The sequence below is a fragment of the Myotis lucifugus genome, unplaced genomic scaffold (assembly GCF_000147115.1).
Source record: "Myotis lucifugus unplaced genomic scaffold, Myoluc2.0 scaffold_5, whole genome shotgun sequence".
Taxonomy (NCBI): domain Eukaryota; kingdom Metazoa; phylum Chordata; class Mammalia; order Chiroptera; family Vespertilionidae; genus Myotis; species Myotis lucifugus.
Genome location: NW_005871053.1, coordinates 1,867,477 through 1,939,565, shown reverse-complemented (window position 1 = coordinate 1,939,565; position 72,089 = coordinate 1,867,477). Strand labels below are relative to the sequence as shown.

Below are 72,089 nucleotides of genomic sequence, written 5' to 3'. Positions count from 1 at the left end.
ACGCCCCCCACTGTGGATGTGCCCGCAACCCAGGCACATGCCCCTGACCGGAATGGAACCCGGGACCCTTCAGTCCGCAGGCCGACGCTCTATCCGCTGAGACAAACCAGCTAGGGAAATTGACCAACTTTTTAAAAAAAAACTACAAAAGAGAAAATGAGGCTCTGAAACCTGGTCTGAATAATTTGATGGAGCTTTTTGAAGCAGAAAAAGAACACAATAACAAATTATTAATATAATTTGAAGAGGATAAAGAAAACAATCCTAAAGAAATCTTAGACATTCTTGAGTCTGTGTGCCAAGAAAAAGCGAAAGAGATGGCCAAGTGTGAGCTGCCGATGGCAAAAGTACAGAAACTGGAAGAGAGTTTGTGTGCTACCGAAAAAGTCATCGGTCCTCTGGAGAAGTCTAGAGATGCTGACAAGGAAGTTGTAGCTGACCTCATGAGCCAGAGCCAGGAGCTGAGGGCATCAGTCCCTGAGAAACCATAGAGCTGAAGCAAGAGCTGAAGGACATCAACTGTAAATACAACTCTGCTTTGGTTGACAAAGAAGAGAGCAAAGTGTTAAGAAACAGGAAGTGGGTATTCTGGATCTGAAAGAAGCCCTTAGGCTAAGAATACTCACTGAAGACAGAGCGAGATATTCTGTGAGGACCTGGATCGTGCTCCTGAGCAGCTGAACATGCTCACGGAGGCCTTGAAGAAGCACTCGGGGCTCCTGCAGTCTGCCCAAGAGGAGCGGACCAGGAAGGAGGCCCTGATCCAGGAGCTTCAGCACAAGTTAAACCAAAAGAAAGAGGAGATATAACAGAAGAAGAATGAATATAACTTCAAAATGAGGCAGCTAGAACATGTGATGGGTTCTGCTGTGAGTATCCCCAGAACCCTAAAACACCGCCTCATTTCCAAACTCGATTGGCAAAACTCCTGGAAACACAAGAACAAGAGATAGAAGATGGCTGAGCCTCTAAGATTTCTTTGCAACACCTTGTAACAAAGCTAAATAAAGACAAAGAAATAAAAAAACGCTGAAATCCTCAGAATGACGAAGCAGTTGAGTGAGATGGAAAACCTATACCTGGAAGGTGAGCAGTTGAGAGAGAAAAACTGGCTTCTGCAAGGTCAGCTGGATGATATTAAAAGGCAAAAGGACAACAGTGAACAGAATCAGCCAGCAGCTGAAGAATAAAGAACTTATCAAAGAAAGACTGGCCGAAAATAACTTAGTTGAAGAAATGCTGAGAATGAAAGCAGACCTAGAAGAAGTCCAGAGCGCCCTGAAGAACAAAGAGACAGACCACCTTAGAATGACTGAGGAAGTTGAACGAACCAGAATGTTAGAGTCTAAAGCAGTGGTTCTCAACCTTCCTAATGCCGCGACCCTTTAATACAGTTCCTCATGTTGTGGTGACCCCCAATTTCATTGTTACAAATTGAACATAATTAAAGCATAGTGATTAATCACAAAAACAATATGTAATCATATATGTGTTTTCCAATGGTCTTAAGCAACCCCTGTGAAAGGGCCGTTCGACCCCCAAAGGGGTCGCGACCCACAGGTTGAGAACCGCTGGTCTAAAGCATTCCAAGAAAACGAACAGCTGAGATCAAAACTGGAAGAATTCTATAAAGAAAGGGAGAGAACACTCCAGGAGGTGGAAATGTAAAGGAAGCAGGTGGAGTGTCTCGCTGAGGAAAATGGCAAGTTGCGAGGGTCACCAGAACCCAAACCAGAAGATTCACTACGTGGTGTGGCTGGAGAACGTCCAGCTCGCCAAGGAGACAGAAAAGTTGCACCCTGAAAATATATTTTTAAAGAAAAGAAAAAGTGTTTCTGATGAGCATTCTGCACCTGTACATGTCAGTGACAGTCGGCAATCTGCTGTGTAGAGGGCACCGCCCTCTGCAGGGCTGTAGATCAGCTCTGAATGCTGGGAAACCCTTTGTCTCTTAAAAGAAAAAAAAAAAAAAGCCTGTCGCTGATGTTTATAATGGAGGCTGGCCGGGTCACGTTTTCCTGAGATACTACCCTGATCTCCCTGAGTTCTAGGTCAGACGCTCCCACAATAGTCAGTGCTCCCAAAACGTGCAGTGGGGGTCATGGCTGATTGTGCAGTGTCTGTAAAAGCAAACTTGTTCACATAGATCATCTTTGTATTCCTACTTGAAGTATTCTCATGCACATTATTATGACTGCAAACATGGCCATTTTTCAAAATGTAACAAATACTTTTCAAATAAACAGTACAATAAATTTTTAAAAAGAAGGGATAAAGGATATTATTGGAATAATCAATGAAACTGGAGTAAGAATCAGAGATTAGATAAAATATTGAATAATGTTAAGATTCCTGAATTTGATAGTTGCACTATGGTTAAGTAAAAAAATATTCAACTCGCACTTAGGAAATACATTTTCGAGTATTTAAGGGTAAAGATCCATGATATAAGTAAACTATTCTTTAATGGTTCAAAAATAATTATGTCTGTTTGTATCTGTAACTATATCTATATCTAGATAGATAGGTGATAGATAGATAGATAGATAGATAGATAGAGGATGATAAAGCAAATGTGGCAGAATATTACAAATGTGGCAGAATATTACGAATTGGTTCATCTGAGTAAAATATAAAAACAAAATTAAATTTCATGTTGTTGGAAAGGAGAAGTTTTTTTTTGTTAAGGTTCTTTATACTATTTTATTTTAAAGTTGTGTTTATATAGCTCTTTCCCATCTTGCAAAATGGCAGGTGAAAAGAAAACTGAGAAGCCAGATACTACAGAGAAGAAGCCTGAAGCCAGAAGGCTGATCCTGGTGGCAAGGGTAAGAAGGGTAAGAAGGGTAACTCAAGGCCAAGATGCCGAAGAAGGCAAGCTCTGCTGCAGCCGGAACCCCACCCTACTCCGAGGAGTTGGCAGATATTCCTGGTTGGCTATGTATTCCCAAAAGGCCATGCACATGAGGAAGGATTCAGCAGCTAAAACCAGGATTGAAAATAAAAGGAAAGAGAAAGTTCTTGCTACTGTCACAAAATCAGTTGGTGGCGACAAGAATGGTAGTATTGGAGTGATTAAACTTCAAAAAATCCCTAGATATTATTTTACTGAAGATGGGCCTCAAAAGCTGAAACCCTCCAGTCAGCATGTGAGGAAATCCAGGCCAGCATCACTCCCAGGACCATCCTGAGCATCCTCTCTTGGCGCCACAGAGGCAAGAGGGTGGTTTCCCCAAAGCTGCTGAGCAGTGGTTTGTTACTAGTGACTGGGTCTCTGTCCCTTAATCGAGTTCTTCCACGTAGAACACACCAGAAATTTGTCATCACCACCTCCACCAAAATTGATATCATTGTGTGACAATCCCCAAACATCTCACTGATGCTTAATTCAGGAAGAAGAGCTATGCAAGCCCAGACACCAGGACGGTGAGCTCTTCGACCGGAGAAAGAGGAACACAAGATTACAGAGCAGTGCATGGTTGACCAGAAAGCCGCGGACTCACACATTCTGCCCCAAATCAAAGCTGTACCTTAGCTCCAAGGCTACCTCTGCTCTGTTTGCTCTCACAAATGGGCTTTATCCTCACAGACTGGTACTCTACATTTCTTACAAAGAACCTAATTAAATAACTGATCTATTAAAAAAGTCATGTCTCTATATTTACTACTTTGGTTTTATTTTTAAGTTTGAAAATTGTAGGAGTCCTTTATTGAGATATTTTCAATCACCAAGGTAGGTATTTGGTTGCACCTGCTTTAAGAATTCCAGATTGCAATTCTCTGTGGGGAATTTTTTGCAATTCTCTATGGGAAATACTTTGATCTCCACAAAGTCATTTTGGTTCCAAATATTTTGAGGCTGGTCAACACCCCAAATTCTATTCTGTTGAATATGGTTCAGTACCAAGTGCGTGGCCCTCTGGTCACACAGTATCCTTGCATTTCCTCAACTTTCACAAGAAAATCCATCCTTCACCCAGCTCAGTTGGCTGATGAAGCTATAACTCCATCCTTACCAACAGCATAGAAGAGTGGCACTCAGGCCCTGGTCAGGAAATAACCTCAAACTCACTACCACTCAAAGTTTTACAAAAGCTCAATTGAGAGGAATAATAATTACAGACAGTGGCCTGTGGGATCTACAGTCCATTCTTCCCTCTAAATAGCCTAAAATGTTTTCCTAAATTAAGCCAGGCCAGCAGAGATCCACAGACCTGACCACATCTTCTGAAATCCCCACCCCTGCCCAATTGCCTTTTACTGAATTTGGCTTGGGTGTCGGTTATACATTATGACACAGTGAAGGATGTTGTAAGAAACAGCCTTATGAAAACCTGTCAGCCTGACTGGAGAATAGTGTCCACTTCATTACATAGTGGCTTCTTTGTGAGAATTTACAAGAGAATTTTCTTCCTGGTCTCCCAACCAGAAATAATTATGCTACTCTTGAGCAACTAGCTTGTTTTTTTATCTCCTAAACACTGTGAATCATGTAACTGATTGCTTTTTCCTTCTCGATTTTGTCTGCCAAAAATCTTAGAGGTAAATCTGTGGTCGGTCGCTAGCAGGACTGCAGGACCTTACAATTTCTACTTTGTGTGTTAACCTTATTTCCAGCTTCATTGTTGAATCAGGAAAGCATCATGGAGCCAGCGTGCCCAGTGTGAGCCCCAGAGCTGTACCACTTACTGCTTATATGGCCTCAGTCACTCCTCCAGGCCTCACTTACCTCCCTGTAGAATGGAGAGGATAGTAGTACTGATCCTGTGGGTTGTTGTCAGGACTAAATGAATTCACATATGCAAAGTGTTCAGAATAGTGCCTACCACCTAGCAAATGGTCTATGTTCAGGCATTTTTATTTTTATCTCACCTTTTCTACTCTCACTTTTCCTTTACATTGATTTCCTCTTCCACCATTTTTAATGTATTTTTTTCTTATTGCATGTATATAAATGTAAGCCATCTTAAATGTTTTCTGGAACAAAACTAGGTATAAACAAAAGCAAATCAGCACAAAAATTGCCAAAATATATGCAGCAATTGAGAATAAATTAGAAGTAACCAATATGATAATATTGATTTTTAGAAGAAATAAACTTACCTAACACCACAATATGGATTATCACCTAAATAAGCTTTAATCTAGCATTTTTCAGAATCTACTAGAAGTCTAATCATGCCCTGATTTTATCCTAATTACAATTTGTTTTGATGATGGGTTTCTGTGAGAAAAGGCTCCCCCTTTATGCCACATAATTGTTCCAAGACGGAAGACTACATGAAACTCTTAGTCAATAGACAAGCTCATAGGAAAGGGATTTCTCTGCTTTACCCTTGCTTATATGAAGGTCTGCACCTCCAAAGAACTATCCCTCTGGTTGCTCAGCTGAAAAGGCAAGGCCTCCCTTCCCTTCCCTGTGAGTGTGGAAACCATTCACTCAGGTAAAAGTCAGATGCCTGACAAAGAAAGATGGAGGACAGAAAAGGATGTTGTTTAAACATACTGCAAGGTTTTATTCCTGATATTAAATATATTTCAGGCGAAATGAAATCCTGTGGTTCATTTCTCTAAATTTAAACAGCACTACGCTTCTCTTCTCACCCACTTTTCTTCTCTCACTCTGTCTCTGATGATGGTTGTTCCCAGGTCTGGCCTTGGACTTAGGTCAGAAGTCATCAAAAGGATCCCTTGCTGTGCAAAAATACTTTCTTCAAATTATTAGTTGCTATAAGTTAGAGCTTTGTTCCTTTGGCCAGTGCACTTCACAATGTGGTTACAGTATGGTTTTTTCTATTATAATGAAAGTAACCCCCAGAACATGTCTTCTATTAAGCCTTTTCAACCATCTTGAGATGACTCTATTTTAACTGAAAGCAGGTTTTAATAAAGGAAAGAAGTTAGTCAACAAATATTTACTCAGCGCTGCTTTGGGCTCAATGGCATCACAAAGCTGACGGGGATCAGTGAACGGGTACTTGGAGAGGGTGGTTGGGGAAGGCCTCACAATAGGAGAACAGAGATGTAAAGGGACCCATGGTGAAGGGATGAATTATAACTAAGGTGAGGCCTGAAAGACACCCAGACAATGGAGAGAGGAGGGGTCCTAGAGTTACCTTTGTGGATTGCTGAACAGCAATCAAATCCTGAGTCCTAATCTTGGCTCTGTCCGCTCACTGCCCTGCTCCCTTCATCTTTCAGATGAAGGTAATAATGTTTGCCCTGTCTGAACCGTGGAGCTACTGATGTTTGAATTAATGGTTAGGGAATAAATTGAGCCCTACAGGCATGAAATATTAGGAAAGCACAAGGTTCAATTATGTTGTTTTCCCTGTATTTTTCTCCTGTTTCTTTTAGTTCTGGCTTGTTTTTGTTTATTTGTTTTTTAATAAGACAAACGGAGTTTATTCCTCCCTCTCTGTGAGCCAACCTCACAGGTCAGTTTATTCATTCTTTTGTAAATATATTTTTATTGATTTAAGAGTGGAAAAGAGAGTGAGAGATAGAAACATCAATGATGAGAGAGAATCATTGATTGGCTGCCTCCTGCACGCCCTCTACTGGGGATCGAGCCCGCAACCCTGGCACTTGCCCTGACCGGGAATCGAACCATGACCTCCTGGTTCAGAGATTGATGCTCAACCACTGAGCCACACTGGTGGGGCCAGTTTATATATTCTTTACCTAGCAAGGGCAGTCTAAGATTTTCCTCTATGCTCTAGGGCAGCGGTTCTCAACCTGTGGGTCGCAACCCCTTTGGGGGTCGAACGACCCTTTCACAGGGGTTGCCTAAGACCATCGGAAAACACATATATAATTACATATTGTTTTGTGATTAATCACTATGCTTTAATTATGTTCAATTTGTAACAATGAAATTGGGGGTCACCACAACATGAGGAACTGTATTAAAGGGTTGTGGCATTAGGAAGGTTGAGAACCACTGCTCTAGGGTCAAGGTCAATACAAAACTAAAAAAAAAAAAAATGTTTTGCTATTTGAGACAAACTCAGTCAACCATTTCTGGACTCAGTGTGTAAGCATTAACCCTTGCCAGGATGTCTTCCTTAGAGAATTTACTCTCATCAAAGCAAAGAGCACAGGATTTCACTGAGTCCTTGAGGTAGGAAGCAGAACTGTCTAAATAAAAGCCCAATAGCAGCTTACATGCTTAATGTGTCAACTGTTCTAGAGAGGTGGATAGAACCCTAAAAGACATAATTTACTTTTTCTGCATCTGTACAGTTCAATTAAACTCTTTTTTAAACGCTTAGATTGTATTCAAACTTCCATTTTCTTTTATGTACAACAATAGAATAGGGTAAACCTAGAGGAAATAAAAGGCTAAAGAAGGGGATAAAAATTTAGGAAAACTTTGAGTCAAGTACTAAAATTGATTGGGAGCAGTAAAAGTCCATGAAAATATTTATAATTCAAGTCTTTAAATACTTAGAACTGGGTGTTAGTTAGTTTGTTTTTTAAAAACACATTATTATGGGAAATTTCAAATGTACACAAAAATAGTTTACAAACCCCCAGATACCCATCAGGTAGCTTCATCAATTTTTAACTCATTGCCAATGTGTTTCATCCAATTCCCTGTGCCTCCCTGAATTTTTTTTTAATTGATTTCAGAGAGGGAGAGGGAGAGAGATATAGAAACATCAATGATGAGAGAGGATCATTGATCAGCTGCCTCCTGCACACCTCCTACTGGGGATTGAGCCCGCAACCCGGGCATGTGCCCCCGACCAGAATCGAACCCGGGACCCTTCAGTGTGCAGGCCAACGCTCTATCCACTGAGCCAAGCCAGCTAGGGCTCCCTGAATTATTTTTAAGAAAATCCCAGATATCTCATCACTTCATCAGTAAATACATTTTGTTTTTCATTTGTTTTTCATACAATCATCAGTTTGTTCTCATTTTTCTGGGCACTTACGTTCCATACAGTCATCACAAACTCTGAATTAGCAAATACTGAACCCATTGCTCCTAGAGGAAATACAAGCCTCTGGTCACATTTTTGTCAATTGGTCAATATATAATCTTGTTTTATGTGTATTCCTGAAAACCTGAACTGTTATTGATTAATTGCTGGAGGCTAAATGTGGACAAGTCTGAGAGAAAAAAAAACTCCCAGGGGAGCCAGTCATTGAGGGAGTCCGCACACTTTTGTGAGTTTTATCTCCTGAAGCTCTACCAAGTTCTCACAGTTATTATCAGAGGAAAAAAGAATCTCCCTTTGCTTCCAGCAGGGGAAAGGAAAAGGAACCATTTTGAAATACGCCAGAGCACTCTGTTCTTCTTAACAAGCCTGCCCTCAGGAGAAACTATTTACCAGAGCCTAGCCTGCTGGGCTTTCTTAGAGCCTGACTGACTGGGGGGGAGGGAAATAACCACCTCCAGTCCCCTCTAGCCATCCTGTTCCACCTAATGCGGGGGTAGGGCAGAGGAGGAGTTCAGACAGAGAAAAACTTGTAAAGTGCACAGTCCTGAGGCACAGATCTATTGTGATCTAATCATAGATGTAGAATACTTACCCTCCCCATCTACACCTGACAACACGTTAGTGAAGGCTTACTCACATCATGTCCAGCTATCAAGTAAGATCCTAACTGGCTATCAAGAGAAGAGAAAACTATAAGACATACTAAAAGGCAAAAAACACAGTTTGAAGAGACAGCAAGCTTCAGAATAAAACTCAGATATGGCAGGAATGTTGGAATTATCAGACCAGGAATTTAAAACATATGTAATTAAAATGCTAAAGGCTGTGATGGATAAAAGATAGACAACATGCAAGAACAGATGGGAAATGTAAGCAGAGGGATGGAAATTCTAAGAAAAAAGCAAACAAAACAAAATGCTGGGTATAAAACACACTGCAAGAGAAATAAAGAATGCCTTTGGTGGGTTTATGAGTAGACTGAACATGACTAAGGAGAGACTCTCTGAGCTTAAGGATATGGCAATAGAAACTTCAAAACTAGAAGGCTATCAGAAAAAACAACAACACAAAAAACAGCTGGGGAAAACAACAACAGAATACCCAAGAACTGTATGACAACTACAAAAGAGGTGACATACATGTAATGGAATACCAGAAGGAGAAGAAAGAGAGAAAAGAACAAAGGCAATATTTTAAACAATAATGACTGAATTTCCCCCAAATTAATGTCAGATATCAAACTACAGATCCAGAAAGTTCAGAGAACTCATACTTCCGCTGAAGTAGTATAGTGTTATTAGAAAGTGGACTTGGATTAGTTGTAAATGTATATTACAAATTTTAGGAAAACCACTAAAAAAAGTAATAAAACAACTATATCTGATATGCTAGGAAAGGAGAAGAAATGAAGTCATACAAAATGCTCTATTAAAACCACAAAAGGCAGAGAAAGAGTGGAAGACACCCAGAAGTGAGAGTGCTGGGTCATGTGGTAATTCTCTTTTTAATTTTGGAGGGCTTTCCATGCTGTTTTTCTATGGTGGCTATCCCAATTCACATTCTGATCAAGAGTATACAAGTGTGCCCTTTTCTCCATACTCTTGTCAATACTTATGTTTTGAATTTTATTTTCTTTCAGTTTTAGTGAAATATAATTGCAAATACTGTATTTTATAAGTTTAAGAGGTACAGCATAATGACTTAACTTATAAGAAACCCACTTTAAATGTAAAGCCCTATATAGATTAAAACTAAAAGGATGAAGAAAAATATACCACGCTAACACCAAACCAAAAAAAGCAGGAGTAGCTTTATTAATTTCAGACAGAGCAGACTTCAAAGCAAGGATAATTATCTGGGATAACAAGGGGCATTACATAATGATAAAGGGGTTAATTCTCTAAGAAAACATAACAATTTTCACATGTATATGCCTAACAACAGAGCATCAAAATACATGGGGCAAAAATTGATAGAACTTCAAGGTAAAATAGATGAATCAATTATTATAGTTGGAGACTTCAACATCTTCCTATCAGAAAAGGACAGACCCAGCAAAGACACAATTAACTCATCAACACCTTTGACCAACTGGATATAATGGACATCTATTGACTATTTTACTCAATAACAGCAGAATAGACATTCTTCTCAAATTCACATGGAACATTCACCAAGATAAAATGGCATCCCACTTTACTTAGAATAAAATTAAAACTTTTCCGTGACTTACAACGGTCTTGGTGAGGTTACCCTTGCTAACTTCTCAAGCTCATCTGGCACTGCTCTCCCTCTCTTCCACTACCTCCAGACATACAGGTTTTATTTCTATTCTGTGGATTCCTCAAAATCACTCTCCACCTTCAGGCCATTTCACTTTCTGTTTCCTTTGCCTAGAATATTCTTTCCCCCAGATATTTATATGATTAGTTCTTTCTTGTCTTTTAAATCTCAATTTGAATCTTCCCTAAAAAGCCAGTTCTTCTTGGTCTAATAGATGCTAAGTGAAATAAGCCAGTCAAGAGAATGACAAGTAGCATATTATTTCACTTACATGTGGAATCTAATGAACAAAATAAACTAACAGAGTGGAGACAGACTCATGGATACAGAGAACAGACTGACAGCTGTCAGAGGGGAGGGGGTTGAGGGCTGGATGAAAAGGGTAAAGGGATTAAGCAAAGAAAAAAAAAGAAATACTCATGAACACAGACAACAGTACGGTGATAACCCGAGGGAAGGGGGTATAAGGAAAGGTAAAAGAAGGGAAAGTGGGGATCAATGGTGATGGAAGGAGACTTGACTTGGGGCGGCAAACACACAATAACAATATACAGATGACATATTGAAGAACTGTATACCTGAAATCTGTATAATTTTATTAACCAATGTCACCCCAATAAATTAAAAAAGTATTTTATTTAAAAAGAAAACGAGTTCTTTAAAATCTTGCTGCTCTTATTTATAACAGCTTAGTTTACATAATTGTGTATGGTGGTTATCTAAAATAAAATAGGAAATACATGAGAAGGATCCAGTTTGAAGAGATTAAGTTCAATTTAGAACCTGTTGAGTTTGAGATAGAATGTCACCAGCATAGATGGAACTGGTCCCCAGGAAAGTTACATAGTTCAATATATAGTTACCAGTGCATAGGTTGCAGCTGAATGCATGAGAATTCATAGATTTGTCTCAAGTAATCAGAAAAGAAAGACTATACAAGGATTGATGGTAGAAGACTGTGAAACGCCACCCATTTCATTGATGAGTTTAGGAAAAGATACCAAAATGGCCTGGGGATAAAAGTAGCAAGAAAATAAGTGAAGAAGGGGGACACAGCAAAGGAGAAAGACATTTTCAGAAGAATGAAGTGACAAAACCAATAAGAAATTAAAAGTATTGAAAAAAAAAAGACAAACTAAAAAGCACTCATTGCTTTGGAACTGAGCGATCATTGATGGTCTGGGCTAGATCATCAAGTCCAATTGCAATGGATTGACGATAAAGAGTTGGAGGAGATGACAGTCAACTATTTATTGAATGGTTGTCTTCTTCACCAGATTTTAATCCCTACAAGGGCAGAACCCAATCAGTCCAATATATTCATGTTTTTCAGAACTCACCAAAGTGTTAAACATATAGTAGGAACTCCTACCCTCAAAATAAACAGGAGGGGTCAGGGAAGGTAAAGAGCAAATGAAGACTGGGGAGGGAGGGAAGGAGAAAAGAGGAAAAAGTAATGGAGAAAGGAAGCGGGGGGGGGAGGAAGAGAAAAAAAAGAAATGATACAGCAGTGGGTAGAGAGGACTTAATTATTTTCAAGGCAGGAACATATTGAGCATATTTTTATGTGCATGCAAGAATAACCAAATGGGAAAATTTAAGACACAGAAAAAAGACAAATAGAAAGAACTCTGTGAAAGGGTATGAGATGGGATCAGGAAGTAGAGGAAGAATTATATATTCATAATGGAATGAAAATTAAGTAAGACTGGCAGAATGTTAAAAGACATAAATGACCTATCAAGGGTAATTTTTTAATTATTTCATTGTACTATTATTTTATCTGTTTAATAATGCAATTATGTGAAATAAATATATATATTCAAATTCATATTCTTGACTGAATACATAATAAGCCAGTTATAATTTGTACTTGTATCAGAATTTTTCTTTTTTAGAAAAATTTTCTACTTTAGCTATAAAACACATTACCTCTGAAGGTGAGGTAGAAATAGAACCACGGATAAGGAAAAATTATGCTTAATTTTCATATAACATAAATGAAAGAATTTCACTTAGAACTCATTTAGAAATGACTTTTAGAACTAATAAGTGAATTTAATAAAGTTGCAGGAAATAAAAATCAATATTCAAAAATCTGTTGCATTTCTATACACTAATAAAAAAAAACATCAGATAGAAAAAATAAAGAAAACAATCTCAATTACATCAAAAAGAATAAAATGCCTAGGAATAAATTTAAGCAAGGATGTGAAAGACCTGCATATTGAAAACTACAAGACATTAATGAAAGAGATTAAAGACACAAATAAATGGACATATTTATCAGAACAATCAATATTATTAAAATGTTCATACTATTCAAAGCAATCTATAGATTCAATGCAATCCCTATCAAAATTCCCTGGGCATTTTTCAAAGAAGTTTGTATAGAATCACAATAAAATCTCAAATAACCAAATCAATCTTGAGAAAGGACAAAGCTGGAGGCATTACACTCCCAAGGTTCAAAGTATATTACAAAGCTAGAGCAATCAAAACAGTACGGTATTGGGATAAAACAGACACATAGATCAATGGAACAGAACAGAGATCCCAGAAATAAACCCACACACATATGGTCAATTAATTTATGACAAAATTGCCAAGAATATACAATGGAGAAAGGAGAATTTCTCCAACAAATGGTGTTGGGAAAACTGACAGACACATGCAAAAGAATGAAACTCAACCACTACTTTACACTGTACCCAAAAATTAAATCAAAATGGGTTAATGACTTGAACATAAAACCTGAAACCATCTAACCTAATAAAAGGGTAATATGCTAATTAGACCAGGAGACCTTCCAGACATCCTTCCGGACAAAGCCACGGTGGCGGGGACGAGGCAGAGGTGGTTAGGGGCAGTCAGGCCAGCAGGGGGGGACAGTTGGGGGTGAGCAGGCCAGCAGGCAGGTGAGCGGTTAGGAGCCAGGAGTCCCAGATTGCAAGAGGGATGTCCAGCTGCCAGTTTAGGCCCGATCCCACAGGGCAGTCAGACATCCCCCGAGGGGTCCCAGATCGGAGAGGGTGCAGTTGGGCTGAGGGACACCCCACCCCCCGCCGTGCATGAATTTTGTGCACAGGGCCACTAGTAAAACTTATAAAAGAAAACCTAGGGAGCAAGCTTCTTAATGTAAATCTTGGTCACCGTTTTTTGTAAATGACACCAACAGCAAAACTGAATAAGTGGGACTACATCACACCAAAAAGCTTCTGAACAGCGAAGGAAACCAACATAATGATAAGGAGTTAATATCCAAAATATATATATAAGAAACTCATACAACTCAGTAACGAAACAAAAATATCTGATTAAAAATGGGCAAAAGACTTGAATAGACATTTTGCCAAAGAAGACATGCAAACGGCCAGTAGGTACATGAAACAGTGCTCAACATCACTAGTCATCAGGGCAATGCACATCAAAACCATAATGAGATATTTCATACCTGTTAGGATGGCTGTCACCAAAAAGAAAAAACTTAAGTGCTGTCAAGAATATGGAGAAAAAGGAACCCTGGCTCACTGTGGGTGGGAATGTAAATTGGTGCAGCCAGTATGGAAAACAGTACGTAGTAGGTTCCTTAAAAAACTTAAACCTAGAACTACCATATGAATAGCAATTCCACTTTGGGGTATTTATCCAAAGAAAACAAAAACACTAACTTGAAAATATATCTGTACCACATTATTTACAATAACCAAGATATGAAAATAACCTAGGCCCATCAATGGATGAATGGATAAAGAAATTGTGGCATATATATATATATATATATATATATATATATATATATATCAGAATATTATTCAGCCATAAAAAATTAAATCTTGCCATATGAGACAACACTGATGAACCTCACAAGTGAAATACGTCACACAGAGAAAGACAAATAACATATGATCTCTCTTATATGTGGAATCTTAAACAAACAAACAAACACAAAAAACAAGGTTATAGATAAAGAGAACAAATTGGTAGTTGTCAGAGGTGGGGAGTGGGGCAGGAGAGAAAAGGTGAAGTGGTCAACATGTAAAAAGGAAAAGAAAAAAATTTTTTAAAATTAATCTCATATTTTTAAAATTGCTCTGCTTTGCCAGTATCAGAACCAATAGAGGTCAAGAGAAGAAATAGAAATAAGGTTTGTTATTTGTTATTTAAAAAAAAAAACAGAGCCTAGTCTAAGTCTCATCTATTTTAGTCCATGTCCTTTGAGGTATATAAACTTCTCCCCACCTCTAGAGGAAAAAAAAAGTGAATAGTTACTAAACTCTACTGCAGAGTTGTGTTAATGTAGCCAAATTTCTTGTTTACCAAAATTGAACTGTCATAACATTTGTCCTATCCGTTCCTACCTAGAGGACAAGGCTCTACTGATTTCTTTGTGCTTTTCTAAAACCTTATTTTGGCCTCACCCCTGAACCCAAGGACACAAACCTGAGCCTTACCTAATTTGTATCTTAGTTGAAAACAGGCAACAAGTACAAATTCATTTAATGCCTCAAAAACCAAGTGTCTAATAGGACCCAACATCCAATTTCTCAACTCTGTCTCATAGTTTATCTGTCAGGGCTGACCTTAGAGGTCATTTTGGAAGAAAACAGTGAGACTCAGGAATTTGGAGTATCTTGATGATATGCCATTAGTGATCAACAAAATTAGGACTAGAAATTGAGTTTTCTGGTTCCCAAACCAGTTCATTTCTCACCACCCATGGCGTGCGCTTTTAAAGTACTTGCAAATATTTACACGTGACTCGTGAATCCCTTCTGATCCTTCTAAAACAGTGGTTCTCAGCCTTGGCTGCACATTAGAATCACCTGGGAATCTTTTTAAAATCCTGATTTCTGGGCCTCATCCTTCTTTGTTATGGGGTGGGGCCACAACATTAGTAACAAAGAAACAGAATTTCCGGAGGATGAGGCCCAGAAATCAGGATTTTAAAAAGATTCCCAGGTGATTCTAATGTGCATCCAAGGTTGAGAACCACTGTTCTAAAACCTTTTTTTTTTTTCTCATTCCACTTTTCTAAATCGTTCCCACTTTCACAAATTCAGAAGACAGTTATCCTGTTTATTAGTAAGCAGAACCTATGTGCCCATTTTGCTTTGGGATCTTTTTATTGCTCGTCCATGTCTCCTGCAGGGGGGATGGCATTATGAACAAGGGGAGGCTGGCCTTGGTCTATTGAATTTGCAGAGCTAGTTTATCTAGAGAAAACTTTGAAACAAATGGCTTGTTCGAATTTTGTGGCTGGTTTTGTTTTATGTGCAGATTCCTGTCACAGGAGCAATTGAAAGTTCTGTGGGAGGAACTGTGGGTCCCATGCCTCCTCTGCACCCCCAGAGCCTCTCAGCCCTGATGCTTCCTGTTCCGGCGCTGTGTGGACTCTGACACTCCCAGGTGCACCCGCCTGTGCCTCGGGCACTCACCTCCACCTGAGGCACCCCGCCTGTGCCTGTGTGAGGCCCTCCTGGGCACCCCTTCACTCCCACCCCACCCCCAAATGCACACTCAACTGAAATGCAGGCGGCTTTTACACTCCAGGATTTCTTTTGACCAATGGATGAAAGGAGCCATTTGGATAAATTTTTCCACCTTTCACTCCAGGCCCATCATGCCCTGCACACAGCCTCTTCCAGACTCAAGCAAACCCCTTTCCCCTCAAACTCCAAGAATTCAGTTATTTGAGCCTGTGAAAGCCCACTCCTTCTCATTCTTTGGAAAGAATTGAAATTAGGTTGTTGAGAGGAGAATAAAGGAAGAAAAATAGTGGGGAATTGCAATGCTTTAAGAGCATGATACACCTCATTCATTCCAGAGCGGGGTAGCACTGGTGACAGGCGACACGACCAAAAACCATCCTTCACTTACACATCTTGGCACATTGAGGGAGAAATGGAGACTTCAACAATATGTCTTTAAATCCTCTTACATCCATTATCGCTTCCTCTTGTCCTCACTACTCAAGCTTCTCCGGTAAAACATCTCTGCCCAGCCTGTACTTTTAGCATTCACACCTTCCCCTCTCCATTTTTTATAATATTCGCACCATACCTTTTCTTTTAAAGGTCCCTTCCCTCTACTTTCCTGCCTTTTGGACACTGACTGTGCTCCTCCAAATCTCCACCATAAACAACAGTAGCACCTGGAGAAGCTTTTAAGCAGTGAACATACCTGAAGGTTGCAGGACGGGTTGGGATCAGTGTTGTTGCAGTGGTTCTCAGAGCGGAGTCCCTGGAGCAGCATCCACGAGGGCTGGACCTTGATGGAAATGGAAATTCTCAAGACCCGTCCAGACCTACTGAATTAGGAACTCTGGGAGTAGGGCCCAGGGATCTGTTTTCACAAGCCCTCTAGGTGTTCCTGATGTGAGCTAATGTTTAAGAGCATATATATACTGGTAACCACTGCCACGTGATTCTCATTCAGCCTACCCTCGCCGTATATCAGAATCACCTGGCAGCAATTAAAACCTATAGATTCCTGGGACTTACCCTCTGAGATCAGTTTCAACGGGACTGTGATGGGCCCCAGTGTTTAGATTATTTCACTGTTCGTCCAGGGTACTAAAACATTGCAGTATCCTCAAATAAAAATTAAATAGGAAAACAATTTTTTCTATTGCGGGGGGGGGGGGGGGAGGGTTGGGGTGTGGAGGAGGGAGAGGATAGTGCTGATATAAGGGGAGGTTTCTGATTAAAGTTTGAAGTGTTTAGATATGTTTATAACGTTTAAGGTCATCATTAATATAGAGCAAGGCTGCATGTTCAATTTTTTAAAACATGCTTCAATAAAGTCCACAAATGGTCTTTAATATTTCTGAGCACATGTGGTAGAACTGCTTAAAGTAAGCAGAACTATTCCAAGCATCATGGACACCTAGACTGGCCACAGGGCACTTGTGGTTCACTGATGGCTGGCTGGGTGCCTTCCCCCTTAACAAATTTAGCAACCTTTTCAGTTGGTGCCCTGGGCAACTGGCCTCCTCACACTCCCTCTCGGCCCCCAATCCTTTGGAACACAGCTACAATTCTGCTAATGTCTTCAGACAAAGGCATCATTTTATTCAGCTTTTATTAATAGCAGCAAGTGTTAGAAACTTTGTAGACTGAACCCTGTGGGGAGAAAAGCTATAGACCTGGTGTGGATTTAAGCATTATGCCACCTCGTCAGGCCATTTTTCCACTTCCTTTTCATAAGGACCAAAATAGACAATGGGAAAAACACCAACTGCAATTTTCCAAGTGGAAATAAGACACTGCTTTGGGGTTCACCAGTAAAGTTTATGTTTAGATAAAATAACAAGCAGTCATACAAATCTCTACCTTTTCTGGCCTAACCGGCTTCCATTACCACCAGCTGATTTGATTGGGGAATTTTCTTTCAACCTAAGTAATCATATGGCATGTAGTTAGAAGTAGTATACCCTTCTTGATTTTAGAAAATTAAGGGTTGACCAATGGATTCAACTTTCAGTATTTTCATCTTGGTTGCATGAATTACCTTGATTTTCTCCTAGCAATGCAATTAGCCAAAAATCCCGAGTATTATCTGATTACTCCAGGAGCAATGACCAAGCTAATAGTTCAGGAAAAATCACCAAAAGGCATGTGGTATTTACGAGGAACTTGAGTGCCAGCTTGTCTCGATGCCCAACAACAATAAAACATTTTTAATATCTATTTTATGCTTCTAGTAGGCTAAGTGAGCATAAAGGAAATACATGAGAGGAAGACTGGTTATCCTCCCAATGAAAGCACATCTGTTCTTTTGCTCATGATATTCTCAACAGTGCTGGGAACAGAAACTCACTGCAGAAACTACCTACTGAGAATCCCATAAAATCTGGAATCTTGTCTTTGAAGTTATCTGCAGAACTCAAGGAAAACAAAAGTTGAAGGAAACAGTATGGAGGCAATTTGAACACTGGTCCATGTCAGACACTATTGTGTCTTTAAACACGTGACTAACTTGTCAGTGGTTTTAGACATGCAGTAGCGGGCTCAGTGAGGGGGGAACTTGACTTTCCCCCCCACAAGCTGTTGAAATACAGAGCCTGGAAGTAGCTGGGGAAGAAGTGGACAAATTTGCATGAGGCCATTTCAACCCTTTCTGAGTTTCCAAGTGACTGACACCTGTCAGAAGACCAAGCAGGACCTGGCCAAAGGCCCAGTGGCAAGACATAAAAATATGCACTGTGGTAGAGACCAGACAAAGAAGGTAGATGACCCTGTCACCCCCAGAAAATGAAACATGAACTCGGCCCCAGCCCTTAGCCGTTTTCTGTGTAGTCTGCTGATTAGTCAGATACATTGAGCCAAAGGTACAACTGGACTTTTTCTGCTTCAAAATTGCATGATTGTGGAAGAGAATTACCTCCTCCAAAGATACCAGTGTATTAAGGCCCCCAAGAATGTTTATCACCAAAGCATATGTAGTATGGGAATTTATTTCTTGGCACAAGTTATAAAAGTGAATGCCTGGGCTCTCAGATCCCTCAGATCACTGGGTTACTTGGGGGGGGGGGGTGTCTTTACAATTTTTAATGCATTATATTTTCCTCTGCATTTTCCCCAAATCATATGCAGACTGCCAACCATACTTTTTGAATCAATCCACGCGGCTTCATAGAAATGGGAACCAGAAAAAAAGATGTTTTGATGTTCTCGCATTTTTTAACCTCAGATTTTTATGCAATTGCAAGTATTATATGTACAACTTTGAATCCTGCTTTATTCATTTAACTATATCATATGAATACTTTGCATTATTAAACACTTTTACAAAAACATTTGAATGGCTGATACTATTCTCTCCAGGGGATAAATCATAGGTCACTTAAACAATCCTCCAATCATTGACATCAAGCTAAATTTGAAGTATAAAAGTGAACCTACTCTTACTTCAGCTCTAAAGAACTAGGAACTAATCAGTGGGTACTGCTCTCAGAGTTGGTACCTAAAATGCTATTGCAATCAGTAAATTATATATCATGTCACACTTGATCAATTTTTACCATATTAACAGTGATTACACGTTTCTCGAGTTTCACAGGGAAATCAAATAATTGACCACAGCTGGCAATATTTTATTTTACGTGGAACACCGCAGCTGGAGGAATGCCAGCCTAACCTTGAACAGGGCTGGAAATGGACTGCAAACATTTAGGGGCAAGGTCTTGTGCTGGCTGACTTTCCCTCCTTTGCTAACCTTTCACTGGGTGTCTGAATATTTTCAAAAGTGCTCATTGGCGTTACATAGCCTTCACCGGGGCCCAAGGAGAACCTAGGAGCCCAGCAAGCTTTATCCCCAAAATGCAAAACAACCCCTGATCATGTAGGATATGTCAGAGGCACTTCTAAACGTCTGTGGAAACTGGAAGCGTTTGATCCCCTCAGTTTTTACAGCCTCTTGCAATCATTAAGCAAGGACAGTAACTTCAGAGAATATGTTTTGAATACCAGTAATTCTTGCCACAGAATTTTTATAAGCAAGAATAAAAATGAGAAGAGCAAGAGGAAAAGAAAAAAATGTTCCTACCCCTCAGATTTACAACCTCTTCCTGATACTCACCATGTGTTACCTAAATCAAATGATTAAACACAGAAGCCTTCTGAGTGTATGTGTGATGCAGCCGTATTAATATTAGGTTTATCCGTTTGGCAGGAATGTTATTTTGTAGTCACAATAGTTTTATTAGAAAGAAATGTCATTCTACCCACATAATCCACAGAATTTTAATCAACATGTTGTATGATTTAGTCTTTCATTTCCCTGAAGATGATTAGTTTTCACTGGGCACTGTAAGAAAAAGGGGGGAAAAATAGTCATAGGGAACATTTTCTAGGACATATTCTTGATTTACTAAAAATAGAGACAGACGCAAAGAACCCAGTCTTATTACAGAGGCTTTTTACTTGACAGGACAAAGAATGCTGCTGTCTACATAGTAAAGCACTTACCATCCACACTTGAGATAACAAAAATAATCCTTAAAAAATTAAATTACTACAATATGCCATACCCTAATCTTAAACACATAACTAAGGATCAATTGGAGTCAGCTGATGAAAAAATATTTTCACTTCTAATAAATAGCATATCCATATATTTATATATACAGAATATAGATATAGATATATAGATATAGATATAGATATAGATATAGATATAGATATAATCTATCTCACAAATTCTGGCCTTCTATAATATAATGTTAATTTTAAAACTTTGATAAATCAGCAATTTAAAACCTGTGTATATTTTTAGTAAGTGCACATCAACATAAGAATGTAAGTTATTTACTTTGAATTTTAAAATGTAGGTTTGCAATGTCTGTTTTCATGACAAACAATTTTCTAAGTTAAACTATTCTATTTTAGCAGGCTTCGAGCTTTTATTTTCAGTATTTTCAAAATCTTACTTTTAGAAAATGTTGAGTGACAGCTTTAAATATGCCTCCAGGTTCTCTGGGCCATTTCTCGTGGCCTCCGCTGGGTTCATGTGGATGTAGCTGCTACACACACTATACCAGCAGGGAACAGCTTTAGGGGGGCAAGAAATCTCATAGGCATTTTAGCCCAGGAATTATTTCAATAACACCTCAAACCGAGGTGTGGTTTGGAGCTTAGAGGAGTTTATAAATAATTTTAAGTGGTAAAATATATGTCAAAATCGAAACCTATTAGTAACAAGAGAATAACTTCACACAATTTTAAAAGCTGGTAACTTCAGTTTATGTTACCATGCCAGCAAATGCCACCTTTATTTTTTAAATTCAGCCTACACGTCTGTAGCCCCTTCCTTCCATGGGTGTCAAGTGGAACTGTTGTGTTGGTAGAGTGTCTTTTGTGGGAATTTAGTAACCTTTCTGCCACCACAATTAGAAATCACAAAGAGGTATGTATTCGTTCAATATAAATTCTTAGCATTAATAGTTGGCCCAGGACTGGTAAAGTTATTAAACTGGTTCATATCTGATTCACTGTGTTTCTGCCTTGGTAAAATAAGCATTCAGCTAGCGTCCTCGTGCTAAGGCTAGACACCAGTTTATAGGGCAAGAAGGCAACAGGCAATTTAACTTTCAGTTAAGTGTTTTTCCATTAATTGGACCACACATTCTCACAAACACCATTGCACTCAGTTTGGTGCTGAGAAGATTTGCAAGCGTTTTGTGTGTCTTTTGTTAGTTCCAACATACAGCTTATCCTTGATTTAGCAGACTACAGTTATACTTTTCTTAATTGCTTTTCATGCATAGTTGGGAGAAACAGCAGGCAGCCTTTAAGCAAAGGTTTTGTGGCCTAAAATGGTAGCTTAAAGTGCCTCCTGCCCTGTGTTTAATTAGCATGCCAAAGCAGCTCCAGACTGCAGAAGACAGGGTCAACCAAACTACACATACAACCAATTTTATTGACATACAAAACAAGGGCAAAATTATCTGCAATGAATTTATCCCGTGCACTTACTAAAGAATACGATAGACAGGGGAAGGTCTAGCTAGTTTTCCCAAAGTTAAATCAATCTTTTCCAAAGTTAAATTTGGAAAGACACAAATTTAAGCTCTTTTTCTTTCCATTAGTGGCTGATTAAAAGTTATCCATTTTCTCAGTCTTCAAGCTTTAACAAAAGCCACACTTGGCAACAATGAGATAAAGACCTCATATTCATTCAAGGTTTTTCTATTAATAAAAAGTGATCTTTTTTTGCCCTGACTGGTTTGGTTCAGTGGATGGAGCGTCAGCCTGTGGACTGAAGGGTCCCAGGTTCGATTCCGATCAGGGGCATGTACCTTGGTTGCAGACACATCCTCAGTGGGGAGTGTGCAGGAGGCGGCTGATCAATGTTTCTCTCTCATCGATGTTTCTAACTCTCTATCCCTCTCTGTAAAAAAACCTTTATTGATTTTTTACAGAGAGAAAGGGAGAGAGATAGAGAGTTAGAAACATCGATCAGCTGCCTCCTGCACATCTCCCACTGGGGATGTGCCCGCAACCCAGGTACATGCCCTTGACCGGAATCGAACCTGGGACCTTTCAGTCCGCAGGCCGACGCTCTATCCACTGAGCCAAACCGGTTTCGGCTCATCGATGTTTCTAACTCTCTATCCCTCTCTGTAAAAAAAACCAATAAAATATATATATTTTTTTAAAGTGATCTTTTTTTAACCAAAGAAAGGCAAACAAAATAAGTATCCTATGAGGGTATTTTATGGATAATGCAGTCACCAATGATATTTTGGAGAGCCACAAGTGTACTGAGTTGTTCAGTTGCTCATGTTACTTGAAACATGTACACAAAGAGCTGAGGAGGCCAGAGGGGCAGAATAGAAGCTCCTTGGGCGGAATCTGGCTCTGTAAGCAGGATCCAGGGGCAGTCCCCAGGCAGACGCAGCACATTCAGCTGGTGCCGCAACTGCTCTCTGGAGCCGCGTGGCCCCTGTCACCTGGAAGGCCTGTTAGAGCTCCAAGGTGACTACTGTCTCTCCAGCAATTCACCCCGGAGACTGGCTACAGCAGCATGAATGACTGTCAGACCCTTTGCCGTATCCCAACCAGAGGGAGGAAGGGGGCACTTTTCAGTTTGCCTTGGGGTTGTTGACTTCTTAATGACTTAGGTTTGACTGTGGACATCACTACAGGCTGAAGGCTGCAGAAAGTCTGAGTTGGAGGCAGAGATGATAAAGGCTGTAACCTCACAAGGAAATAGCTTGGGGTGGCTGTTCTACCTGCCCTATTTAGTTTACATACCAAAAATCCTAAAACAGGAAGAATTTGAAACTGTATTACTTCTCTTTCCAGCATTATCAGCAAGGTCTCCTGAATCATCCCATTATAATCCTATCGTAGTCTTTGCCTCCTTTCCTACTGTTCTAAAATGTTTTGTCTTACCATGAATTTGTACTTCTTTAGGGTTCAACACTCTAAAGTCAAGTAACCCAGAAAGTATTATTTCTACCCCTAAGTTCTTATGTTGGCTTTCCTGTTGTGTTTATCCTTTTCTGCTGCCTTCTTCGTGCCTACCTTTTTTTTTTTTTTTCTAAATTAGACTTCTAGTCAAACACTAGGTTTCAGATAAGCATTTCAGGAATTGTGTGTATGAGAGTAGTAGAGGATAGACTCCCATAAAGATAAGATAAAAACTCCTAGATCATCAACTCTCATCAAAAAGAAGAGAAAAATCTGAAGAAAAGGGTTCCGAAAGAAGATAGAAACTAACTCATACAAAATTCATTCATGAAAAAGTTGATATAGAGTCGAATGCCAAGCTGACTCTGGCATTCTTCATGTTGCATAGCTACAGGGTCATTCCCTAAGAAACGTACTTTGCAGCCTAATGATCTCCTTCCTGAATTCCAAAATTATTCCAATGCCTGTGTATTTTCTAAAATTCTAATCGATGAGTGAAATTGTTCAAGAATAATGCAACTTTTACTACATTTGCAACTACTGATATATATATATATATATATAGCATAATATGCTAATTAGACTGGATGTCCTTCAGGACAAAGGGGGGCTGGAGGGAAACCCAGGTCCCGGGTGCCAGAGGGAAGCCGGTGCCAGCATCTGAGGGAAGGAAGGCCTACTCTTGCACGAATTTCATGCATCAGACCTATACTGTGTGTGTGTGTGTGTGTATCATCTATATTCCCTAAGGAAAAAGTAAGAATTTTTTGAAAGACCTGCTTAGCAAATTACTTCCCCCTTATAATACAGTATCTCCATTTCATACCTCTTTGAAATTGTCTCTCATGCTATGGACACACACACAAATATGAATTTGTCAGGATCCTAACCCTCAAATAGTGTTTAATTATAGTTGACACTAAGAACTTTCAGTTACACTTGGAAGAAATTAGAGAGCCAATTAGCCAACACTTGTCTTTCTTGCTTCTTTGCAATATACATATATATTGCAAATATATATATTTCACTCTGGGGAAACAGCTTATAACTGAAGCCTCCCAAAGTTAAGGTCTTAATCCACAAGCAAACACAATGTTAGCCACATTTCGTGTATGCTTTCAAAGCCTAGTCTGCTCATTGATGGGAATGATTCAGTGGTGGTGCTCTAATTGTTTCTCACAGACCACTAAGAAATGTAAACTAACTGATAACAAAGTTATGAGTTATTAAGACGGTGTACATATTTCACATACCTAATTCATTCCTGCACCCTGGAGTGAGATTAAGTGATGAAGAATAAAGTCTCACTCCATAATCCTGCTCCTTTATCACTTTCAAGGGGATATCAGCATATATTTATACATATAAAGTCATATCCATTATAATATTAATAAATGCCTTCCTCAATATGCCTAATACAACTTTTTGTGATTATTGCAACCCTCTGGCAGTACTTCTGCTCAACCCCCATCATCTTTTGATTAAGAATCCTATAGTTCCACATGAAAGTAATTCTTCAATTGAGGATTTCTACTTATTCAAGTTTAGAGGCTATGTCATGTCTCAATTAAATTACTGAATGAAGAACCAGTAGAAATGGAACCTTACATAGTTTAAAAATATGTTGCATTTACCAAATATATGTTGGTAGCTCTCAAATTTTTGCCTATAGCTTTCTTCTAAATTTCAGACGCATGTATTTGACTGCCCATTCAACATCTCACTGTTTAGTAACAAATATCTCCAACTTAATACAACCAAATCAGAGCTCCTTATTCCTCCTCAACTTCATCCACCCAATTTTTTTCCCTTTTCCTAGGCCTTCCCCACTCCTGAAAGTAGCACTATCATCAATCCAATAGCTCAAATCAGAAAATTACTTGGGTCATTTTTGACTTCACACTCTTCTCAGCTCCCTATATCCTACTCATCAGCTAGTCCTATGATTTCAAAATCTAATATGTATCTTAAATCTGTCTACTTCCCCCCATAACCATAACCACCATTTTAATCCAAAAGCAACATCAGTCATCTCTCACCTGGAATATTACAACAGCCTCCTTTCTCTAATCATGCCCCCAACCCGAGATATCTATTCTCCTTACAGAGCCTGGGTAATCTTTCAAAAACATAAATCTGATCATGTCATTCTCTTGCTTGACAAGGTTTTACATATTACTTTAATTAAAACAAAATTCCATTATATGGCCACCATGGCCCTACATGTGTGCCCTTGCCAACTTCTCTAAATTTATCTCCTACCTCTCCCCTCACCCCCCATTCTACTCCCTCCACAGGTCCTTCAAGTCGCTCGGCAATTTACAGCTTCAGGATTTTCAAATGTCCGCCTGGACCACCCTCCTACATCAAACATGTTGGGCTCCTTCTCATCCTATTAGAATCAACCAAAATGTTTCTTCCTCAGAGAAATCTTCCCTAACCACCAAGCACTCATCCAGATCCCTGAAGCTTATACACTTTAAGGAAATTTTTTATTGAAAAATAATGTTTTTAATCTAAAGTTTGCAAATTTTACAGAAACACATGATCATGGAACTCCTCAGAACCTTGGAAGAGGCTGGAACAAGTGAAGGATGCTGAAGCTTAGCCTCAATGACTACTCTTTTCAGCAGGTCCTCTCCACTTCCACCTGCACCCCGATAGTCTATTATTGCACCCTATTTATGCTTCTTAGCACCTCTCACATCTGTCACTTCTCTTGTCTGTCTCCTGTGTCAGATTGTCCATTCCAGCAGGGCAGGTGCCAGGCAAGAACACACTGCCAAACACAGCATCTGCCTCAGCAGCACTCGGTAAAGACTTGCCCGTGAGCGAAGAGTCCTCTGGTAATACCAGCGCCAGATAAATGTAAAGAACCACTTGACAATTTAAATGTGCCTGTCATTAAAGCAGGCTTGTTTTCCTTCCCTTTTTCCCATGGTAAGAAGTTTACAGCATGGCACGATTCCTGGTGCAGAAGGAAGAATTCTAATGCCCTCTCTATCTACTCCAAGCCTCAGGAATTTTTAAGGCCACAGCCTAATTTAGAGACAAAAAAGCATTTGTCCAAGAGGGTTGGACTTGGTTACTTGGGTCAAAAACACCATGCTCTGTGTTTGGGAAGAAGAGCTGCCACATGGCTTTGGCTATGGGGACATTAGACAGGGGCCAGGGGCCAGCAACTTCTGTGGAGCCCTCGACTCTTTCTGGGCTCAGTCCTGTCCCATCTGGACACATCTGTGCACCTGTTTTTGTTAGTCAGCCTGAGCTCATCACTGCAGGACATCCCCGCCCCCCCGCCCCCACCAGGCTGTGGCCCTGAGAAGGGGGTCAGGGAAAGGGCCTGGAGTTTTATCTCCAAGGAGAGCTAACACCTAAACCCAGGTGTCTTTGGCACTAACACACTCCCTCTGCTTGAAGGAAAAAGTAGGACTTGAAATTTTACTGACTTACTAATATGATATTCAACCTTGTCTGAAATACTTGCATATTTGGCTAACTGTAAAATGTTGAACAAGTCCTTGGGAGAAAAAAAAAGCATAACTTTTATCAAGTGCAACTAAATATTTCATGTAATTTAACATTTTCTTGTGCTAAAACCTGCAGTGTCACTTGCCAATAGCAGGAATAATGATTAAATTCTAGAATAAGCTACAGAGATCCTTAGATGTCTTCCAGCATACTCTTTTTGAGTGGGGAAAGATGAGATCCCATTCTTACCACCTTACACGGTTTATATTTGGTTTTACTTGGACCAGAGAAGAGTTAGTGGGGTTGCTTTCTAAAGAATGAGAGAAAAAAATCTTGTCTGTGTTCCACTGAAAATCCCTCAAAGTCCTCAAAAAAGAATAAGCCACACCAATCCAGAAATGAACTCAAGGCTCTTTTGTATGTATAGGAACAAACTGCATTCCATCGTTGAGTGGCTCGGGATAGACATCATTTATTTATTTGTGGCAGGTTAAACAGGCAGCTGGAGCGTATATTTTATGGTTAATTAACCTGAGCTAGGTTAATTATGGTGGCAATTAAACCTCAATCCTATACCTTATAGATGGAAGCTCACTGTGACTATCTGCAAATCCAAGCTACAGTATGTCAAACACAAACTTCTGACTGGGAGCAGTTTCAGAACCAATTTACATTCAAATAAAAAGGCACTCCAGTGAGAGGCGTATTAAGATGTTTACATTATGGGGCGTGTGGGATTCATCAAGCAAGGAAGGCTGTTGTAAATCAAGCTCATGGGGAGTGGGTTAAACACACAAAAGGGTTTTAGTGCGTAAGCAACACTTCCTAGTATCTTTTTTTTTTTTTTTTTAGCAACTGAAAAGGAAGTGTTAAGGAAATAGCAAAGAATAAGTAAGGTTTTAAAAATAAAAACTACCAATCATATTTATAGTTTTTCACTCTTACTGGCATGCCAGCTTTAAAAATAGGGGGCGATTAGCACGCAGAACAAAACACATTTTAATACACCAAACTAGAATGAATGGGAGGGGAGGCAAGAGAAAAAACGAGGCCAGCAGTTTGAGGGACTTTTGAAAAGAATTACCCTTTGTTCTTGCTTCTTTTGTAGATTCTACCTTCATGTATTATATGTGGATTTTCCCTGCTGGGTTATCCTATTCCACTCGTTATCTTCAATTCCTAGTACTGAGCCTTCCCACAAAATAGGTGTTTGTTGAATGGGTGTGTAAGAATGAGGTGGTGCTGTCTGTCTGTCTGGATACTTGAGCATTCATTCAGACAGAACTTTATTCCTAAAGAACGCGCCTCTATATGAACAACAACAAAAATATTAGTGGGTGGTCAAATGGATTCTATGAAAAGTTGATTAAGTGTGGAGACTATATCTCCCACTCATGTCTTTCCCCTTTAATCCCCTTTTCTCTGCTCTAGACACTGTGTACTCTTGTGCCAGTTGCTTCATTGGTACTAAAAAAATAGACACTTGATGTATTTTCTAAGCCCTTGCATTTTTTTAAATATATATTTTATTGATTTTTTACAGAGAGGAAGGGAGAGGGATAGAGAGTTAGAAACATCGATGAGAGAGAAACATCGATCAGCTGCCTCCTGCACACCTCCTACTGGGGATGTGCCTGCAACTAAGGTACATGCCCTTGACCGGAATTGAACCTGGGACCCTTCAGTCCGTAGGCCGATGCTCTATCCACTGAGCCAAACTGGTCAGGGCTAGCCCTTGCATTTTTAGTAGATTCCTGAAGAGCACAATATCTGATCCAAAAGATTAAATCTCTAATGTAAAATTTTAGGCCAAGTCCGATTTAAGCACAAGTCTAAACTTTCTTAGTAGTTAAGTCTCCAAGCCACCAAATATTAAAATAATTCTAACCAGTTATTGAGCATTTGATTAGATACACAAAAGTAGTCAAACTATACCCTGAGGGCCAATCCAGCCCACCTCTGTTTTTTATAAATAAAGCTTTATTAGAACACCACCATGCTCATTCATGTATGTATTGTCAATGTTTGCTTTTGAGCCTCAATGGCAGAACTTGTAACAGACTGCATGGCCCATAAAGCCTTAAATATTTACCATGCAACCCTTCACAGAAAAGTTTGTCAACCCCTGGGTTAGGTTGTTCCCTTTTTCAGCTGGCTCTTTGGTTATCATCTAATTTTCCATTATGTACCAGTCTGAGCCCTTATGAGTTATTCTTATTTCCCAAGTTTCAATAAGAGCTGTCTCTGTTTAGAGAACCCTGTGCGTAGCCTGGAATGCAGAGCCTGCACTCTTAAAACATAAACACTTTGTCTCGATATAATTTTAGTGCTTCTGGAACTCCTAGGAAATGAAAACACCAAGAAGCTCCTCTGACAATATTTAGCTCTTAATGAGAACCTAATGCAAGTGGCCTCTTCTTTCGGGAAGCGAATCTTTCGGGGAAGCCACGCTTTACCCATAACATTAAGAGACAATTGCTTTACTTTTTTATGTGAAATAACCTATTGCTTACAATGGCTAATAGTAGCATAACAAAGCCTGATTTCACTGAAAATTTCAAAGGTTATCAAGTGAATGAATCTGGAAGTTGACCTTTCCATAGAACTAACTGGCATAAAGATGTTGAGCTTTTGATAGGGTGACCACCTTTCTTTCTTTTTTTCTTTTTTTCCCACCTTTCGTATTTAAAAGTGGTTGGAGAAATATTTTGGTTTCTTATTTCCAAAATGAATCATAATATTTGGAATAAAACAAATTTGAATCAGTGATGTACATTTTGTAGAATTGAATACTATGTCGTTTTTCCAGAATCTTACCTTTTTAAAAACCAGATGAGTATACATCAGGTCTCCTGATCATGCTTCTTTCTAAGCACTTCTGCCTCGCTAGTGGAAGAAAAGGAGAAAAAAAGTTTCATTTTGCAACTTGAGGGTGACTTGAGGGAATTTTTTGAGCCTGGCATCTTAAAGGTGGGGGAGAAAGAATGGTTTGGGGAGTAGGATCTCTTGGAAGCTATTTTTTCTTCTTGGGTGGAAAGCACTCACAAGAGCCCTGTTTGAGAGCTGTGTGCCTCCAGAGCGTGCTCAAGGGTAAAGGTGGAGTCATTCTGTGCCTACCATGCTCCAGGCGCTGCTCAACAGGCTCTGCCCAGCTCCGCTCACCCGATCTTCAAACTGAGAGAGCAAGCTCAACAGCCAATGAGCTGCAAAGCGAGAATTGGAATTCAGGTGCCCTGACTTCAAGGCGAGGCAAAGGGGCCATTTAGAATGACTGAATGGCTCAAAGCACTGCCCCTAAGGGAAAGGAGCTGGGCAGCTGCAGTCCCGGCTGATGGCATTGTGTGTGCAGAAGCTTAGAACAAGGCTGCCTGAGCTAGCGATCTAAAGGGAAGTCAGCTGTGCTTCCTGGATACTGACCAGTGGATCTAGAGAATATCAAACATCCCCAGCCGGTTCAGTGGATAGAGTGTGGGCCTGCAGACCGAAGGGTCCCAGGTTCGATTCTGGTCAAGGGTATGTACCTCAGTTGCAGGCTTCTCCCTGGCCCTGGTCAGGGCGTGTGCAGGAAGCAACCAATAGATGTGTTTATCACGTGGATATTTTCTCTGTCTTTCCCTCTCTCTTCCACTCTCTCTAAAAATCAATGGAAAAATACCCTCAGGTGAGGATTTTTTAAAAAGGAAAAGAATATCAAACAATTCCTTCGGTTTGCTTACTGCTTGATTTTCTAGCAGATCTGAATGCACTACTGCAGGCTTGTGTTATTTAATTGCCCAAGCAATATGAGAAGTAGAATAGGTAAGAGTGACCACAAAGGAAGAGAGGAGCGTGTGCAGACGGGACAATGAAGTCTTTGTAGATATATTTTTAGCTTCATGGGGTTTTTTAAAAGCTTTGCTAAATCACTTGAGTTACAGGAAAGAATCTTTCACTAGGGATTTTGTCCAGATTCATCTATTCTTTTAACTAATCATGTCACAGCTATTTACTTCAAATTCTGCTCTTCTATGCTGGTTCAGGGATTCCATCTCTGGGAAACCCTGATTCCCCGTCACCAAAACAATGTAGAACTAAAGGCACTAGAGTGAACCTGATCAGTTTTGTTATCTTTATTTACTATCCAGTATAAGTAAGCAATACTTTGTCATAAACTATTGACCATCTCAGAGCTATCCTGAGTGTCAGACATCACCCCGACCCACCCTTGCTGGTACCCCAGAGTCTCCTAAGATACAACCCTACACCTTGATCTTGGTTCATGATGTTCAGCGTGTGTGCACAGGGTGGTGGCTGTTTGGAAGGGCGGCCCCCGCACTGCTGTATAATAAAGTGGTGTCACCCCCTCCACCTCCTTGTGGTTAATGGGAAGTTCTTTTCGGCATTTCCTTTCATTTCTGAGTCAGTCTCCTCACCAGCGCATCAGTCCTTTCCTTTGGCCTGGACAAGCTTCTCTGAGCACATCCTTTCCTTCTTACAGCTCCTTGAGTTCTCAATACCCACCATTCAAAGTAGAAACAATGCCTGGTGTCTGCACTTTACCCAAAGAAAAACGGCTTTAGTTGTCTTTCAACATGTTAATATCTGACATAATGAAATCACTTTAAAAAAGCAGGGGCTGGGAGGTGGGTGCGGCGGGGGGGCTAGCTGATTTGGCTCAGTGGATAGAGTGTCAGGCCTGCAGACTGAAGGGTCCCAGGTTTGATTCCAGTCAAGGGCACATGCCCAGGTTGTGGGCTCGATCCCCAGTAGGGGGCGTGCAGGAGGCAGCCACTAAGTGATTCTCTGTCATCATTGATGTTTCTATCTCTCTCTCCCTCTGCCTTCCTCTCTGAATTCAAAAAATATATATATATATTTTAAAAAGCAGGGGGCATTAGGTCATAGAGAATAGTTTTCTTTCTAGACTATGGAGGACTCTGGTGGTGGGAGGGATAAGGAATGATTTAAGAATGAGAAATGAGAGTTCCCAGTGGACAGTAGCCATTCTGGTTTTATTTGTGATAACAATCAACTTTTTGTTTCATCTTTGTTGAATACTATTAACGCCATACTTTTCCCTAAATTCAAGGAAAAACAAACTTAGAGGGGAAAATACCATTTTTTTTCTACTGAGAATCACATATCTTGAAACTATTAATGCCAGAAGCATCACTTTAGTTGTTCATTCACCTCATCCTGTATGAGATTCCATTGAAATTTTGATTTCATAGGTGAGGACACTGAAGAATAGAAGTGACAGTATTGGGGTCAGAGTTGAGATTTCTGACATAGGCAGTAGACCTCAACTTAAGGAAAAACATGTTAGTAGCTACGACATGCTTGACAGTATGCTTTTTTACAATGTCAGGATGCATTTATCTTTTTATCAGCAATTACAGTGGCGGGAAACACAACTTGGGAAGTAAGAACAAGAGGGTCTGGCCTAGCCAGTTTGGCTCAGTGGATAGAGTGTAGTCCTGCAGACTGAAGGGTCCCCGGTTTGATTCTGGTCAAGGATCCCTGGCTCTGGTCGGGGCTCGTGTGGGAGGCAACCAATCAATGTGTCTCTCTCACATCGATTTTTTTTCTCTCCCTGTCTCTCCCCCACCCTTCCACTCTCTAAAAATCAATGGGAAAAATATCCTCTGGTAGGGATTAAAGTAGGAGGAGGAGGTGGAGGAGGAGGAGGAGGAGGAGGAGGAGGAGGAGGAGGAGAAGAAGAGGAGGAGGAGGAAGAAGAAGGTCTGCTATTTAAGATAACTCTGAAGCTCTAATTTTAAAATATATTATTGATTTCAGAGAAGAAGGGAGAGGGAAAGAAACATAGAAACATCAATAATGGGAATCATTGACCAGCTGCCTGCTACATGCCTGTACTGGGGATTGAGCCCACAACCTGGGCATCTGCCCTGACTGGGAATTGAACCATAAACTCCTGGTTCATAGGTCGACGCCCAACCACTAAGCCACATCAGCGGGGCAACTTTGAAGTTCTAAATCTTTGATTTTGTTATCTATGAAATAAAAATAACAATATCTACTTCACACTTTCAATGATTACATGAGTTAATACACACGCGAATGTTTTCTATAGAGTTCTACTTATCCTTGAACACTGTTAGCCCCAAAGATATAATTATCAAAGGTATGACTATACTGTTTTTTGTTAATACAGTAGGAACAATATTTAAAAATTCTATCAGATGAGTTTTAGTAACAGTATTAGAAATATCTGCTTTACCTCATTTTAACCATGTTCTTGAATGCCTGTATTATTTAAATATTAAAATGCACCATCTAAATAAACACCAATCTTGAAATACTTATTTTTCAGTCAGTTTCCTTGTTGAAAAATAATAGCAAATAATTTCTTGCAGAAGGCAATAAGTAGTACTATTTACTCACAGTGATTGTAATTTTGTATTTGCCTTAATACAAAATGAACGTAATTTTCCAAAGGATTTGTCCCACCCCAACTCCAAATGCTCGATACAACATATGGCACTGAATTAAAATTCTAGTGGCTTTGAAAGTTGGTACCTGCCAGAAAAGCCTGTAGAGAGGACTAATGAGATGTATTTATTTTATATTATGACAATTACAGAGAAGAAAAGGTTCTGCTAGATTAGAAATGTGACCGTCATGATAAAAATCATGTCATCTCCCAAAAGAGGCCTGAACATAATTTATTAATAAAGATATTGCAACTATCAAACTGTAAAATCAAATGCACTTTACTAGGCTTTAAAATAACTGACAGAGCTTCATGTAGATGAGCAAAATCAAGCATTGCCTGTATAGATCATTAAAATGGAAGGTGGCAAAGAACAAACAAAAAAACCCACTGCTGAACCTAAGAATCTGGTCCTCTTTTGCTTATAAATATCGTAATTGTATATGTATTGAGCATAAATTATTTCAAACTCTACACAAAAATTATCACACCCCCCAAAAAAACAAACAAACAAACAAACTGCAGGGGCTGGAAACTTTCATTGTACATCAAAATACTTAATCACATAAAATTCACCATAATATGCTTTGGAAGAGTTGATGGCATTTTGTGGATGTGAGAAACCATTCCTTTCGGTCTCCTGCAGTCAGTTTTTGCCCTTCTTTCCATCGCTAACATGAAAAAGGCCTGGGTAAAACAGGCCTCGATTGCGGCTCAAGTTGCACGAATCTCCGGGGGAGAGATCCCGAGATGCAGTTGGTTCTTCCGTGTGGCACTGCACTCCTGCTCTGTAACACCCACGCTCACCTTTTCAAGGCTACAACAGCAGCATCTAGGAAGAGAAGGCCCTGCCTTAGACATCTGAGAATAAAGCCCAAATGGCAGAAGGCAGAATTGTCTGAAAGCAGCCACAGGGCGGCACAAAGAACCGCAGTCCTCACGCAGGCAAAGGGGGGAACCTCCTTCCACGAGTGAGGAAAGTGTTGGGGTGCAGGGTCTGTCAGGAGACAAGGATGTTCTATTACCTCTAAAATAGAACTTAGATGAGTTATTATTTAGCACTTCAGGAATAAATTTCATTCTTGCATGATTGTCCTTGTAGAAGGAAACAGCACCATTTGCTTCAGAAATGTTTTATTTTCAGTATATCATAGCTTGGAAATTTGGTTCTACTAATATCAAACATAAAAATGGGAGAGAATGAGACTTCCCAAAGACTGGCACAGGCTCTAAAGAATCACACCGAAGGAAGTAAAAGCATCACTTGCTCCCCCCCACCCCCACCCCGCCCACCCCCCATGGTCCTCGGGGATCGCACTGCAGTTTGGGTAACGAGAAAGTGTACTTGTTTCAAAATCAGAGTATTTGGTTCAAAAGTCAGAGTAGCCTCTCTCCTGAAAACCATAATTCCTTTTTTTCCCCCATTACCTTTTACTTTTATTTACTGAAGTGTTCTACAACTTCTTAGTCAACTTTGAAATTTTTTACTTGGCTGCGCAATCTTGAATTTCCTTTAGGTTACAAAATAGATTTGCCTATAGTACCCTCTTCTAATTGTTTTCAACTTTTTTCATAATTCCTTTTATTAGACCTATTTTACTGAGCATTAAGCAGCACAAATCCAAATGATAAAGTACAGGCAGGTACATAGGCCTGTAATTCAGTCCCGCTGAATGTGAGAGTGCAGACACACACAAACCTTCCACAATTTACCATCCTGCAAACTACAGCATTTTATAGAGCTCCGTACCTTTTAAAAATAACACATACATACATACATTCTTTTCTCAGCCAATGCAGCAAGTCATTTTTACAAGAAGTAGAAAAAAAAGACTCACGCCAATGGGTTTGTTTAAAATTAAGCAGAGCTATGCTGATAACAGATGTCTAGTTGTAATTCACTTCCCTAATGCTGACGAATAGATGTATTCATAAACAAATCAAATGAATTGCCAAGAGATAAATGCTACTGTTAACACCCCATCAGCTACTGGTTTCAGTTGTGCTTCTCAATCAGGCAAAATGTTCTTTCCCCAACTCCTCTAACTATTTATTTTGCTTCCTGCCAATCTTGCAAATAATTCGTCTTGTGTGTCTTTTCCTCATAAATGCTTCCTGCAGCTTGATTGCTTTGCCTATGCAGCACTTTATTTCAAACTGCTATTTTACCTTTGTAAACATGTAGGACTTTCTAAGCTTGAGGAGAATGCCCAAAAGGCATGCAAAAACGAGGCTGTAATTAGATCAGCCGAGTATATTGTACAGCTTATTTGGCTTTCTCTCTTTGTATCCAATGTTGCATTCCCAGTCTCGGCGCAGAGCAGTAAATGAACATTTACTCCAGCAAAGAGGTCCTGGTATCAACATGTTTAATTTATTATTATTGCAAAGAACAGTTTTCCCATGACTAGTGAAATAGAATACATATAATATATTTAAGGATCTGCACCCAGACCACAAAATACGGGGGTGGGAAGGAGGAAAGAGAAAAGCAGAAAACAAAAGAGAAAATAGAAGTAATATCAGTTACCACATGAGTTTTTGTGGTAAAAAATAGAATATGACGTGCAATAGTGCAATTTTCCTTTGCTAGTCCAGCAATGCAAGTCTTAATAGGAAGTCCACCAATGTTCTTTCCGCGTTTCAGGATTTAGTTGCGTGCTTGCCGGGGGTTAGAGTTCCTGCCGGACTTCTGACTCTGCGTGGAATCGCTGTGGCTAGAATCACTTTTATTCAGTCCAAGGTGACGGAGCTTCATATCCCAGCGCTGTGAGATTTAAAACAGAAAGTGGTCGCATGCGCATGTTACCAGGGCTGTCATTTCTGATTCTCCCAGCTGAGTGAGACTGCAAAGTCAGGTCTCAACAGCATTTTACTACTTTCCAAAAGTCTAAGCTCTATGTCCCAGGGTAACAATGACATTGATGCGGTATGAACATAATTCTCAGATTTTAAAAAGCGCAAACTTGGCTACCTAGATCAATAATGCTTTCATATCAAACCTTAAGCTTAAAATTTCCACGTCAGTAAATGGTGACACAAATCTCTGTTGCTACCTGTGAAATTTCCTGAGATAAAAAAATACAAGCCTGGCCCTTTACAGGTGGTCAGCAAATGGAAGATTTACATAGACAATTTGAAGGAAGAGCTATTTTTCATCTTCCTCTCTTATAACATAAAAGGACATATAGCCCTTTTAAATCCATGTGATTTGAGCAATGAAAGAAAAAGAAAATTTAAGATGGGAATAGGGTCTCTTAAAAATAGTTTTCTAAGTAGTACCTACCAAGGGCAATGAACAGCAGAGACAAGTTTCTGCCCTCATTCTCAGTTTTACAAAGCAGTCATTACCAACCTTTTTAATAACCACAAGCAAGTTTACTAATGTTTCAGATGAACAATGTGATGATGTTTACATGGAATATAATAAATTAAAAGGGAGTTACATTATGAATATTATAAGCAGTAAGAAAGAATAAAGACTATAGCGATACTTCTCAAATTTCAATGAATAGAGAAATAACCTGTAGATCTTGATAAATTGCAGGTCAGATTCTCATTCAGTGGGCCTGCAATGGGGCCCCAAGATTTTCATATTTAACAAGCTCCCAGGTGATGCCAACGTTGCTGGTCCAGGGACCACACTTTGAGTAGCAAGGAGTGAATATCAAATTCTAACTCCATCGGTTACCATGCCAAGTTTCTTAAACTTACTCCACCTCCTTTTCATCATCAACACATTGAAATTAATAATAGAATCTGCTTATAAGACTGTTCTGAAGAGTAATAGATGAAAAATGTATCAAGTGCTTAGTTCATAATAAATTATCATTTTTCAATTACCAAAAGTAATTCATTTTAGACACTTTATTCCACAGTCTTATTGTTTTTCATATTAAAAGAACAGTCTGATTCTCAGTTCTCCAAGGCAGGGCAAATATCTTAATTTGAACAACCTACTATAACAGAGACTTAAACAACCACTTGCATGGAAAAACATAAAAAGGTTTTTATTTAATTCTTGATCTAGCTACTGAAAGCAAAAAAATCAGTTAAATGAGCAACTCTTATGTTAAAACACACACACACACACACACACACACACACTAGTGTCCTCCACAAAACTATTTTTCCCATCCTCAAATTAACTGGAAAACTAAAGATCTCAATTATTCTTTTTTATAATGAAAGATTATTTTTCCTTCCCCCCCCCCCATCACTATTTATTCCCTCTGCGCCCTCTAATAATTCTAATCAAAAGAGATTTTTCCAGCCCAGCCGGTGTGGTTCAGTGATTGAGCATTGACCTATGAACCAGGAGGTCATGGTTCAAGTCTTAATCAGGGTACATGCACGAGTTGCGGGCTCAATCCCCAGTGTGGGGCCTGTAGGAGGCAGCCAATCAATAATTCTCTCTCTTCATTAAAATTTCTATCTCTCCCTCTCCCTTCCTCTCTAAAATCAATAAAAACATATATATTTTTTAAAGGTTTTTCCACAATCAAGTTTACTAATAACCAAGGACTTTAGTAGCTACATATGAATTAAATTGTTGAGCATGTTTAAATCTAGACTAAGAATACAAATAATTTCACAATGAAAACTCTGTGTGAGTCCCCTATAGAAAGCAATAGAAAATATGTTTGCCTTACTAAGCAACAGGACAAACAAGCCATGCATCCTGGGTCTTTACATGATGTTAATTGTTTTGGTACCAAAAGAGAAGCCCTGTTACATGCTTTGCAGCAGGGATGTTAAAAGCTCTTCCATCTGGTACAGGAATTTAGGACACATTCCTGTTCTGCATTAGCAAGCAGAAAACCAAATTAAGCCAGAACCGGTTTGGCTCAGTGGATAGAGCGTCGGCCTGAGGACTCAAGGGTCCCGGGTTCGATTCTGGTCAAGGGCATGTACCTTGGTTGCGGGCACATCCCCAGTGGGGAGTGTGCAGGAGGCAGCTGATCAATGTTTCTCTCTCGTTGATGTTTCTGGCTCTCTATCCCTCTCCCTCCCTCTCCCTTCCTCTCTGTAAAAAATCAATAAAATATATTTTTAAAAAATAAATAAAATAAAAAAAAACAAATTAAAAGGACAGTAGAGATTCCAAATACTGAAGAAGAGCCACTTTTTAATAAACACCAAACTAATTGAAAAGAGATACAAATAGAGAATTCTCACAAGTCTAAACTTGAATTACATCTCACTTTTGACAATCATTCCAAAGTTAGGGGTGGGGCGGTGGGGGGGAGAGCTTACTGGAGGGCAGTTTCTCCCTGCAAAATAATACCCTCTACATTTTTGTAGGTCACTTGAACTCGAATGTTTCTGCTGCGCCGAGTGCCAGATGTATAAGGTAAACTGCCCAGGGGTTTTTTAACTTACCCTGTAAATGTTTCCCAACCCTTCAAACTCACAGAAGGAAGAGGATGTATTATGTTTGGTACAATTTCCACTCTCCCCACCCCCACCCCACCCACTACACACACACACACACACACACCATTTTCAATTCTTTGCCCCTCTATATATTCTCCCATGTTCTTTGACACTGATTTGCTTAGTATAGTAAGAAGAAATGGAACCTTCTATCTGAAAGGTAATTTACAGTGCTTTTTAAAAAATGCAACACTTCCAGAATTTAAGGTTCACTGGCTCAGAAATAAAGCTACATGACTGCTCTAAGGAGCTTTTATATACAGATGAATGTGGCTGCACCTTGTACATAGAAAATGGTGGCTATGCATTGAGACAATATTGGTAGTTTCCTACTCATTCTTTCTTCTCTTCTGTGACTCACAGAACTGCAATTTGCTCAAGGACACAATATGCCCAGCTAAACAAAACTACAGTTCCCAGCCTCTCTTGCAATTAAGGACCGACATGAGACCCAGTCGGATGTAAATGTTGCTAGATGCAGCACTTGGAAACTCCTTTTTACCTCTCTTTTCTTTCTCCCTAAAATGTGTGATGCTGGAGGTGGGCAGCTCTCTTGTGACCTCCAGGTGAACATGAGTATGGGAGGAATATCCTTAAAAATGGCAGAGCAGGAAGCTGGAAGGAACCTGGGGCTCTAAAGATAATGTGGAGTCACCCTACCAGGACTGGACTAACTACAACTAGAATTCGCATTGTGAGAAGTTAGGCAACTATAGTTACATTTCTCATATGCATACAGAGAACTTCCTAAATGAAATCAATATTAAAAGCAAACTCAGTCCTGGAATTTTAAATATATATACATATATCAGATTTTAATATTTCTCATGGAGTTGAGTGGAGCCACTTCGTTTGTGACAAATGGCTGGTTTTCTGTGTATCACTTTAAACATAAAACAGAGGCTTACCTTAACTTTTTTACCAAGTCGATCCTTCCATTTTTCAGCAATAGAACCCTCCACCAACAGTAATCTGCATTTGTTAAAGCAAGCACGTTTGAAAATTAAAACATATTACTGAAAATTACAAGAAACCATTGCAAAGACTTACCTGCTTATTCTAGAATAGAATGACCATGTTTTAGAACAGTAATTTTTTTAGAATAGTAATTTCTTTTTAATCTTGATTGTTGAAAGTATTACAGATGTCCCCTAGTTATCCCCACTGACACCTTCTAGCCCTCACCTGCCCCTCCGCCCCAGGTCTTTACCACAATATTGTCTGTGTCCGTGGGTTATGCATATATGCATACAAGTTCTTTGGTTAATCTCTTCCCACCAACCCACTCACCCCCACCTTCCCTCTGAGATTCTACAATCTTACAACAGTAATTCTTAACCATTTGGAAGCCATGGACCCCTTTAAGAACAAATGAAGTGATGACCCCTCTCCCCAAAAAAATGCACACCCACAAATTATACACATATACCCTACCCAGTACTTGCAATTGAGGGGCCCACCCCCCTACCGTCTGTAATCCCTTAGTAGGCAGACAGATCCCAGGTTAAGAATCCCAGAGTAAGATCTCTAGAGAAGGACAGTAGGATAGGATAGGCAGAGAAATTGTTCTGAATCCTTAACCCTTTGCGGTCCAATGTTATTTTTGGAATTCGAACAGTCTGGTCCAAATTAACTGACGGGATTGAATGCTGAACTTTTTAATGTTCTTACTGCTCGACATTGGACCTGCTCCTAGCTCCTGGTCTGTCGAGTCAGCCTCGAGGTTGGACCTAAAAGGGTTAAGGAGCGGATTACCTGGAGCGCTCCTCATCTTCATAGCCCATGATGATGTACTCCTCATTAACATGCAGTGGAGGACACAGGCAGCCAGAGCTGGTGTACAGGTTAACCGTGTCCCTTGGAATGTTCACCAGAGAAGACTTCAGGATCTCCTTCACCTCGACCACTGCAGTCACGTCATGGCACTTGGTCTTGACCTCTTTCACTTTAGCCCGAATGACTGGGTAAAAGACAGTGAAGCTGATATGGTCATGTGATCCACAATAGGTGCCACCTTCAAAAAGGTCAAGTAGGCTCCTGTCTAGTCAGTTCTTCTCTACTTGATGCTCAATGAATGGAGAGGAAAAGTCAGCCAGATTTCTGTCCTAGATGTTAGTGAGTGACACACTGCACAGCACACCTGTCCCCTTAATGTTCAGCCCTGATCGCCTTCCAATTAGTGTACAAATATAATTGTGTGTGTATTTCATTGAGAAAAATGCATCTATATAATCAAAGGTCGGGCCAATCTGATGTAATTTCCCTCCAAAATTTCATTTGGATGTGTGAATATGGGTGTCCGCAGTTTCCACTGCTGCCAACAGGAACTTAAACTTTATTAATTTCACTATATGTAAAGACCTAGTACTTAAATAAGCTTCGTTTTCTTGTCAGTATTCTTTTATCGGGTCTATTAATGGATTGTCTAAGGAGTTGGGGGTCTCATTAGTGTTATAAAGATGTCCTGTTCTACTGTGTTTCCAAACTGTTTCTGTGACCTTTTCACCTTCCTCACTTTCGCTCCCGGTTTAGACACCAGCGCCTTTTTCCTTTTGTTTCAGTACAGATTTTCTTTCATACGCTCCTGTAAGCATTCGACTTTTTTTTTTTTTTTAGTAAAAACAGTCACCACTAGATCTTGCTTCCTCCATCCTCTTTGAAGTCAGACCCTCCAACATTCCTTCCCCGCCTGTGCTATGGAATACAGTCTAAGGTGTCGGTTGCATTCACCTACCTCTCTCGATGGATAAACCGACACCCCGTTTATCTCACAAGCGTTGGCTTCCCTTCTCAATATACAGACAAACTGCCTTAAAAATAATCAATTCAGTGGCAAAGCTGAAGTATTTGACTCATAATCTAGCAAGTACAGATCTGCTTCTTTTCTGTATTTCTCCTCTTTGGAGGGGCCAAATTCTTTAGATTCCTACTTGTGGTAAATGAGCTCTTTTTTTTTCTTAAAGGGGGAGTTTGAAAAAGGCTGCGAAGTAAAAAATGTCAATTTGTAAGAAGCCAGTGGCTCTCTCCCAGGCACCCTCATTGCTCTAGCTCAATATCCATGGATGTTATATGGAGAAAAATACGTGTCCAAATGAATCCCCTTTTTAAAAGCCCCTTAGGCACATATCAGCAGATCACTTTCATCTGAGTCACCACATATTTTAGAAGTTTTGGACTCAAAAAAAAAAAGGGAAAAAAGTAACCCATGAAAATTAGCCAACTAATAGCTGCGTCCATGCCCCAACTCCATACAGAAACTTATCTAATTTCCCACCAGTACAATGCACATACAATAGAAATTAAGTTACTAATTCTAAAAAATTTAGGACAAAAACCTCATTTTTGCTTCACAGGTATTTAATTTTCAGAAAATTGGGTGCCTCAAATATGAGAACTTACAGCAAACAAAATACAACTGCCCCTGCTCGGTGTGACTTGTGAGTAAAGGGATCCCTTTCTGTCAGTGTTCTATTCTATATTTTAACAAAAGATAAGATTTCCCGTTTGGAAATGTCCTTTTGGAGAATCAGATGATAAATTCACAACCCAGCCAGCAGACATTTTGGGATCCTGGTTTATGTGAATGTGCTTCGCAGCATCCATCAACTCTTAGAGATTAGTGAGCTGTGCAAACGTTCTCAGACTAATGATTTATTTACCCAGTGTGGCTACTATTTTCATTAGAAATTTTTAGCACACATACCCCCTCCAAAATAAATATCTCTCTGCAAGACTTACTTTATTATTCAGTAATTTTATGAAAGCTCAAGAAATTTTACCTGAACTAATTCTGAATGAAGCAGAGGTTTTGTCTGAGTTATCAATTACTCCCACCCCCCTTTATTTTCTCAATAGACACATAGATATTTATGAAAATCAATATATTTGGGGATTTTAAATTTTTTTCAGAGGCTTTTTTTTCTGCTATTTAATCATTGGAGTGCCTGCCTTCCCCACAGAAGCTCTAAGTAAGACCCAGGCAAGTGAAAATCCTTAAACTGCAGGCAACCTGGTTATTATTGTTTGGTTATGAGAAAGTATCTTCTTTCCACTGATTGTGATCTGTATCCCATTTGATGTGACAGCATTCTTTCAGCAACCTTGTTGAAAATATTCTCTTTCCATGACTTGCAACCACTAGTATTTTGACTTTCAACAAAAATAATAGCAGCACTATGAAAGCTGAATAAAGTAAAAATTGATTAAGTCAAGTAAAATAAATACAAACTCAATTGAACTTCAAGCACCTCTCATGCTCAGTTCCTCCTCAGGCTCTCGAGGGGGAGAGTCCCTCCCGCCCAGTTTGAAATGTATCTCTATACTTGGTTACATGATTCTATGACACAGCATTGCTACCTGATATGCTTCAAAATCAATGATTTGTTAAGAATCTTGCCCACATCAGACATTTTAATTATTTGGGACAGGTATCCTCTCAAAAGTTGTCCTTATTTATTTGCTTTTAAGTCTTATTCTTGAACTGCTCTCTCTCTCTCTCTCTCTCTCTCTCTCTCTCTCTCTCTCTCACACACACACACACACACACACACACACACACACACTTCTTTACACAGCAGTTTATAGATCAACCATGAAGTTATCCTTACCATAGTTGTAATTGTTTCGGAAATAGGTCTTCTGTGTAGCTCTAATAGGCTTACATTTGCAGCGTTCTGAAAAACATAACATTTTATCTGTAAGCAAAATTTCAACATTAGCTTTCATTTATTTATGCACACTTTTTTGGTTGGTTAGATTCAATTTGGTGGCGATAAGGCTCTTTAGAGATTCTATGTGTCTGATCTCTTTGCCTGGAGTTATATTCATCTTCATTCTCTCTGCATAGACTTCTTTTTCAGTAACAGTAGACTCAGAAGTTCCTACTCTCTAACAAATTACCCAAATCCTGAGGAAACACCTTCACCACCATGCATGAGGAGAGATTGACCCCTGAATCCTGAAAGAGGATGCTTCGTGCTCATGAAAGTAGACTCAACGCCTAGTGAGAGGCAACTTCCTTCTTATGCTCAGGTAACTGGTTTACCCCTCAGAATACCCCTGCATTTATATAGGCCTTACAGGTGACACAGCACTCCTCCAAATCTTAGTTCCTGGACCGACAAGCTACTCGATGAGATAAGCAGGTATTATTACAACCTAGTGCACTTTGTGAAGTTTTTAAGAAGAAAGGCTCAGCCCCTTCATAGGCAGAATACCTGCTATTTAACTCAATGGCATCTTTACGTTTAGTGGAGGAAATTACTACTTGCATATTTTGAAATGAGAAGCTTCATGTTGTTTAAATATCTGGTGAGTAGTGACCAGGACACATTTTATGTGTAATACAGGTGTATGTCATAGAAATTCTAATTATCTCAAAATGTTTCATATATAGGACAAATCATTTAACATCTTGGAAATGGACTACTATATTGTTTACAGGTTACTTAGCTGAAAAAAATATATCAAATATGTATCATAACATGGTAGGTTGTTAGTCATTAAAGTCAATATAAGAATAGAAAATAACACACAATTACTCTAGAAAACATTTTAGTTTGTGTAAAGGTTATTTTTTTTAAATGGTGCTTCAGAGAAAGCTTCATTAAAAATGAAATGGTATGTGTTTCTTCTATTTTGACACAGAGAAATAAAGAATAAAAAGAACACATGAATCACAGTAGGAAGCCAACAAAAATATTTTGTTTAAAAACTGTTTTGTGTTAGCATTGAGATGAATAAAAGGCAGAAGCTTTTGTTGACTACGTTATGTTTTCAAATCAAAGTAAGTTTTAATTTCAGTCGAACCTGCAGACGCATGTTTTAAAGTACCCCAGTCCCAAGGAGAGTAGAACCGTTATCACTTTTTAGATTCTGGAACTAAGCACCTCAACTGGGGGCAGGTGCTGTTCTGCAGAGCAATAGCGGCAACAACTGTTGTTCTCGCCCACAGGAGAGGTGAGAAATTTCTCATTGCTACGCATAGCACTTCCCCTGTTCTGCAGATAATTTTTCACACACAATTTCTGCAGAATAAATATTTCAAAGAAAATAAATAATGGGTAATGTCGGTGCTGGTTGCTATTTTAAAGAATAATAGCTTTCTTATTAGCAAAACATTTATATTCCCGTTAAAAGAAAATGGAAAGTTATCTAATTCTACTGTTTAACTTTATTTTGTACAGAAATGTTACACATTTTTTAAGGAAAGATGTTCTTGAGATGAGACTATTTCTGAAGATTTACAAATTATCCTCACCCATATATAGATAGGGCATGTGCTTTTCTGCATTTAAAAATAGATATCTAATGCCAGGACCGGTGTGGCTCAGTGATTGAACTTTGACCTATGAACCAGGAGGTCACAGTTTGATTCCAGGTCAGGGCATATTCCCGGGTTGTGGGCTCGATCCCCAGTAGGGGCATGAAGGAGGCAGCTGATCAATGATTCTCTCTCATCATGGATGTTTCTATCCCTTTCTTCCTCTCCCTTCCTTTCTGAAATCAATAAAACATATTTAAAAAACAAAAACAGATATCTATCAAAAATAATGCATGTAGATAAATAACTACATATTTGTAATTCTTCAGAAATCTGCACATCTATATATATAAAAGCCTGAGCAACCATTCAACTGGTAGCTATGACACACACTGACCACCAGGGGGCAGATGCTCAATGCACAGGCATGGAAACATGGAACAGACTGATGAATCTCAGAGGGAAGAGGGGAGGGGAGAGGGCGGGAAGAGATTAACCAAAGATTTTATCTGCATATTAGAGGTCCGGTGCATGAATCCGTGCACCTGTGGGGTCCCTAGGCCTGGCCTGCAGGATTGGGCCGAACTGGCAGTCTGACATCCCCCAAGGGGTCCCAGATTGTGAGAGGGCACAGGCCAGGCCAAGAGACCCCACTGGTGCACAAATCCGTGCACCAGGCCTCTAGTGCTCTAATTAAAAAAAAAAAAAAAAACTCTTGGCAAAAATATAGTCACTGGACTGAGTCTAATATGTCATTACCAGCTGAGATATTTACTACCCTTAGATGCCACTCCTGTTATGGAGAAGATTGAAGAGCAATTTGCTAATCTGAGCATTGTTAAACGTTCCTCAGGAACTGAAGAGCATACTTATCTGCTTGGCATAGACACATCCAAGACTGTACCAGCAGAAAAAGGAAGCTTGGTTGCTGTTTTATGTTCTAATGGATTAATCAGAATATATGATAAAGAAAGGTTAAACATAGTACGAGAATTTAGTGGACATCCTGGACATCTTAATGGCGTCAAATTTGCAAATTCTTGTGACATTGTATATTCGTCATGTACCGATAGCACAATAAAATGTTGGGATGCTCGATTAGCCAGTGAAAAACCTGTCCAGCTTTTCAAGGGTTATCCTTCCAATGTTTTTATCAGTTTTGATATCAGCTGTAATGATCATGTCATTTGTGCTGGTACAGAAAAAGTTGATGATGATGCATTGTTGGTATTTTGGGATGCAAGAATTAATTCTCAAGATTTGTCTACTACTAAAGACCCACTTGGTGCATACTCAGAAACACATAGTGATGATATCACTCAAGTATGTTTCCATCCCAGCAATCCCAACATGGTAGTCTCAGGTTCCACAGATGGCCTGGTAAATGTATTTGATATTAGTGCTGATAATGAAGAAGATGCACTGGTTACAACTTGTAACTCAGTTTCATCAGTTAGCTATGTTGGTTGGTCTGGGAAAGATTATAAACAGATATACTGCATGACACATGATGAAGGGTTTTGTTGGTGGGATCTTGATCATCTGGATACTGATGAACCAATTACATGTTTGAACATCCAGGATGTCAGAGAAGTAATGAATTTGAAAGGAAGTGTTTTGGACTATTTGATTGGTGGCCTATATCATGAAAAGATGGACAAATTATTTATTGTTGGAGGAACAAACACAGGAGTTATTCACTTAATGAGCTGTACTACATCAGGATTGAGCCATGTGACCAGCCTTCAGGGAGGGCATGCTGCTACAGTCCGCTCTTTCTTTTGGAATATGCAGGATGATTCTCTGCTGACTGGAGGAGAAGATGCACAGTTGTTACTTTGGAAACCAGGAGCAATAGAGAAGAAATTTACAAAGAAAGACAACATGAAAATAGCATCCTCTGTGTACCAACGAGTTCGAATTCACAGTAACGATTCTTACAAGAGAAGGAAAAAGCAGTGATACTACATTGAGAGTTTACTTGTTAGATTTTATAGTTGCAAATAATTATTTTTGTGTACTACCTGTGGAAGACATGTTTAAAGTTCATATGTAAAAACAAGCCAGTTCGCAAACAGTCCTGGAAAAATGTTGAGAATGGTTTAATTCATTCTTCACGTATTCTAAAATTATTTTTTAAAGGCACCAGTTGACTATGTAATCAGTGAATTGAAAGTAAAATTACTTTCCTCATTTCTAAAACCCATCTGTTGAGTTAGTAAATGTTGGGTTTTAAAAAATAGCTTTGATAAGGACTTTTTAGAAGTAGATGGCTGGTGTGACTTAAAAAAGGTGGTTTGGGCTGTTTTTTTAAGCTCAATTTTTTACATTTTAAGTCTTTATTATTTACAAAACAAATGAGACTTTTCTTCATTGAGTAGCTCCTACTTGCCTAATACACAAAGGTTACCTTGGAGAATTTAATATAAATATTCTAATGAGTCTAAATAGAAATAAAATGATTTGATATCTATTTAATGAAAATGCTTAGTAAATATTTGCATCGGTACTTAAATATTGTAGGTTAAACAGTGACAGGTATTTCACTGATGAAAAGGAAATTATTTTGTAAAATTCATTTTGAGACTCAAAGTGAATCTACAAAAATAAAAGTATGACAGCAGAATGGCTTTTTTTTCAAAATACCCTAATATTTTGTGATAAAATTTTCTTCCATAGTGTTTCATTCATAATTTTAAACCTGAATTTTTGTTTGCTGCTGATGAAAGAATCTTAATTATAAAGTTAATTTCTATAAAGGTTTGCAAAAAAAAACAAAAAAAACAAAAAAAAAAACAAAAAAAAAACTCTTGGCAAAAATATACAATCACTGGACTGAGTCTAAAATGTCATTACCATATAACTTTGCTTGAAGCACAAATAGATTTCATAAAACTTCCCAAGCAGAGATTTTTCAAAAATTTTATCATAAAGGAAGATTTCAAGTAAGTATTTACATAACTAGATATACACAACTACATATACACAGTTAGACCATTTCCTACCTAATGAGCTAAGCAATTATATTCTTGGGACAAAATTTTGTTCATCCTCAATGCACTTATTTCTGATGGCCTCAGAAGTGGCAACGCCATACCACATATGTCACCCTTTCCATGCTCCAATCCCTAGCTCTTGCTATAAGCAATTATCTGTCTAGTTGAAGTAACTAGTAGCTCAATGAAATAACAGGGTAATAAAGAGGAGTGGAATTTTATATCTACAAAGTTCAAATGTGCAAGAACTTCCTTTCACTTATTTATGCTAACTCAGTGGTTGGCAAACTGCGGCTTGCGAGCCACATTCGGCTCTTTGGCCCCTTGAGTGTGGCCACGAAGTTTCAATTGCACTGTACGTGTGCACCTGTATGTGGTATTTTGTGAAAGAGCCACACTCAAGGGGTCGCAGTTTGCCGACCACTGTGCTAACTCACCCAAACATATTCATGAAAGTATGTCTTAGAGCAATAGATCTGGAGGATTATCCTTTTCCTAATGTTTACTCACATCTACATATATATTCCCCAAAGCCCCAAAATTGGAAAATTGTAAAGAATTATAGAAGGATACACTGCATACATTGTTTATTACATTTTTTTGTACCTGCCTCCCTAAATCAGACTGTAGCAGCTTCTTTTTCTTTACTACCAATAGTTGATTTCTCAGACTTTTATTGTGCCACTAGTATTATTATTATCTCTACTTTAATTTAATTTGCCAATAAATTTGCTAAATAGTCTTCCTCTCCAGCTTGCCAATGGCACAAGGTTTTTAAGTTTTATAGTGGTAAAATAAAATCTATTTACTACGCTTTGCACAAAAGTAATTAGAAATTAATTTGCTTGCATTCCACTGTTGAGAAGAAAAGCTTGTAAAGAAATTGCCTTGGTGTTCTTATCTAAGAAAAAAATATGAACAAGGAGCTGGCAGCAATAAAATAAGTGACAAAGAGTTCTTCAAATGTAGGGAAGGTTTTAACATGAGTTCATCACCCTAATACAAATATGAGTTTGCAAAATTAACGTGCCCAGCACTCCATAGACCAGGGATGGCGAACCTATGACACGCGTGTCAGAGGTGACATGCGAACTCATTTTTTTGGTTGATTTTTCTTTGTTAAATGGCATTTAAATATATAAAATAAATATCAAAAATATAAGTCTTTGTTTTACTATGGTTGCAAATATAAAAAAATTTCTATATGTGACACGGCATCAGAGTTAAGTTAGGGTTTTTCAAAATGCTGACACGCCAAGCTCAAAAGGTTCGCCATCACTGCCATAGACCATGGTCTGCACTTCAGGGAGATGCCCTACAGTGCACTGTGGTGCCTGAGAGGAAAGTGGTCACACACTTTGTTCAGTTTTCTGCTCATAAATATTGGCTCATTTATTGAAAACACATAAAGATGGTATTATTTTAAAGGGTCATGTTGTTTTACAAGCTCTAAAGAATTTTAAGTACCTGATACAAGTATGCAATTTGACTCTCACTGGACCTTCACTATTTAATGCAACCTTGTTTGAGTTCAAGCTGAAGTGTGATATGACTTTCAAGCTAACACTGACCTTTGTTTGAAATTGACTTCTTTTGGGTGTCATCCAAAGCTGTAAGACTATAATTAACTTTGCCAGATTTCAAAACTCCTATAACCTTCCATGTACCATGACTTCGGAATACTACTATCCATGAATGAGTATTTTTCTGCTTTTTTAGAAAAAGACCTTAGATCTGTGCTCAGGATTTATTGTCAAAAAGAAGGGGAGGGGGAGAAAATACAATTCTATTTATGTTATGATTCTCACTGCAAGTCTTTCAAGACTGACTCTTTCTAGTCAGACCAGAGTTTAAGTCATTGTAATTTACACCAAATGCATTCAGCGTATGTTTTATATCCTGGCATTTGACCCTAGAATCCCCCTCATCCTCTTTCCCTCCATTTTAAGATACATTAGAGCAGACCACAAATTTTAAAACAGATGCAAAAATAAATTTTTATGACTCAAAAATCTATATCCTTAACTATGACTTCTTTACTGAGATCCAGATCTATATTTTTAACTGCCTGTAAGAGTGACCATAGCATGACCTTAAGTAGTTTTAAATATGTCAATATCCATCACACCATGAACTTGCCTTCCTCCTATAGAAATAGTCTTTTCTGTCTCTACAACCCCGGGATAACCATGCTTCTGTAAATGTGAGATGGGAAAGGAAATGAGAACTAACATTTGTTGAACCCTTTTAGTCACTTACATGTTAATTCATTCTACAAATATTTTATCGTGCACCTGCTATATGCCAACCTCTGTTCTAGACAAGTAGGACACCTGATGGGCAATACAGACAATGCAGAATAAGTTACAGATATTGAACAAGTAATTACACCTAAAATCATTTCTTTTCATATGTGATGAATGCTATGAAAGAAAAGTACAATGAGCAAATAGAACATGTAACCTGATTATCTAAATTAGTCTGGTCTTCTGACAAATTTCAAAGAGAATGTGGGGGTGGGAGGGTACTTATATGCATAGCCCATGGACACAGACAATAGTGTGGTGAAAGCGTGGGAGAGGTAGGTGCAGGGTGGATCGGGTCAACAGGGGAAAAACTGGGACATCTGTAACACCTTCAACAATAAAATAAATTTTTAAAAGTCTTCAAAGTCTTCTGAGAAAATGACATTTATGCTTCAAACCTGAAAGATGAGTTATAACAATCTAGGCAGGAACAATACCTTAATATGTATGATATCTAAGAAGTTCATAAAGGAGAATGAGAAAGAGCATCCAATGACAGGGAGTCAAAAAGCTGAAAGAAGAGGGTGCTCCAACAAAAATGGAAAGCAGTCCTCTGCCAAAAGAACCTCCAGGCTCAACTGAGTTAAGAGAGAAAAGTGTCCATTAAATTCAATCGGCAAGGAGAGAAGGGGACTCAGAACAAAGGGAAGGGGAGGACTTTGAAAGCCAGGTCATCCACTACACAAGCAAAGAAAGGAAAGAAAGATCCAGATGTTGACAGGTTATACATCTGATGGTGGGATAAGAAGAGAGTTTCTTCTGATGGCTTTTACTTTCTCATTGAAGGATGGAGTAACATCAGCAACTGTGGGGAATGAGGGGCCAAGAGAGGCAGGGTCTAGAAGTGTAAGGAGAGAATAAAAGATATACAACAGTTATTTTATTAAGTAGAAAGGCAAACTTTCTAGAGAATAAAGGCAGGATTGCTAGGCAATGTTAATTGTGTGTTTTAATTTTTATCTTGAACTTAAAAGTGAAACCAGTCACCCCAATTGAGCTGTTTTCTCTGACAACTAGAACTGAGACTTTGCCAGTTGAGTATGGCAGAAGAAAAGAAAGGCAAGGGAATTGAGGGTATTTTCAAGAGAATGATTATTACAGTGCACCATTAAATCTCAGGTAGACAAGGAGACTAGTGAACAGATAAATACACAGTCTCACTGGAGCAAAATTTTTAGCAATGATAATACTAGAGCAAATCTGCTGAAATGGAAAAAAAAATGGTAGGCAAAAAGAGGGGTACTTAAATTAACATTAGAGTTCTGGCACTATTGCCCGATGGCAAAGCCCAGAATGTGCCCACGAAAATGGATGGCTGGGGTAGAACAGACAAACAGGTTTGTGAAATGAAGAAGTCCTTGCACAGATGGATTATCTACTTTAAAATCAACGTCAACAAAATGGCAACATGGATGGGTGCCATTGTGGAGCTTGTCCAGATATCCCGTAATGCAGTGGTTCTCAACCTTCTGGCCCTTTAAATACAGTTCCTCATGTTGTGACCCAACCATAAAATTATTTTCGTTGCTACTTCATAACTGTAGTGTTGCTACTGTTATAAATCGTAATGTAAATATCTGATATGCAGGATGGTCTTAGGCGACCCCTGTGAAAGGGTCGTTGACTGCCAAAGGGGTCGCGACCCACAGGTTGAGAACCGCTGCCTTAATGGAAGGTGGGAAATACACCATTCGGCCTTCCAGAAGGTCAGTTCACTACTGTTCTAGAAACAAAGCAATTAAAAAACATGCCTAAATTTCACTCTAAGACCATCTTCCCTCTTCCAAATAGCAAGTCATAAAATGAACACCTTATTGAAATACAGAGGATCTTATTCCTAGGGCATAACATAGAACATAGAACCCTAGTGTCCTGATCTCAATGATGAAAGAAATTTTAGCGACAACAGTGCATATCCTGCAGAATCAGAAACCAAGTAGATCTATACTACAAAGTAGGCATATACTACTAGAAGAGTCCAGAAAACACCATGGTTAAAAGGATGGACTTTTATTGTCAGACACAGCTAGGTTTGAGTCTAGGATCCATTCCCTACTATTTAACATCTAAAAAGTGGCAAAATGTAAAGTTACTGAGAGACTCATTGGGATTCCTAACCCATCATTTATAAAGACTATCTAATGCAGTAATGGCGAACCTGTGACACGCGTGTCAGAGGTGACACGCGAACTCACTTTTTTGGTTGATTTTTCTTTGTTAAATGGCATTTAAATATATAAAATAAATATCAAAAATATAAGTCTTTGTTTTACTATGGTTGCAAATATCAAAAAATTTCTATATGTGACACGGCACCAGAGTTAAGTTAGGGTTTTTCAAAATGCTGACACACCGAGCTCAAAAAGTTCGCCATCACTGATCTAATGAGTAAAAAAGGTAATATTTTTCCAGGTTCCTCACCACCTACAGAACTGTGATACCTATCAAAAGTAAGCAAAACAATGAGATTTTTTCAGTAGTGCTTGATTCTGCTGTTTTGACTCAAGTAGACCACAATAATTTCTATCCTGATGTAGGGAGTCCATTTAAACTATCATGAACATATCCCAAATTTGAAGGATCAAGCTTAGCAAGCCAAAATAACCATACAAGTGGCCATTCTAATCCTATATAATAAAAGGCTAATATGCAAATCGACCGAACAGCAGAACGACCAGTCACTATGATGCGAACTGACCACCAGGGGGCAGACGCTGAACACAGGAGCTCATGGCTGGCAAGCACAGCGATGGTGGCAGGAGCCTCTCCCACCTCTGTGGCAGTGCTAAGGATGTCCGACTGACTGCTTAGGCCCACTCCCCACCTAAGCAGTTAGTCAGACATCCCCCAAGGGCTCCCAGACTGCAAGAGGATGCAGGCCGGGCTGAGAGAGTCCCCCCACCCCAGTGCACGAATTTCACGCACTGGACCTCTAGTGATATTATAGTGCTGAAGAATAAGACAAAAGGATTAGGCCTTCACCACACTATTGTCTGTGTCCATGGGTTATGCAAAATGCTCAAAGTCACTAATCATCAGAGAGATGCAAATTAAAACGACAATGAGGTACCACTCCACACCTGTCCGCATGTCCACCATCAACAAATCAACAAATGACAAGAGCTGGTGAGGATGTGGAGAAAAGGTGACCCTATTACACTGCTGGTGGGAATGCAGACTGGTGCAGCCATTATGGAAAACAGTATGGAGTTTCCTCAAAAATTAAATATGGATCTGCCATTTGACCCAGTGACCCCACTTCCAGGAGTGCTATAGCCTAAGAAACTAGAAATACCAATCAGAAAGAATATATGCTCCCCTATATTCATAGCAGTGTGATTTACAATAGCTAAAATCTGGAAACAGCCCAAGTGCCCATCAGTAGGTGCATAGATAGAAAAGCTGTGGTTTGTTTACACCTTGGAATACTATGCAGCTGCAAAAAAGAAGGATCTCTTACCCTTTGAGACAGCATGGAGGGACCTGGAGAGTATTATGCTAAGTGAAATAAGCCAGTCAGAGAAAAATAAATATCACGTGATCTCACTCATATGTGGAATCTAATGAACAAAATAAACAAGTCAACAAAATAGATATAGAGATATAGAAGCATGGAACAGACTAATGAATCTCAGAGGGAAGGCATAGGTGGGTGGAGAAACAGATTAACCAAAGAACTTATATGATAAAAATATTCTTTATCTTGATCTGATTAATAGCTATATGGGTGTATGCATTTGTCAAAATTCAATGCAGCATACATTAGTGCATTTTACTATAAGTAAATTTTACCTCAATAAAGTACTATTAACATAAAATTCATATAAGATATTTCTTTCGTTTTTCCATAAATTGAACTGTATCACGACTTAGCAGCTGTTCATTACATGTTTAAAATAATATTTATTCCCTAAAGATAGACACAGGGCAAAGAATATCCTATTAGATTTTACTTTGGATTAGAGCAGTATGTGGAAATGCAATGAAGTTGATTGTTGAACCAAGGTAATATAATAAGGCTTTAAAAAGCAAAAATAACATTTGCTCAATTTAGCTGAAAAAACAAACCTCAAATATTGTAATAAAGGTCTCAATTCATAGTTATTTGAACTCTGTAAAAGGGAATTACTTAAGATTGAGAGGACTAACTCTATATTAATAAGAAAAGGAAATTTAGTTTACTCCTTTAAGATTTATGTCCTTGGAAAATTTTAAACTGCCTTTCACAAGGTGTCTGGATCCAAGAGTCGTTCACGATCAACAAAATATAAAGTCAATGCAATTTGCCCGTTTTTCTCTCATGAAATCTCCAAGTGTGATGTTTTGTGAAGTATTCCAAAGAGGTCAATTGACAAAAAAATAAAGTAGGCTTCACAGTCTTTTAGAATACAATGTTTCTACTTAATTCCAAGCACATAGAAAAGAGGTGAAAGAAAAGGGAAGTGCAGACAACTGCTCACTCCTTCATACCACGTCCTTGGCATAGAACATGCCTGGTGTGAGGAGGTGGTCATTCCATTTATGGTGAATGGTCAGGTGGATGAAGTCTCAGTGCTGGGGATCTGGGAACACAATTGTACCACATACTAAAAAAGAAAGTTGCGAGGAGGAAATTTTTTTTTTAAAATATATTTTTATTGATTTTTTACAGAGAGGAAGGGAGAGAGATAGAGAGTTAGAAACATCGATGGGAGAGAAACATCAACCAGCTGCCTCCTGCATATCTCCCACGGGGGATGTGCCCGCAACCCAGGTACATGCCCTTGACCGGAATCGAACCCGGGACCTTTCAGTCCGCAGGCCGACGCTCTATCCACTGAGCCAAACCGGTTTTGGCAGCGAGGAGGAAATTTTTAATGAAAAGTTTACTTTGTTTCTTAAATATGTTGTATTTGGAGTGCAAATAGACGGCCCAGGTGGAAGTGTTTGAAGTGTGGTCCTCTACCTGGGAGAGTGATCAGAACGAGTCGTAGGTGATGGCTTAGCCTATGCAGCTGGGTGGACCTCGATAGGAAGAGATCATTGTGAGGAGAAAGGAGCAGAGGCCAAGCACAGAGCCTCGGGAATGCCCACCGCTGGGCGGCAGGAGAACCAGGGCAATATGGGTAGCCGCCCAGGGAGGAAAACTACTGCAAAACAACAACAACAACAACAAATAGACATGCCACTATAAAAATAACGTTTTTTATTTATCCTAATTTTGTCTCCAATAAAGGGTAGATGTTTTCCCAAGTCAATTCAGCCTCTGCGGTCAGCAAACATTTGCACCAAAGGGGGAAACCAACCAGATTCCTTCCCAAAATTAGTAAGAAGCCCCAAGGGCAGAAAGAAATTGGAAGGAAAGAGAGAACAGATCTATACTACCCAAGTGAGGCCGGCAGAGGCCATGCCCCCTGGGTGCCTGGCAGGTGCAGGCGACCAGGAACCTTCAGTTCCTCAGCGGCTGCCACTCGGCTGCCCAGAGGAGCTTCTCTGAAGGAAGAGGCTAGTGAGAACACTGCAGTGCACCCAGCTTACCCTGGGGGCTACTACTAATGCCCTCATTTGAAAACACAGTGGTGGGCAAAAGTAGGTTTACAGTTGCTCCTATAGAAAATGCAATGATTAATAAATTAATAATAATACAAGAATAAACTCTGTGTTTCATGTCATCACAACTGTAAGCCTACTTTTATCACAAGGGAACCCCGAGGTCACTATAATCTGGTTTTATATTAGGAGGCAGACCCAGAGAAGTTATGTAATTTGGTCATGATCATAAAATTAATTAGTGTCAGAAATTACCAACTCTATCTCCTCTCTGGGAAATTTGTGTTTTTCAAATATAAAAGCTCATAAATTGGTCACCGTCACAAAGTAGAAGACTCTGGGGATTCTTTTTCAGGATTACTTTAATAAAAATATATCTTTTAATTGCATCATTTGATTACCTGCCTCAGTTTTCTGTGTTGATTTGACAGACCTAGTGATTCAATGGAATAGAACTAAAATTGTTTTTCTCCACATTCCAAGTTATGGAAACAAGAGAGAATGTTCTCCTTATTATGATAGTGAGTTTACACTATCATAGTGAGCTGCTCAGACAGAATTATTATTTCTAAAAAAAGAAAAAGAAAATTGTTAAGTTTAGAGGCACAGGATAAATTAACCAGAGTGAAAGCATTTCTTTTCCAAATTTCAGACAGGAACAGCTTGACACTTTTGAAAGACGGGTTATGTGGATTACAATGTTTTTATGTCTTCCTCATTTCCTGTTTTATCATAATCAACCTCAGCTGTTACATTACTCCAAAGAATAGCATTTTGACAAATTATATTTTCTTTTCAGAACATGCGAATACAAACAGAATGAGTTTGGTTTTGTTTGCTGGCTTTTCATCACTCCCGTTATGCCGGAGAACAGGAAAGCATTATGAAAGAGGAACAGTAAACACTGAAGCCAGGAACGTTACATTCATTCTAGATAACCTTATACATTGAACTACTTTTGTATATTATGTGTAGTGTTGTTGCTGTCTTCTCTGTTTCACACGCTGAAGTGCTATGTTATTCTAACCACAGCTTCAGGACAAATTGATAGCACATGCACACACATGGCCAAAAATTTTGACTTACCCAACGTACTGTGTATTATACAAGTGAGCTTTTTGGTTTGTTTTGACCAAATACAATAGTGGGAGCGATCTTTAAAACAGAACTCTTGCTGAACACTAATGAATTTTTAAAAGATAAATGTTTGTTGGGGCGCCTTTGGTAGACATTGTCTCAGTTCAAACACTTCTCACTCTGCTAAGAGTCAGTGGAAATCAACAGAGAAAACTGGTCCAATCTAAAGAAAATAGATGTTTCGAACCTGTTTACAAACTTAGTAAAATTAATTTTAATTTTTAATGTTTATAAGTGTTATAAATATTATTTTATGTTCTGCTTCTACATATAAAACACCCTACCAGGCAGTACATACAGACCCAAATCAATGAATGACTAGAAGAAAATGAACAGAAGTATATAATAATTAATTACAGTTATGATGTTCTTAAAGAAACAAATGCAGCATGAGTTGTATTAACAAGAACTGGAAACAACCCAAAACTCCAGAAACATGGAATGATTAAAGTGTCATATATTTATATGATAGACTACAATGGAAATTTGAAAATACTGCTCTACAGCATAATAAATAGCAAAGGAAACCACAAACACAAACGCACAAATTACATGCAGACTGTAGGATGCCACTCATAAAAGTTTAAAATCAGGCAAAAGTTAATATATGCTGCTAGAATTCCTGCCAGTGGTTATCTTCGGGAAGAAGCATGGAAGTTATGATTTGGAAGAGGCACAGGGAGGTCTGGAGTGGTGGTAATGGCTATATCTTGATCTGTGTGGTGGTTACATAAGAGTGTTTACTTTGTGGAAAGGCACTGAGCTGCATGCTTTTATGATTTATGATCTCTTCTGCGCATATGTCATACTTCATTTAGAAGTTTATTTTATGATAAGACGGAGTAAGTAGATTCCATCATGTCTTTCCCGCTGAATAGAGTTATAAAACCTAAACAAAATGCACGAAGCAGCTACTTAAGGACTCTGAAAAGTAAACAGTAGCAGGAAGATGGAGAAGAAGACCAGTACCATCAAACTGGAAATGGATTCATCATTTTTCCCTTCTGCTAGGCCCCAGCTGAGGGGCTAATTAAAGCTCAATCATCAGGTCCCAGCAAAGCAGATTTAAAAGAGCCTAAATCAGCCGTGGGCAAACTACGGCCCGCGGGCAGGATCCGGCCCGTTTGAAATGAATAAAACTAAAAAAAAAAAAGACCGTACCCTTTTATGTAATGATGTTTACTTTGAATTTATATTAGTTCACACAAACACTCCATCCATGCTTTTGTTCCGGCCCTCCAGTCCAGTTTAAGAACCCATTGTGGCCCTCGAGCCAAAAGGTTTGCCCACCCCTGGCCTAAATAATCAATTGCTATTCTTATTGTGTTTGTGCAAATAATCAGGCCAAATTGAAACTGGACTTAATGCAGTAAATAAATTGGTCTTAATTTGGCTCTTTAATGAAAATGAGGGTGATTTTAGGGGGGAATTATGTTTTAAAGGACTCTATAACACAATTGTAAATAGTAGACTCTAGTTCAATTAAAAGCTTTATTTTTCACTTAGGAAGATTTGTAACACAGTTTGTCTCCACCAGGTTACAAGCCCTCTTTGTATTCAGGAGATACCACCTCTAGACACCATCACCACTTCCTTCTGGGCCCAGATCTCATTGTCCCTCTGACAGAGAGCAAGGGTCTCTCGGCTCTGAAGGAAAACTTTGTCCCTCTTCAGCAGGAACAGCTACAGAAGAGACCTGAGCCCTTTTTCTCTGAAAGAATTCAGAACCAAGATCCTTAGGGGGAGAGGGGGTTAGGCAGTTAGACATGAGCGAAGCAAGGATGATGGGCCAGGTACAGAAAGTCACCAGGGTGGAAAGCCCTGGGTGCCTACCACAGGACAATTGTAGGGTGCGACCTTGTCCCCAGCGTGACCTTCCCTCCCCTAGCACATCACTGGTCATGCAGTTTGGACACCCTGACTTTTCCTCCCTAGAGATAACATCTAGGCCTCAGCTGTATTTCAGCTCTGGGCCCAGAAAAGCAGCAAAACCAGACAAACAACGCCAGGCGCCCAGGCTGACCTCAGGACCAGCTGCATTGAATAATGACCGTCGGGACCCTGACCCTGAAAGGACACACCTGGAAAGCTGATGAACTTTCTATTGAGATCTTCCACTGGGACCTCCCCTAAAATCTCCAACCTTAAAACCCTTAGCACAGAGGACCCTGCTCTCCCTCTTGGGAGCACACCAGCGCCTTTCCCTCTCCCCCTCCCCTCCCCATCCTCCTAGGTGTGTCACCTTTACCCTCCACTTCTAAGCTCCAAGGGCCCTTCCTTTACTTCTATAACTTATTTCCTAAGCCCATTTCTTCCATGAATTACTTCTACCTCTGGGACTTTCCAAATAAATGTTCTTATATATGAAAAAGTATAGAATTCATAAAATTCATAGAATTTTTAATGACCAAAAGTAAAGGTCAATTTTATTACATGCTAATTTTAAAAATAAAATTAACATAAATAAAAAATAATGTGTATAAGCTTACTTTAAGATGTAGGGGACAAATGTCCCCAACCAAGACTTCAGTATCTGGGTTACATCAAAGATTTGACTACAAATGAAAACCAGGAAGGTAGTGATGTACTCACCACTGCTCGCCCCTCTACAGTTTCCATTACTAGAATCCATAGGAAAATCTGAAAGGTGATAGAATAAAGTAAGAATCATCACATATTCATTATTACTTCAAGAGTCTCTATATATATATAAAGCTAATATGCAAAGTGTCCCCTTGGGAGTTCAACCAGGAGAACGGGAGCTTGATCGCTCACTATGATGTGCACTGACCACCAGGGAACAGTGTGGAATGAAGAAAGGCCCCAGCCGGCAGCGGGAAGGCCCCAATCGTCCCTGATCGCCAGCCAGGCCTAGGGACCTTACCCAGGCACGAATTTCATGCACTGGGCCTCTAGTTTCCATATAAAAATCTAATTCAGTCACAGTTATGATTTGGGTAAGAATGCAGGTGTCTTAAGGAAGTAGATTCTTATTAGTGCCATGAGGTTGCCACTCTATCATTTATAGGTCAAATAAAGACAAGACCTATTCTTTCATCTGATTGAAAGGTAATTTATTTTTTATGAATCCTTATCAACTGTGCATAAAATTTCAGGATTTAATAAATTTTTTTAGTTTCACCAAATTTGTGAATTATGAGCATCCTACACAATAAAGCCCATGCACATATTAGGCACTTGCCCAACACTTATCTCTTGATGACTAAGAGCCAAACACACCTCCTCAATAAATAAATGTGTCACACTTTAATGGAATACATTTAAATTCTTAGAGCCTAAAGGGGAAAAAACATTCAGAAAGCACTCTCAGGCTCTTTGTTAACTATAAACAGTTCTTCAGCAGGATTACTCAAACCAGTGCAAATAGACATGGTAATTGGAAATTACCATTTGTACTTTTCATAATCCCGAAATTCCAGAAAATCGTAATGATAAATGATAATGGAAAGTTCTTCTGTGTTCTAATTAGGAAAGCAGCCTAATGAATAACAGAGGGCCTCAGCAAGGCACCATGCTGAGAGATGCCGTACCTACCTCTATATTTTGATTGACACTTCAACTCAATACTTTTAAACAAGAGTTTTATATTTGTATCAACACTTTATGTTAAATGAGTTTAATGCCTGTGTTTATCCTAATAGAAAATAATGTTCTTTTTCTATCTTTTCTTCATAGGTCATATCACGAATAAGTTAAACTAGGAGGGTTAATACCAAGTGAGGACAAAAGCACCAAAAATTACAATTAATGAGCCATATACTATTAATTTAATGCCTTTTATTCTATTCAGTGACTTCATTCACAATAAATGTATCCAAATAATGTGCCAGCGGTTTTCCCATTCCTGAATAAGTCCAATAATCATGTGATGATATGCATGTGATTTCTGTGATCTCTCTGTAAATAGAGAAATCCTGTTAACCCACATCTTAAATAATTGTTTAATGTTAAAAGGTTGAAATAAAAATGAAAAATAAAGCTCTTCTCTTGAAAGAGAAAACTCCTTTGGTACAGCTGAATCTAGGAAAGTGGTTTTCTTCTTTCATTCTTATTCACAGAAAAATATTTCTACACTCTTAAGAGTGCTTAAATGTCAATTGTTGGAATTATAAAAAAAAGAGAAGTGTTATAATCATAAATAACTCAAAAATTGTTTTTAGAAATTTAAAAATTCTAACAAAACCATCCTCAATTAAAATGGTAGGTTTTATTGGTTGGTTTTATGCCCCAGGTGTTTCGAGCAGGGGTCATAGAGATTTCCAGAAAGGTCCTAAAGGAGCCGGGGAAGGTAGGGAGGTTTTCCTAGGTAGAGAATAGCATGTGGAAAGGTAAGGGGGTCAAAAGCCACAGTGGCCGAGGGACCTGCAAGGTTTCCAGCGTGGCTAACCCCGTGGTGTAAGCTAAGAGAAGTGAAACTGGAGAGACAAGGAGGGATGAGACCGTGAAGGCTAGAGGCATAGAACAAACATTTTAAGCAGCAGATTTGCATTTCAGGAAGATCGCCCTGTTGGAATATGGAGGGACAATACTGGAGGTAAGTGAGTCAGCTTTCATTCTATGGCCATAACCCACGTGACAAACGCTGAGATTCAAACTAAGAAAGTAGCATTAGAGAAAGAGGGATGGGAACTGGATTTCCAGTAGATTCAGCGCACTTATACCTATTGAATATCGGGGATGGGGAAGTGGGTGGAAGCAAGACTGACTCACAGGCCCACAGCTGGAGTGTGGCAGTGCCTCATTACAATATAGGAAATACTATAAAAGAATAGGCCTGTGAGGGTAAGGAAATGAGAGTTTACTCTGGAGCATGTTGAGCCCGAAAGGCTAAGGATTAGATGTGAAAATCTGGAATGCACGTTCTCTGCTATCTCAAAAGAAGTAGTTTTATCTTTTGAAATCCCTTATCCAGGGTTGTTTTTTATTCTCTTAAAGTATACAGACAGTCCCCCAACTTACAATGGTTAAACCTTACAGTGATGTCAAAGTATGAGACATCCAGTAGAAACTATCCTACAAAGTTTGGATTCTGGTCTTTTTCCAGGCTGGCAATACACAGTACGATACCCTCTTGTGATGCTGGGCAGCAGCGAGGAGCCACAGCTCCCAGTCGGGGATGATGTGGGTAAACAACAAACACTACAGTGTACTGCGTTGCCAGCATTTTTTGGACAGAATGTGCTGAGCACGTTTGCGGTAGGCTGGCCCAGGCTATGATGTTCATTATGCTAAATATAGTAAATGAATGTTCGACTTACACTATTTTCAACTTAGTATGGGTTTATCATAACCCCATTGTAAGTTGATGAGCATCTCCATATAAAAGGGCTTTCATGATGATAAAAACAATGCTTTAACTGCAACCTGATGGTCAAAAGACAGATTCTCTCTAAAATGAGGAATCACTTCTCTCTTCATAAAGAGGAAGTGTAGTGTAGAATGGGTTCTGGTTTGAATCTTCTTTCTTGTAATAGCATTATGCGTTTGGATACATCATTTAACTTCTCTATTTGCTTCAGCTTTCTTTTCGGAAATATGGATATAATAGTACCCCCCCATGACATAGCTAGTATATAATTAATAAATTAATATGAATACACACTTAAAACAGCACCTAGAACACTGAGGTGTAACTAGTTCTTATTTTATTGCTGCAAATGATCCCTCTCCTGAGGATGATACGTCCTTTCCGCAATCACGTTGTTGTTGTTAAATGTTTACACTGTGCTTTACCGTTTATCAGTCACGTGAATATTTCTTTTTGTTCTTCACAATCCTCAATGTTAGTCAAATGACTTGCTTAAAGTAAAACATTAATGGCAAATCTGGAATTCCAACTAACGGCCTATAACTCTAGAGCTGTGATTTTCTTCAAATTGAGGAAAACAGTCAACTCTTAATTATTCTAAAGTATATATCTACATGGTGACTCCTGATCCCCTCTTCTTATACATCTAGTAAAAGGAGAATGGCCAAATATAACAGTCAATTTTGCTACTTATAGCAACAACTATTTGGAAGTTTGTCAGGAACAAAATTAAAATGAATTATTAAAATAAGATTTGGGGACCACTGATAATTGGATTAACTGTAAATTAAATAACACTGAGATATTCTTCCCTACCCCATTCAGAGCGTCTGTCATGATTTTACATGATGAAGGATTCTTAAAATCGTGTTTTCTCTCCAGTTTTAATCTAAAATTTCCATTTCTCCTTTCCAATCCATTTTCCTCCTATCACACTAAATAAGTCTTCCTTCTGAGTGTTTGGCCCCTCAAATATTTGTAGACCAGGGCTGAAGAAAAGGCTGCCTGTTCCTCAGAGAGTGGAGAAATGATTAAACAGCAGTTCATGCATGTGAAAGTTGGCCCAGCTCTGCCAGGCGAGACAGGGCCTGGAGAAATGTGTTGAGCAAGAGCTGGGGTGACAAGTTAGCACCACTGCGGAGACCAGCAGTGACTGAGGAGTGATTATAAAGCCCTTGGCATGGCACGCCACGGGTGTTGTATAAATAGCTGTTAAATATCATACCGTAAATTTTCTTAAATACATGAGTGCTCTGCTTCTGATAAACCATCGGTAACTAACAAACAGCCACCAGGCTCATTCTCTTCCTGTTGCTCCCAAAGGAACGTGTTCTCGAGCCTGAGGTCCAGGTGGATTTGTATAAAATGAAAAATTATTAAGCTTCTATGTTCAGAAGAAGATCTGCTTCCCCAGGTAGGTCCTCCTGTGAAGCTTGTTTTCCAGAGCTGACCTGACCAAAGCTCTAGGCTGGGGTGAATCTTCAGTGACCAACATACCATTTCAAAAAACAAATGAACACACACAAGAAGTATCAATTTTCTGTAACAATGGTAATCATAGTAGAACAGCCACAGCAGCAGCAACAACTTGTTAAGAGTCATGAACCAGGTGGTACATCTGCTGTTTAATTTCATTTTCACATGCCTGTCGGAGGTAGACAGCACTGTCCCCCTGATACAGGTCAGAAAACTGAATCAGAGAGGTTATATAATTTCCTTCTGATAACAGTTGACATGAAGCAGAATGAAGATTCAACTGGTCTGTCCGTACCCTTTACTCACCATACAATATTAATTAGCCGGCTGAATGACTAACTTGAACTGATAAAATTCTCAGATAAAGCAGTCCTGCATGTGGCCATATCCATATAGTAAAAGTAAAATGTGGAAAAGGAATAAATTTAATGCGAATTTATTAGTAATGGTCAGGATATGATATTTGTTATAAATATATGTTTTGCCCTTAGGATTTCAAAAGCAACAAGCAGTTTGAAGCAATACTCCGTTTCACTAAGACTTTGCTCTGTGAGATGTTCTAACCTTGTTTGCGGAGTCATACTGTATGTGCTACGAGGAAGCCGGTCCATGTGAATGGCAGGATTTGAAAACTCTTCTTGGCCTGAAGGAATGTGGAAGGTGGCCCGGTTTTTATTTAGGGAGACCTTATTTTTATAGTCAGCTGGGTTCTAGTCAGAGGACATAAGGACTCTGTTTATACCTGGAGGAAGAGGGGGAGGGGGGCAAGCCCAGCTCTGTGAACTATCATCTCCCACTGAACCGAGGAGTATATTTGCATCGTAAATTAAACTGGCCACATGTGGTAGTTCCTAAGTAATTCCAGGTGCCTGACAGTTTGACCCAGGATGGGGAATGTAATTTTCAGCAAACTGGCCTTGGAAACCAAGGGGACCCTTCAGGCTAGAATCCACCCCTCCATGCCCCGTTCCCACGTCCCCTCCGGCTCCCTCCTGCCACAACAGTCTGAATCACACTGAAGGTAAAGGCAGGGCGGGGGAGGGAGATCTTTACTAAAATATGGTTCCAACGGCCACCTACCCCTACTTATTTTTCTAGCAAGGATTGCGTCAGCAAAGCAGATAGAGTGGCATTTTAAGGTAGCTCAGAAATCAGGTCCATGGGCTGGCAAACTGTTTCCATGCATGTCCTATTTATGTGAGAGCTCCAATGAGGCAATTGTTCTGTGTCTGGTCCACAATGATAGGTAACTCGGGGACATTAATGGAAACTGCTCTGAGAGCCATTAACCTGGCCAAACCTCTCTCATTTGAGGGCCATCTCTGAGAGGCTTCAGAGCAAGTCTTCTCCTTTAAGGGGAGGACTGCATTTCACAGGAATCACGGGCACCTCACTCCTAGCCCCTGGCCTGAGAGGAGCATCAGCATTTAACGGATTCTAAGGACTTGGCAGCCCAGGGCAGCAGCTCACCCAGTTCTTCCAGCGTCTGTACAGTCTGTGACAGTACTGAGTGCAAAGGCTCAAGAGTGCGCTTTTAGCCCAAAGATTCATTACAAATTCATTTCTTTCTGATTATTTTATACAAGCAGTTCCTGGTTCTTGATCAAAGTCAAGAAAACCATAGGTATATTCAAAGAGTGATACACTAAGTGAAGTGACCATCAAAAGCTCTTGAAATCTTTCTGTTCAGTTTTGGTTTTGTGGCTATTCATACAAATACGTTCCCCCTCCCCACTCACTTTATATTAAACGGGTAATGTGCACAAAGAGCAAATTTTTTTCAAATCAGTTATCTGACACCCAGGAACTATTACCTAGAAATGGACTGAGGACATGAGCTTAGGCTGAGCACGTTGAGAGGCAAAAGAAAAACTTTATGCCCAAGAAAAGAACAGAAAAGGAGGCAATCAAGCCTTCACAACCAAGAACAGAGCTGACCTGGGGAGGGTATGAAAGAAGACCAATCATAAAAGATTGGGTTTATTTTTTAGAGGATACGAAGGGTGACATTTAAGTTTGCGTTAACTGGCAGGAGCGATACTGAGTTAGCGTTAAATGGACCATAAGGAACACTAGGTTCAGTTGGGGTCTTAAGAGTTATGACTGTCATACTGAGACCAAACACCAGTGAGAAAACAACTTGTGGTTGGTTCTATTAAATGTAGAACAGCAATAAAGTTTTACGGTAGGGAAAGACTGAAATGAATGTGTGGTTGATGTACACACAAAAAGAGCATGAAATAAGGTACTAAAGACAAATTACTTGCAGAAGGTAAGAGTGGGGTAAGAGGTGAGATTAAAAATAACATTACATGAGTGTGTGATGATAACACGCCTTAAATATAACTCCTTTCACCCATATGTCATTTACAAAATGACTTGGAGGCATATGGGAATGTGAAAAGCACCCAGCAATGTCACTCCGCCAGCTCTGTGGCAGGAGCTAATCAGCAGTGCATAGCAATGTTTCACAGCTGTTTCAGTCCGGAATGGAAGGGCAATTTACCTCATTGAAAGGGGAGGGAAATTTAAGGTGAAGGTAATTGCTCAAATTGGATTTTGAGCAAACACCTACCACTAACGTCTGTGGGTCCGAGTAAGGTTACTGAAATTATCTGGGCATTGTTAATGACTAGAAGAAAATGGTGCTTCAGTTTTCTGTTTACACCATACAATGTTGACAAGCATCTCTAAAACATTACAGACAGAGAAAACGGATGGTTGAGAAAGCGAGGGAACCGGCCAAGAAAGCTCAGTGACTGTAAACAAATAAGCATTTTAAAAAAGCATCACTACACAAGACCTGGCTACTTCCACGTGCAAGGAGTGGAAAGTGAGGGGTGCGTTTTGAGTAGAAGTGCGATGGGAGTGGAGGAACCAGTGTGTTTTAGAGAAGCACATCATCTGTTGGAAGACAGTGCAGCAGTTGGGAAGGGTGATGAGGGGAAAGAAACGGAGATTAAGAGAAGTGGTCGGAACAGAAAAGACAGGATTCGACAGGATTCGAGAGTAAAGGACTCCGAGTGGCTGGCTGTGAGGCAGGGAGGGAGGCTCGCAGCGTCAGGACTCACCGGCGCCGTCGGCAGTGACGATCGCCTCGGGAGAGATGCACACGCCGCGGTCATACACCGGCAGCTCCTCGCAGGCCAGGCTCTCGGGCCACGAGTGGCGGTACTTGATGAGGATGGGCTCACAGCCCTGCCGGGCCCGCTCGCACACCGACTTGCAGGGCTTGATGGGCTCGTGCTGGAAGTCAATGGTGCAGATGGGCGCGTACATCGCGCAGAGGAAGAAGAGCAGGTCGGGGCTGCAGTGGGTGCCCAGCAGACCTTCGAACTGCTCGATGGCCAGGATGGCGTTGGCCTGGGTGCTGTGGTGCAGGTGGTTGGGCATCTTCGTCATGTTCCAGGGCAGGGACTTGCACAGGGGGATGCGGACAGGCTCGCAGGCTGCAGCCCGGGCTCCGGGCACGCGGAGCAGGCAGAGCGCAGCCAGGGCGAGCAGCCCGGCCCGCAGCAGCAGCCTCCCTCCCGGGCGGCCGCAGACCATGATCCCGGCGGGACGGGGCAGGGAGCAGCTGCGCCGAGCACGCCGAGAGGCCGGCTCCGGCGTCTCCTCCTCCCCCCTGGAACTGGACGCGACAATCCGGGAGCCTCTCCTCCCCCGGCAATCTCCCGGCTTCCGAGGATCAAATTCCCCCAATGGGGTCCCACGAGCTCCACCGAGCTCCCGCCGCCCTGGCTGCCCTTCCCGTCGTCTAAGCCTCGCGGGGCAGCGGCACCTATTTATTTCCCGTCCCCTCTGGCAAAACTTCAGACTCCGCAGATGAACCCGAAGAGAGGAAGCGAGGGAGAAAGAAAAACAACAGTAGAACTCAACGGAGGTCGTTGGTGCTCCGGGGTGGCACGTCCCCTGGCTACAGAAAGGTGCTAAAAGAAGCATGAAAGTCTCGCAGGGAGGAGGAGGGCGTGCGGAGGCCGAACAGGGAAGGAAAACCAAAGAGAAAAGTCCCCCGGGGGGCGGGGCGGTGTGCAGTAAGGGTTTGCAGGTCTTGCAAGCTGAGCCAAAAGATCCACTTTTTGCTGGGAGCTGCCGCGGCTGCAGCGCCCGCAGCCGGCAGGAGGGCCGGCCGGGAGGAGCCTCGACGGGAGGTCTGCGCCCGGGACCCGCGGGTCTCCGCCTTCCTACCTCCAGGCCAGGGGGGCAGCTCCGCCCCCGGTGCAGACCCAGCCCTCCAACGCCGGCCCCCCTCCCTAGGAAGGAAAGGAGCGAGAGAAAAGACGGGCTGTGGGTTGGAAGCGGAGGGGAGGGGAAGCCTGGAGCAGTAAGGACGCGATAAACCCGATAAACCGAGACGGCTCCGACTGGAGACCTGCACGTCTACCCCACCCCCACCCTGCGGAGCCTCCCGGGCTGGCCCCGAAGGAGAGCCCCCAGCCCCTGACTGAAGAGCCACCCCAATTTCCAACTGAGGAGTCTCCCCAGTTCCGCACTTGGGAACCCACCCAGCCCCAATCTCCCTGGTAACGGAAGCTACAGCGTTATCGGTGGGAGCACCACAGTTCTGCAGAAAGTCAGACAGGAAGGGGAAGGACTGAAGCAATGTCACTTTGAAGGTCCAAGTCGCAGAAAACATGGACCCTTGTGGCAATGGTGGAGCCTTAACCAGAGCTCCTGACTACAGCGGTCTGCACTTTAGATAATTAGGTGGAAGGAAATTGCCTTTCATTTAAAAAAAAAAAAAAGGACGAAGAAGAAATGCTGAAAACAATTGCAAATAGGCCTCCAGAAGCAAAAAAATAAATAAAATTTTTTTCTTTCATTTTTCTTTCTTTGCCCTGCAGACAAAACCTTTGAGTTTTGCTTTTTTTTTTTAATCTTAAGAAGGAAAACTAATTGCTTTAAAGCACTTGAACATAAAATGGCACTTAATATTTAACTCTCCTCACCAACAATTTCACCTAACACTTGAGGGAAATGTGTAGGAAAACTACACTACAAATAATAAGGATGATGATGGTGACAACAATAAAATCCTTCCCATCCAAATGAGCTCAGTCTAGAGAGGAAAATAGAAAACAGACCCCCTCCGGGTCTGCTCCTGCCACTAATGAGCCGCCTCCCCCACCCCCTCCAGGGCGTGTTGTAAATGGAATGACCTGCAGAGGCCCGCACCCTGCCCTCTCAATGGGAAATCGCAGAGCAAAGGGACTGCAGGCTGTCAGAAAACACAGCCCTCATTGAGAGGCGAAGGAAACAAAGCCCAAAACAAAACAGGAAGTCACCTTTGCTCTACATCATTGAGATATTTCACTGCTGAAATCCATCCTTTCCCCGCCATAGTAAGCAGGAAAAGGACGCCCCCACTTTAGAGCACACAGTGAGATGTCGGTTGCCATTCTCCAGCCCTGACTTGACAGCACTTATGAAACCTGATGCTAACTTGAGATTATGAGATTTTATCTCTAAAATGACGATAATCAGCAATGTGTGCCTGCAGTAACATTTTTCAGAAGGAAGTTTGTTCCACTTAGGGGGATCGAAACAAAACAAAACAGATGGTAGGTAGGGAGTCAGTATACAAACTTTGCCTGGTCTACAATTATTGTCATTTAAAAAAAAAAAAGAAAGTCAAAAAGTATTTAGCAAGTAAAATTGAAGTGGAAAAATTTTAAAACAGTCAATATTCGAGCATTTGGGGCCTATTCTGTATTAAGGAAATGTAGGTGGGATTTTTAATAAATTAGAAGGAAGAAGTGAGGGGTAGATAGAATAGATTCTTTGCTAAAACATTTTCCTGCTATCTTAAATCTTCACAGTGTAAGAAGAAATGTAGATAGTTGGAGATCCAGTGTCTTAATGGTTCTCCAACTATCTACAATGAAGTTCGTTTTTCTTCCCCTTTACAAAAGTCAGCTATCCCCTTTGTCTAACATATTCCCTCACAACTTTTCTCTAACCCAAAACTGTCTTTATCAAAACTCAAAATAAGTTTCAGTGCCTCCCAGAGGTCTTTTTGGCCATTTTTCTAGCTAGTGTCCCTTGAACGTTCATTTTTGCAAACTGTTCTTTAGCACAGTTTATTGCTTCAGAAAAAATTTTTTTCATTACTCAACTGGATGTGCGCTGCCTTCCTTAAGAGCATGTATGACTTCTTAAAGAAGAGAATTCTTCTTCTATTTCTTTTGAAATAGGCATTTGAGAAATGTTGGCTGGTGGCACTTAAAAATGCAGTATTTTAAATATTAAGTATACATGTCTTAGAGATGTAAAATCTAATTGAGTAAATAGTGATAGTTAAGTTTGAAAAGTAACCTGTATGGTCCTGGCTGGTGGGCTCAGTGGTTAGAGTGTCAGCATGTGCACTGAGGATCTCAGGTTCGATTCCCAATCAAGGGCAGTGCCTGGGTTTCAGGTTTGAACTCCGCCCCTGATCTGGGCGAGTGTGGGAAGCAACCAATCGATGTCTCTCACATCGATGTTTCTCCCCCTCCCTTCTGCTCTCTCTAAAAATCAATGAAAAAAATATCTTCACTCCTTGGGTGAGGACTTTAAAAAAAAGCTGTATGATCATGAAGGAAACACAAATTAGACACGTCAAAATGAGTGCCTTCAAACAAGCCCACATTTAGAGAAAACTGAGGGAAGGGTGAAACCTGGTGCCCCAGAGGAAATGGGTCACAGGGGATTTGTTTCTCTGGGGTTCCAGTGCATACGGTTCCGTTTAACTGACAGAACACTGATCTCTGTAACTTGCACATGGGTTAAATGAGAGATAGCTGATTGCTTTAGTATTGCCCCATATCTGGTGAAGAAATTTCAAAGTACATAGTGGGCAGACAACACACAAAGGGCTTGGAGGATTGGGGTTTTTAAATGAGATTTTGATGGGCATAGCTATAGTGATCGTTTAGAACTCATCTTTTAGAACGAAGAATGAAAAACCAATGAGTTTTATGCGCTGGGTTTTATATTTGAGAAAGTTGTCAAGGTGGCAAATGCAAACTATTAGTATAACAACATCCCACTGACAAAATATTTTATGGAGACTAGATTCCAGGACCTCAAACGGCTCTCCAAGGCGCATCCAGAGGGCCTCTCTCCAGGACACTCCAGCGTAAGAGAACAGCTATGGCACAGCACCCGCTGAGCAGCTGCTTGGGACTGTGGGTCAATTCCGGCCTCCACAGCCGCTTAGGGAGTGTGCGCAGACCCAGTCATGACCAACTGCCCTTCTTAGAATGTATGGTAGCACCATGGTCAGTGGCAGTTCATTTAACTTCCTAACAAAAGCTCCTGTAGCCACGCCAGGATCCGTCAGAAGGACTGTGGCCAGTGCCATTCAGTACCAACTGAGGATCAGCCATGGGTACTCAGGGAGCAAGGGAACTGGTGTTTATCGAGTAGCTACTATATATGAGGCACATAAACTGCACGATGCTTTGCCAGAGGTATTCGTTCCAAAGATGAAGAAACGAAGTGGGATGAAAAGCCCAGAGGGATGAACTCCTTCCCCACAGCTCTCCCAGCTAGCTTTAGGCCTGTCAGAGGCGGGACTTGAATCCCGCTCTCTTCACAGTTCCGACAAGCAATGCTTCCTGGGCAGAAAGGAGCTGGGAACGGAAAGGACCTGGGCTTTCTGTGAGCCTTGGTCTCCGCCGGAACCCCAACCACACTGATTGTCAGGGACTGGCTGTGCCTGCCCAGGAATAGGATGCAAAACCTTGCACTCCACTTGGGGAGGCCTTCCTGCTTCATGGCCTTCACCTCTCCTGTGGACCTAGCAATTCTTCAAATTCCACCTGTTAGCGACATCCACATGAGGGCAGTGAGTCTCCAACTGTAGAGTGGCACAGAGGCCCTTGCAGGGCTTCGGAAAACACAGATGGCCGGGCCCCGTCCAGTTTCTGGGACAGTGGGCCTGGGGTGGGGCCTGAGAAACTGCATTTAATAATTCCCACATGATGCTGCTACAGCTGTTCAGGGACAACACATTGACACTCACCCTTTCGAAGTAGATATTAAGCCCTGCATCACCCTTAGTAAACTCGTAACGTGCTAGAAAGATTTCATGACTTTATATCCTATTTATCTCTTTTAACAAGGAATTTAGAAACAAGATTTTAATAAAGCAGCCTAATAGCTAAGTGACACTCTAATGGCGTTGGGGGAGAAGGGAGAGAGAGGGAGAGTAGATGCGTCTCTTAGTTACTCAGAGGCCATCCTCAGAGCCCCAATGAGACTTGACAGGGAAATCAGCTGTCTCCCTGGCCCCAATGTACTTTCCTAATGAAAATAGCAACACTCCAACCTCATTGCAACAAAAGTACAATAGATCCAGCATCCAAGAAGTTCCAGAAAGAAGCATAGTATCTTAGCAATGGAATGAACCTTAGCAATCTAGTCCACCCACCTGTTCCCCGTCCCTAACCTACCACCCTCCATATTTTAATTTGAAAAGAAAACACAGAGATAAAATTACTTATGCAAAGTCATGAGTCAGTTAATGACAGTCAATGGTGCCCAGTTCAATGTCTTCTCTGTTGGAAGTGTGTGGTTTTCTTG

General features: G+C 40.1%; 2 protein-coding genes and 2 pseudogenes across 3 annotated transcripts; 3 read left to right on the top strand and 1 right to left on the bottom strand.

Moving 5' to 3' along the window:
- The window catches only part of LOC102439282, a 3,286-nt pseudogene extending 1,395 nt beyond the window's left edge, over positions 1-1,891 (top strand).
- An 856-nt stretch (positions 1,892-2,747) lies between these two features.
- Positions 2,748-3,626, top strand: LOC102438961 (annotated as a pseudogene).
- A 31,258-nt stretch (positions 3,627-34,884) lies between these two features.
- Positions 34,885-67,665, bottom strand: FRZB (frizzled related protein). 2 transcript variants are annotated; one of them, XM_006083032.3, is made up of 6 exons: positions 66,596-67,665; positions 59,312-59,359; positions 43,097-43,162; positions 40,245-40,449; positions 39,398-39,461; positions 34,885-35,820 (listed from the first exon to the last, which is right to left on the bottom strand). In XM_006083032.3, the coding sequence occupies exons 1-6, from the start codon at positions 67,464-67,466 to the stop codon at positions 35,704-35,706; spliced, it is 1,371 nt and encodes a 456-aa protein (XP_006083094.1). In that variant the 5' UTR covers positions 67,467-67,665; the 3' UTR covers positions 34,885-35,703. The 2 variants fall into 2 exon arrangements, with proteins under 2 accessions (XP_006083094.1, XP_014322873.1); XM_014467387.2 differs by lacking the exon at positions 59,312-59,359 and having other exon boundaries at positions 35,406-35,820.
- On the top strand, positions 45,518-47,056 carry LOC102426029 (WD repeat-containing protein 89). Its single transcript, XM_006083031.3, has one exon. It carries the CDS (start codon positions 45,550-45,552, stop codon positions 46,711-46,713), a length of 1,164 nt encoding a protein of 387 aa, XP_006083093.1. The 5' UTR covers positions 45,518-45,549; the 3' UTR covers positions 46,714-47,056.
- Positions 67,666-72,089: the final 4,424 nt, after the last annotated feature.

Coding starts and splice junctions, on each gene's coding strand:
- LOC102426029 (XM_006083031.3), top strand. CDS start 45,550: ATGGAGAAGATTGAAGAGCAATTTGCTAATCTGAGCATTGTTAAACGT.
- FRZB (XM_006083032.3), bottom strand. CDS start 67,466: ATGCTTCTTTTAGCACCTTTCTGTAGCCAGGGGACGTGCCACCCCGGA. Junction 43,163..59,311: donor CTGTAGAGGGGCGAGCAGTG/GTGAGTACATCA, acceptor TATGTTTTTCAG/AACGCTGCAAATGTAAGCCT. Junction 39,462..40,244: donor GAAGATGAGGAGCGCTCCAG/GTAATCCGCTCC, acceptor TAACAAATGCAG/ATTACTGTTGGTGGAGGGTT.